Raw genomic sequence first — 72,089 nt, 5'->3', positions numbered from 1 at the left:
CTTGGAGGCAGTTACTGGTTCCAGACAGCAGGGTTCATCCTCTGGAACCCATCCAGACTATATCAACCAATCAGTCCAAAAAAGGGAAAAATGTAACACTGTCTTCCAGAGGACAAACAGCAGTTCTTGGAAACAGAGCAAGGAAGAGGCCATATGGTGCACTACAGAAAGACCCTGCACTATTAACCTTCGCAAGCCTTCAGGACAGAAATCTTCCTGTGGTGATAATCATACCTCCCTGCTTCAGGTAACCACCTCGAGATGTCAAAATTCGTTGTCTAGGGAATTCCAAGGTGTCTACAGTTGACATGGAAAGAGAGGTTCCCAGAGTTCATAAAATGAGCTTCTCTGCTGCTGCCTTGCTCTGGAAGACCTTTCACCTTTCTTTGTTGACTACAGAAGAATCATAGATGATGAATTGATTGACATCTAATAAGCTTGGACTAACTTCTCTACTACTGCTGCTCTGTGCCATGAAGACTGAAAGAAATTCCAATGAGGGAGTGAAATCAATATGCAGTTTCATAAACATTTCCACATACTTAACACCTTCTTCCCTTCCCACCCCTCAATTTCTTAAGGGTATTCTGGAAAGCTTTTTTGTAAAAAAAAAAAAAAAAAAAAAAAGAAAGCATATAAATGTTTCTCTTCCAACAGACTGTCCTGACTTAACACCTTCTTTTGCAGGGCCTGGGATGGGAAATGCAGAGATTTCTCAAAATGTCACTTTTTCAGACTGAAAAGCTTTTGTTCCCAGCTGAGCACAGCTGTTGCCCATAGGACTCAGAACTGCTGTTTGTGAAATTCTATAAACAATTCCAGGTTGCAGCGAACTGCAAGTCTTGTTATTTGATAAATCATTTTAAAATACATAAATACATTTTAAGGCATAAATACAAGAGCTGGAATTAAAGCAGAGTTTTCAAACTTCACTCCACATTTCCTGCCTTCTTGATTTAAAAGACTTTGCTTTGCTTTAGTGTTGGGGTTTTTAGAATACAAAGTGCTGTATCCTGCTTTGTCAATTTATAATTTAGACCTTCCTCCCCCAGATCACTTAACCCCCCCATTATATTGGTTTAAAATAAAAATACTTTAAAAAGATAGTACCACATTATTTTTATTCTGCCTTCTTAATTTCCAAGCACTTAATGAGTCTTTGTCAGTTGGATAGGTGGCAAATTCCCAAATATATTCTATGCTGGCTGTACTCCCAGGTGTCTGGGGTGTCAGGATCCACGAAGACCCAGCAAGGACAAGTTGATGGATAGAAATATAGTCAGATAAATAAAAAAGGTTTTTGGGATGCTGTGGACTGCATCTTGGCTAGAAACACATTTTACAGGTTTCACACAACAAAAGTTAAGACAGATTTGGGTTTTTGGAAGCTGTTACACATTTAAGACAACATCAGACTTTTTATGATTAGTATCTGCTGGTCTTGGAAAAGATGGTGCATAAAGGCCAAAACAAATTTCAAAACCACAGGGCTGCTGAGGGAATTCAACAGCAAATCTGTCTGGAGTTTGGTTATTTTTTTTTTTTTTCAGGGTTCTCTGAAGCTGCATGATGAGATTAATGAGGGCTGATCACATTAAAAAGTGCCTGGCTAGCTACTCTCATCTCTTCTTATGTCATTCAGGCATCTAAGAATGTTCTCTAAGACATCTTCGAAAGATGTGAAAGTCTTGAAACACGACTTCAGAAGAATATAGATGATCATCTGGTATCCTTTCTGTGCACTGTATAGATTCACATTTCAGAAGATGAAACTATTAGATGTTTCACCCTTAAATGATCTTCAATAATCTGGTACAGAGCATACACAGGGAGAGCCTCAGTGAAGGCGTAGAACAACAGTGGAGTAGAACAACAACTGTAAGTGTAAGTGAACTTAGTGCCTTGATACTAGTGACTTCCATTAATCACTTTATTACTTAGCGTATTTGAGAACTTGGCCTCTTAGATAAGTATCAGGGCAAGTTGGTAGCAGCTTGTGCAAGGAGTTGAAAAGCAAACAGATGCTTGGCAGCAAAATTGGCTCAGATGCCCAGAGCATTGGTGTAGTCTCAGAAAAAGCTTTATTATTGCATCTTTTACAACCTTCTTTTTGCAACCAACTATTGCAACCTTCATTGCATCTATACTTAAGGTGGGAAGAATAAAGCACACCCTCTCCAAAATTACAAGAGATGTCTATGTGACATTCCCAGTGTTTAGAAAGGCAGCCTACATTGATCTGAAATTAAGTGAGAATGGGTTATTTTAGGAATGTTAGCATCCTTTTATTAATCTTTCTTTCCAACAACTTTGAAAATTTCAGTAGTTGTATGGTCATGGACCCGAGTGCATCTCCTCCCTCCTGGGGGGGTCTCAAGGCCAATTTTGATAACAGAGATGTCCACCCTTAAACTAGTGCTGTGAGAAGCTGCAGCAAGGGCCTGCCCCTCTTTCAGGTGCTCAAAGACTCAGGCACTTACTCTCTGCCTGAGCTGTGCTGCTGGTTCACTTGTGCCCACTCTTGTACCACTCCAATTCTGGCCCCCATACTTACCCACTCGCTTGACTTTTCTGGCTCAACCTTGTATCTGCCCCATCCTTATGGACTTGTCTGGTGACCTGGACTGTTAGCTGAGGCTAGTTACTGTCTCAGGCCTGCTCTGTGAGGTAAGAGAAGATGAACTGGGAGCCAAAATTCACACCAAGACAGGCAGAGGCAGTGACTGAACCCCCACAGGTGCAGATCCACAGCAGTCAAGCAGGAAGAACAGAGCAGGTCCAGTGTTGGCGAGATCATCTACTTGACTTTTTTTTTTACTTTGAACATGAGGAGTATTACCCCCTGTTTTCCTCTATGGCTAGTGAAATGCATTTAGTGGGTGATGCTGGTAAATGAGGGACTTGTGTCATATAAAATATCATCAATATCCAGCACTGGTCTTTAGAACAGGTCATTATACAGACTTTTGACCTGCTGGACTCCTTTGACTATTATATGAGAACACGTCCCACAGACAGGTGAAAATAACAGTGATCATTTACAAAAGTGTTAGACATGGCATCATTTCCTATTGGGGTCAGACCTAGCCATAATGATTATCAGTTACTAAGAAACCATAGATAATCAGGAAGGCCCACATGCTGTATGAGATATGGCAGCCAACTTACTAACAGAACAGGTTGCTTGGAAAATACCATATTACTGCTTTCTTTGACATGAAGCCCTCAGTGTAACAGACTCACATTGAAGAAGTCTGCCCTAAACACTTAAAGCTTTCTATCAGTTGAGATGTAGGTGCTTCAGGTACTATCTCTCTTCATATGCCTATTAATTTCCAAGGTAGTCGTGTTCCCCTGAAATTATAAAGCCATTTGGCCCGTGATGCACACCAGAAAGTAAGTGCTGAAGTTACTTTCTGCAACTTATTCCTATAAAGAAGAAGAAGAAGAAGATGTCATTGTAATCTGGACTATAATATATTAACTCTGTTAAGTTTATTTTCTCTGAGAAAGGACTTCACCTGGGACACTTGGGAAGTGTCCTGGAAAAGAGTGGAGAACTTTTCTTGCAGTCTCCGAGTTAGAACTGGGCCTGACAGCAGATACTGTTCCACTGGGATGAAGCAATTCTTCCTTCTCCCAACACCAGAATTTGTATTAAATGGCAGAAATTATCCACTGTCATTAGAAAAATATGATGTGACCGCTCTATAGTTTCTCATAATGCTCTTTCTAGGCCTTAAGAGAATAGAAGACATACTATGAAAAATACCTTTGAGATGAAGCTTAGAGGAGTTTTATAAAACGATAAATCATGAGGACAGCATTTCTATACTCCATTGCTTTTTGAACTGAATGTTTATGATCCACCCAAGACAACTGCATCTCCATATTAAATGCAAGCATTTCTCTGTCACTGTCTGGCTTCCATATGCCTTTTAGTCTGGAATGCATTTTTCCTTTTGCTGAATGAGAACAACAACCTAAAATGCCAACCCGCTAAGAAGCCCAAAAGAGATTACTACCTGCAGTATTTTGACACATCCATTTCTATGCTAAATTGGCCCTGGTAGACCAAAATACAATTTTGCTTTTGAGATGTGGTGTATCAGTGCTTTCCCCTTTGCAGAAAGTCCTGAAAAACAGTAAGAGGCAAAAAACTGCAACAGTCTTCGCCCATCAGTGTTATTTCATTATTTACTTGGCCCTGCCTGATTTTTACAGCCGTGGTGTTGAGCTTGATTCTTTTGTCATCCTTCTTTATTTACTTCTCCAACAATAGTTACTCATTGCCAGAAATTACATATGCTGGGCAGATGCAGAATCCAGATATTATTGTGAGTTTTATTTCTCCAGGACTGATATCTGATTTTACCTTTTGCTCCTTTCCTTGTTCGTTTGAAAGCCCTTCTAATGCCCTTTTTGGCTGGCATTGTGGCTCTGCAACAGCAGCTTCATGTGCTGTGCCAGCTTCTGGGGTCAGATGGAAATAATCTAAACGCTGTGACTCAAGACCGCCTCTGAAAAAATAGATGTATGGTTGAACTCTCTGCTTAAACACTTCAGGAGCAGCCATTTTAGGATCTGCTCTTGCTCAGACTATAATTAAGAGAGAATTTTACTGCTAATTTTTGTGAAGTGGGATGATGCCTGTATAGTCTACTTCCAAAATCTGGGGAAAGAGTTTACTTTCTGATTTAAAGAAACTTCAGAGGAGCCTAATTATGAAGGATAGACATAAGGGGAATTTAACCAACAATTTTACTAATCTCCTACTCTGTCCTTTTCTTTATGGGCTCCAGAACAACCTAAGCAAGACGCAACAATATTCTGCCACATAGCATTCATGTCTGTAGCACAAAACTATCATTAGTGTGCCACAGAAGCAATTTAACATCTCGCATTATATTCTGGAGGGCACCTGAGACAATAAATAAATCATCTTATTTGGATTTGTAAGTGCTTGCAAATGGCTTGCTTGTTGTTTACTAAGCAATGCAGCTGATCCTTCATTGATATACTTCGTCCCAAGTAACAGTGGGCTTATCCCTTGATATTATTTATTCCATCTCCTCCTTTTTGAATTCTGATGTTGTTGCATGATGCATCCGTACTGTTGCAGGGTAAGAGCAATTCTGCAATGATCCTTAAGTCGCGTTTATTGTAACAGAGCCATTTCTACTTACGCTGGGCACGTGAGCGAGCATCTTGCTAAATTAAGACTTTAAGCCAATAGATTCACCCATTACTTTCTGTTACCCTAGCACTAAAACACAAACTCTCTTAAACCTGATATTTAAGCATAACCTTATAAGACACAGTCAGGGACAGCTTTTGTTATAAATGTATCATTAGGCAGTCCAGTGACTGGAGAGCTACCCAGTTCTCCTGGGCAGTTAATAGGTTTATTCATCTGGTATGACAACCCACACATTCCTCTGTACTAACTTCACTGCTGCTGAGTGAATATCATAAATCATTCATCTTTACCATCACCTAAATGATAAACAGCTCATCTCCAGGATGATATTCTGAAGCAGGAGTGAGAAGCTAAACTTCCTCCCTTTATCCAGGCAGATCTGGAAAAACTTCCAGCAAGGTACAGCTGGAAAGGAGTTATACAGAGCTATAGAATTTGAAAATTATTATTATTAATGACATGAACTTGTGTTGGCAAAATAATAATGATAATGATGTCATTTTTAATTTTTCTGGTTTATTTTAGCACAGTAACAGGTGTAACCACAGGTAAGCGCTATTGAACTTTTCTAACGATGAATGAATCCAAGATACAGAGACATCAGCTTGTACCCAAAAGTAATGTTTGTTTTCCTGATTCCCAGTAAAACAGCTAAATATTGAACAAGGTCCTCTGTGTTCTCAAGTTCCCACTGTGGCAATAGAAGTAGCATAACAGGTGCCTCGAGGAAGCAAGTGAGGATCAACCTCGTAGATCCATCTCTCTCCCAAAGGACAAGGAATTCTGGAGAGATGGCGTGGTCAGATGCCTTCTGTTTCCAAAAAGAACAATAATTTCTGGACACTTTATCCTTCAGCAGGTGACAATTTTTGCCTTGTTCTAGTAGAAAAGAATGTATCCCCATATTAAGCTATTGAAAAATATTTTGTTTAATGCAATTTAGCTAAGATGTAGTTAGCTGATGTAAAGCTTGGTTTGGGTTCTGGTAAGATTGTCTAGTGAGACTGAGTCATTGCCATCAGCCTCAAGAGCAGAGCTGTCAAATTTTTAATTAGGAAGTCTTTCTTTTAATGAAAGTCTTTTTTTATTAAATGAAAAATTTACTTCCCACACCCTCTTTTTTTAAAATTTTCACAGAAATAAGCTTAATGTGAATGTCAGAATTTATTTTTTTTTTTTTGCTCCTCTCCCTCCTCTTCTTTTTTGCCTCCTCATACAAGAAATTGTTTCCTACCACCTTCCCTCTGTTCCTTTATTTTTATACCTGCTTCTTTGCTGTGCGGGGAATTTTTCAGGACTTCCATAACTTTGGAAAAATATGTGAGTGCAGATCTGATAACTGCTTCAGAATTGGAGCAAGTTTGAATAGTTGTAGAATAGCAAAAAAATTAAATAGTTGAGGAAAAAAATCCCCAAAACAACCCAAAATAAACCTTGAGCTTTGTTCATTTTTCACACTCAATGGAAAAAAGTAGAAACAGGAAAAACTAACTATTTGAATATTCTTTTCTGAAAGGTCAGAAACATGTGAGTGGAAAAGCTAAAGTCTCCACTCTTAAGCCTTCAGAATCAAGGAAACTTCAGAATAGCAATACATTTTGCAAAGTTATTTTTCCATGATTTGGACCAGGTCAGGACTCAATGTTCAATTCTGGACAAAACTCACGTCAACCACTGTAGTAATGTTTAATGGTTAGAGAACTTGTATGAATCATGCTATGATTTATACCTTATTATGTGCAGAGCAGTTAAAAGGATACTGGGGCAATTGTCAGGGAACTGGTACAGTATCTTTTTGTGTAGCCTGCCAGCAGGTTTTAAGAGTTTGGATGACGTGTTGAAATACTCTGACATTAAATCACAGAGCTTCAGCAGTAAGGTGAATAGTCCCTAGCCAAGAAAAAACTTGCCCAAACAGATATTAATGAGAAAATAGCATTGTGTATGTTCGGTCCCAAAAAGTTCTTTTTTTTAATGAATATGGATTCCTGCAAGATGGGCAATTGTCAAAGTTGGGATTCAGATTTCCTCAGACTTGAAATCCAGAACCAGATCTGAATTATGCAGTTCAAGCCTAACAAAATATATACAGGTGAAGTTCATGAACCTTACAGAAATCATCTGAAGTTTTATTAAGTGCTCCAATGGAGAAAAAAAATTCACTCAAAGATGTGCTTGGAATCAGGGAGTTTCACTGTATTAAATTTAAACAGAAATACAACCCTGCGAGAATATGAATTGGTCTGCAGTCAGAGAAATGGATGAAGAATAAAAGGTCCTGTTAACTTTGCCATTAAAGTCCAAAGAAAATGTGTTTGGACTATGTCTGTGACACCAGGGCTTTTCTAGATGAATAAACACCAGGATGAAATCAAGCAAAATTTCAGAAAGCTGCATGTATATGTGATGGCAGGAATGACTCTAATCATGCATTTTCACTGCATTTAATTCCAAAAGGATTTGGGAGTTCTGCCATTTCAGAAGGGTCATCAGGCAGTAGTATCCCATAAGGACAAACTGAAAACTCACGTAACTGAATTGTAACAATACATTAGCAGTTATTTATCATTATCCCTGTTAGGAATTCACAACAAAGAAATGTTTATTACAATGCATAATACAAAAAATCCATGGAAAAATGTGAAAAGAACAGTCTAGAAATCAAAACAAACCCAGACTGGGTTTTGCCGCAAATAACTTTGTCTGCAATCTTCTTTCTGTCTTGTAAATAATAAATGTATTTCTAACACTTGTAGGATTTGGATTCCTGTTGGTATAGAGCTCTAAGAGCAAACCATGCATGACTCCAATAAGATATGATAATACTCTGTCAGCTCATCAGTTGGACCTTTGTACTGGAAATACCTGGCTTAGTCACTAGGTGAGAAACCATGCCAAGGCATGAAAATAATGTGATTCTTTAAAAAGAAAAGTTGTTTAAAATGTCCTGTCCTGGTTTATGGGCCAAATTCACGCACTAAACCATCCAAGAATAATTATACCACTTTGGAGCTATTGGAAGGCAGATAAGCTGAAAGCATGTTTATTTTTAAATGGTATGCTATATAAAAACCATCACACGTCTCAGCAATTTCCACACATTCCTGTTTATTTTGAGTAATGCCTCCTGCAAATTACTTTGTAAATGCTAATCAATGTGATGTTTTGAAATCAGTCAGAGCTGGTGAACCCAACAGCTTCAAACTGTCAGACTGTACGTTTAACAACAGTTCCTGACAACACATGTTGTGCCAGAGCGCTTTTCGGGAACACGATGATTCATCCCGCTTACCTAGCTCAAGCTAATAGCTAACAACCAGCACCAACACTGTATAGAACCACAGCTGTTGTAAGCAGCATGTGACAGGACCCCTGCTTGGACAGAGCGTTGATGTGGAGCTGTGTCACTGCCCCATCTCTACCCAAAAGCACCAGTCAGATAAAAGCAGGCCTGGACAGCATCTTCCCAGCTCCAACTGATTAGACAATTCTGGTTTGCACTGCAAAAACAAGGATGCATTAGTACTGCTGCTGCTCCTGCTACTACTCCTCCTCCTTTCTTCTTCTTCCTTACACTTTTTTCTTCTTCTTCTCCTCCTCCTCTTCTCCTTCCTCCATCTCCTCTAAACATCACAAAGAAACAATGGCTGCAAAATACAGCTAGAAACTATATGCTCCTTCACACTCATGTATATTAGTTCTTGTTTGGTTGTATCTTCTAGCATTGAAATAAAACTAGTATGGAGTGGAGAAGTATGTTTTTCTTAGTGTATTAAAAATACAGCAGGCTAAATCCAGCTTTCCTTGCACAAGTAGGCACAAAATGAATAGTACAGTTCATGTAAGTAACCTTGGCAGGATCTGGCACTCAATCTTCTGTACAGGTAAACCCAAGCTCATACGGTTCAACAGAATCCATTCTGCAAGTACCCTGTGCCTATTCTGCCTTTGACAAGGATGGGATTTGCTCACTGACAGTAGAGCTTGTAACAGAGTTTCTCCTCCATAAAAGGCAGGTCTCCTTCACTTCCATGCAGTCTCACTTAAATGAATGGAAATTGCACATAAGCAAATGATAGAATGTTTTGACTACGGCATCACAGGGAGGAATGTCTTGTGAATGAGGGAGGAAGAGGATTAGCTCTCACAGTCAAAACACAGTATTTAATTTAAAGCAGTCGCAATTTTTAAAGTGTGTTAAAATTTGGGGTTTATTTTTCCCCTGTTCATTTAGAACTGTGACATTTTTCCTTGTTTTTCCAGAGGAGAGAAAAACTAGGCTATGAATACTTATGAGAAAGATTACTCAACGCATTGTTACTAAATTCTATCTTCTCAGCTGAGAGCTACAGCAGGATTTCTTTACCAAGAATAAAACTGTTTCCCTAGCAGGAGTAATCCTGCAAAACCTCTTCGTGTTACACTTTTATCCACTCAAGTATGTAAACTCTTAGGATCGAGGACAGGATACGTGTCTCAGACTGACGGGTCTGCAGCAACAGTTGTGTACACTCTGTACCATCATAGAGGTTTGAAGCCGATTTATCTTGTTGTGTGTGTTGCACCAACCTTGAACACTAGCAGTAGCAATGCAGGAGCATCTGAAATGATGTCATTGTTTAGGAATGAACTACAGGCCTGGGATAATGTTGGCATTAGCGATTTTTTAAAGAAGAGGTCATATGCTGAGGGGTGAAATAACTGCAGTTGTTAGAGGGAGCGACTTATTTAAAATAACTTAGGGTCTCAAGTGTAAATGAGTTGGAATTAATCTTCCAGGTGGTTTGTGCAATGTGAGTAATTTAGGTTACAGAGGTTTAGGATCATTCGAGCTTTTATGACAAAAACTGCTGTACCAGATGCACAGAGTCCAGGATTTGCCAGCCTGGACAAGCGATGACAGAGGGGTGATAACAGAAGTCTGCGAGCAGCAGTGGAGAGAGAAAATGAGCAGGAAGTGGTTATTTACAGTTCCTTGCAATACAAAAAATAGGGGGGAATTAACTGAAGTTATCAGCAACTGAAACACACATAAAAGGAAGTATGTTGTAGCAGAGAGTAAAGCTGAACTCTGGAATCCATTGTTATAGGATGATTGTGGACATCAAAGGAAAATTTGATTTAGAAAGGAATTAGAAAAATTCAAGGAAGAAAATCCATCAAATACAAGGATATAACTTCAGACAGGAAATATTTTGTTACTGAAATGGTATTTGCACACAGTATTTTTTTTATTTTTTTATTTATTTTATTTATTTTATTTTTTTTATTTGTGATGACATTACAGCTATTCCTAAAATCGCTTCACACTAGATAAAGATATCTTTGTATGAAACATTTTTAAAGATCACCATTTTTAATATATCATAGAAGATATTTCTTAAAATTGCCTTTTGGAGACAGGTTGTGGGTGCTTTTTTCCTAATTTTTTACATTTTTACTACAGAATGTAAAGAGAAGAATGATTCTTATTCTTTTGTCCCTCTGTTTTTTACCATTTCATTCCCTGTTTTTATAGTTTTGGGTTGGTTTGGGGTTTGTTTGTTGGGTTTTTTTTTCCTTTGCAATTTGATGCTTTCTTGCAATTTGATGTTTTTCCAAAAATCTGTAACTGGATAAAACCTACCACAAGGCAAGGAAGCAGAGGTGGTTGGTTTGTTTGGTTTGGGGTTTTTTTTTAGAGAACTGAAGAAAATCACAGTGGAAAAGAAACATAATGGTACTGATGTCAGGGGAACGTCCTAATGGACCATTCCTAACTGTACTCAGAAGAGAGACGCCTAAATCATAACTCAATCAGATGTTGACAGAGAAGGAGAGGAGAGACAGACACAGTCAAAAAAGAATCCCCAGGGAAGATGATAAAAGCCTGTGGCTTGACAAGGTCCTGCTCTCAGCTTCCCGGCCTTTAAACTTCTCGCACTGTAGCTAGTCAGTAGTAAACAGATTGCTCAGAAGAGGCAGAGGAGGAACATGACAAGAACAGGGCCGCGGGAGCCAGAAACACCATGATTAATGATGTTCTGCAGACATGCAAAAGCAAACGCACTCCATGTTCACAGCATCAAACTCAGCTGCAGTCTAACAATGATTCCTTAATTGTTCTCTTGGCATAGAGCACATGGCTCTTCTTCTAAAAATCATTTTATATTAAAATTCCTGGTAAACCTTTTATCCAGACCACAGTGAACTAAGCAGTGAAGTGTGTCCTGGGGAGAGAGAGAAAGAAACATCTTCGAGCAGAACGGCTGGACAAGTGGTGGTGGAGAAAGGTCCGTCTGGAACAGAGACTAAATATCATGCTATAGCCAACTGCACCACTTAAAAGTCTGAGGCATAGAGAAGTGAAAGAACAGTGAATGTCACATGTGCCCTGCCTAAGGCAGCCATCATCTTGACAGAGAAAATTTGCCTCTGGCAAGGGCAGAATTTTTCTCCTTAGGGCACGTGTGAGGGGTAAGGCTGGAAGGGGATGGGCAGAGACTGAGACGGTCTCCTGACCGCTGGTCAGTGGACCTACTCCTCTGATACCAAGCCACAACAGCCCTGCTGCATTGCTAGGCAGAAGCAAGATCTGCTTTGCTGCCCCAGGCTGAGAGAAAGAATAAAAAGGGTTTACATTCACCCTCCCCAAAAAACAGAAGCAGCAAAAACTCCCACTTTTTTTGCTGTCCTTCTGGCAGTCATGTGCCACCAAGTCTGTTGATGGTATTCATGGCAGAAAATGAACTTTGTTGTTTTCCTGGCACGATCTTTACTCAGCATGGCTATCTTGCTGAAATTTTAAGGTACCTGGGTGGTTTCTTTTAGAAGATTAAATTGGTAGCCCTACCATGCAGCCCTCTAATTGGGAGCTGTTTTTACTTTTTCTAGCCTTGCTCTTGGAGGTTCCAGCACCACAAGGTGCAATTCCAGCAAAGAAGTTTAACACAGAAAGCTCTAAAATATTCTGAAAACTATCTAGACACAAAATATTAGTCAATAACTTAAGCTTTCTACTGAATAGTCATTCATTACATATCTCCTGCTATTACAGCCCTGGTTAAAGAATAAAGAAAAAAACCCTTGGTTTTCAATCTGCTGTCTTCAGAAAAAGTTTGTTTGGAAGCTCTGGTTTTTCTTTTGAGGTATTTCATCCAAAGGTTCCTATCAGGGACTCTGTTCTATTTCTTCACCATGAAAGCTTTTCTCTAAAATAGCTTTTCCCTAAAATAGCTTTTCCATTTCTTAAAGCACAGTTTGGCATTGCTCTGCCCAGGACACAAAGGTTAAGAGTCTCTGAGGTCTGATCACAGCAGTGATACCCAGTCACTCTGCCAGTGGGCTTGGCTACAGCTGGAATGGGATGGAAGAAATGAAGTACAGGTCTACCAGAAGGTGTGACCAAATGCTCATCTCAGAGGATGTTAATGGGATGGCTGTAACCCTAACGAAGCTGTAACCACAGGTAGCTGCAGGCAGCAGAGTTGGTCTCTCACTACAGTCAGATGGGAGCTGCTCAATTCTCTGCTTCTTTGAGGTGGATGCTTTGTTTTGGCACCTGTGTTCCTCTTGGACTGAGCAAGCATTCAAGATTGACTTTCCAGGCATGCTGCTAGATCTGCCTAAGCTTTGGGAGGGCTGTGATAGGGTCTGGAATTTATTGGAGAAGGTAATTACAGTTTGGGATTGATATAATCTCAGGTTCATTGGTTTCTTATACATATTCGTGAGAGAAGAAAGCTGATGGGTTTTTCTCTAGCAGTGCAGAAAAGCACTTAGAACCCAGAGAAGATTAATTTTCTTATTAATGGAAAAAGGTAAATAGTTGATAAAAAGGCAAAATTTACAGTCTATAAACCAGCACTTGCAGAACAAAGTGAAATAGCAACCAGTCTTGCTATAGACATCAATTTTCCATCCAGCACTCCTTAATGAAAATAAAATCCACTGGCCACATCTAACCTATCGAATGATATCTCGGAGCTGCAACCAGAGGTTCTACCTGGGTAGCACCTGGTGGCACGCCAAGCATTTATAAGAACATGTGTCATCAGACCCTCTCACTTACCACACACACACAGAGTATAAAGCATTCGTTAAACAAATACGAGTAGAAGTGGGAAGATTTATTCTGGAGACTGTTGAAAGCCTAACAGGAAAGCAGATTTTATTCTTATCAGCTGGGAAAACAATTGCAAAATATAATCTTGTTTTGCCTGGCTTGCAGTTTGCTCTCTTTCTTTTCATTATTTAAGATGATACCAGCTCTGACTTCTGTGCAACTTTTTAATTATTTTTTACAGTCCATTTCTTTCAGAAAGTCTTTCACTGGCAGCTACCTTTATGTCACTTTTCATTTCAAAGCTGATGCTTAAAATCTGTTCTGTGGCACCAATACAATTAGTGGCATGTTGACTGCTATTCCTTCTGGACTTTAGTACTCTATCAGATAAATTTTACAGTCCAAACAGAGAATATGGAGTTAACTGGATCTTTTTACAGCAGACTGAAAGAAATACATTGTTAGCAATGTTACCGTGACAATATATATACTTTAATATCGAAACTATGTTTTAAACTGAGAGCAGTATTTAATCAAGACCAAAGGTAAATGTAAAAAATCAGGGAAAGCTAGTTGCATGTGATTTGAACCTCTGGGAAGCAGTTCTTAGATTATGCACAATGCAACTGCCAAAAAGAAAAGGCAATGACTTGAATCAATAGAGATTCATTTGAGAAGTTTGTTCCTATTCCTCTGGCAAGTGCTACCATCAGCAAAAGCAAAACCAGGACCAACCAGGACCCACTGTGACCCAAAATGTGCATCATCACATGCCTATCCCTGTCCAGGTCAGCATAATAATCTCGAGTGTAGGGAAAGCTCCAGCAACGTCAGTTGAATTCCATTGTATCTTAAATCTGATGGTCAAGGACATGCATTTAAGAGGTACGCTTGCCAGTGACTGACTACCCACTGGTATCAGTGAGAGAGGCATATGCTGGACAAACTGATGTGGACAAACAACTCCAAACTCTGTTGTAGGATTGGAAGTGTTCTGAGGAGATCACTGAGGGTATGTAACCTTATTGATACCAGTATAAGTAAAATAACAATGATCCTTGCTTTAAGTAAGAAACACAGGTTGTGAGTTTATGGGGTTAAGAAAAAAAAAAAAAAAAAAGGAGGAAAAAGGACTGGAGACCTCAGTCTGCCCTTGGCATGCTGAGAATGGATTAAAGTTTCACTTACAATGCAGACCTTCCCCATTCTGCCCTAAGCCTGATGGCTTCTTGATGCTAAACACTGTTTTGAGTGATTTACCAACTCAAAGTATACTCAGACTGAAAACATTTGGCCAGGCATCTGAAGATCACAGGGTTCTATAAAACTTCCAGCCTGTTTTCACTGTTGATCTAACTCCTGTTTGCTAAGGTGAAAATAGACCTGCAGCGTCACCTTTCAGTGCCTGAGTGATTCCCACTCCAAGCACCAAATTGGTCTTAGGCTGGTAGATTTTCTGTTCTAAAAGGTCAAAGTTTGAGGGAAGAGAGGGCAGCACTGACTTTCTGGGATTTTTCATGCTGAATAGGAGATGACCCTCAGGAATTTTTAGCCGGCCCTTTTAAGTCTTGAAGCAATGCCAGTGCACAGCTGAAGGGCAGAGAATGGTAAGGGGTAAATGCCATGATGGCAGATAGCAAATACAGACACATCAGAATGAGGGCACTGGGCAGCCATGCACTGAATCCTGAGAGGTACTATGCAGTAAAATGAGGTGGCTAGCATACAGACACAGGAGATGGCAACTCAGGACAATTGTCTATGGTGTGTAGTTACCCTCAGTACACACAACAAGCTTCAGATTTAATAAAAAAAAAAAAAAAGCTTGAAGTCACTGTGGGGATAGGATTTCAGTTCATTGACAAATCGTGTACATGCATAGTTCCTCTACAAACCATAGAGTTAACTGGAAGCAAGCACTGATTGCTTGGGTTGAGCCAAATTTCCTGATGATATTATGTTAAGTCTGTTGGCATAGTCCCGGTACCTTATGAGACCAATGGAACTGATGCAGCTCAAGGCTGCTGGAGCTCCTTCCTTATAAAAGAAGCAACACAGGCAGTTCTGGCAATCGATACGTCCCTGTCTTGCCAAGTTCTTCTGATGCCATTTCATATTCATAATGCCCAGATGACTTTCTTGAGTTCTTTGGAATATCCAAAAAGGAGTGTGTAAGGGATGCTGAAAAGATGGCATGTTATATGCAAGCAAACTGAGATCTGTCTTAACATGGAGAAATTATCTACTTCATGTGACCAATTGTGTTTTGAAAACAGTAACATTCCAAAGCTTTGTTTAATCTTATTAGAATATGTATTTATCTGTAGAAAATCTTACCTATCTGTGCCACGGGAACTATACTCAAACATGCTGATGATCATCCTTTCTTAAAATGCTTTGAGTGATTCCTAGGTCAGACAGCTGGATTATTGCATTCATTTATTCATGAAACAAGAATATCTGATTCAAAATACCAGGCAGCCACCAAGAACTATACAATGAGGAACTGCTTCTACGTTATTTAAATATGCTTTAAAATCTATTTGTTCTTTTTTTAAAATGTTGATCAATACCATCACTCTCTGCAAGCTGAAAATGTGAGGAACTGCTTAAATTTGCATCATTGATACAAATCTCCCAGGGTGGGGTGGTGGAATTAATTCTTTCTGCCATTTTCTGCCTGGACCACAGTGAGAGGGGTATTACTACAGCTGAGTGATGGCAGAAGTTATTGTGAGGTAAGAAAGTTTACTTGAGGCACTTCAGAGCAGCAGAGTTCCTTTCTGAAAGACAAGACAGACTATATGTATCTAACTGTGTGAATCATTAGTGCACACCCATGCCTTAATCATACAAAACAATCCTCCAGCCCATGCAGCTGTTACATACACTTTATTAAATCTCTACTCCTTTTTTTTTTTTTGAGGAGTGTTAAAGACATTTCTACCTACTTTCTGAATTCTAGTACAGAACAATTACATGCCAAGTTCCTTATTTAAAAGGACTATGCGGGTCTTAGATTGCTTCCACATTCTGACTCTTAAGTGATCTTTGATAACCTACCTTGAAAACAAGAACCTATTATATGGCATTCTTGATTTTCAGAACTGTATATTATCATTATTGTTGGATATCTGCTGAAAGGGCAACAATGCAGGGTGCAAGAGTCCAGGAAATATCTGAAGTTTAGATGCAATTCTTTAACACAGATGCTGGATGGGTTAAGCACTAGAGGTTCCTCTCTGTTGGATTCCTTACTTGTGGATAAGGTCTACTGGCTGAAGATGTGATACTCAGTGACAATCTTGGCTGTGATTACAGCAAGAGGATAGAGCTTGAGATCCCTTCAAGATGGGCAAGAAGGGGGAAACTGGGAAGCCACCTGCTACTCAGCCTAATGTCAGTCTCCAGGAAGTTTCGGGAGCAAATCCTCCTGGAAATCACATCCAGGCACATGAAGACCTACCACGCAGCATCCCACTGACAGCACACTGATGGGAAGATGGGCAGGTAGGGGAACGTAGTTAATGCACTGGAGGGAAGGGCAGCCATTTGGATGGGCTTCAACAGGCTGCCAGAGACATCATGAAGCTCAAGAGAGGAAAGCTCAGAGCCCCGAGGGGCTTTGTGATGCAGGTGGTGCAGAGTCCTGGGGCTGCGTTTGGCCTGGCTGAGGAGGAGCTCTGAAGGAAGTAACTCTGAGGTCCTGACGACAGCAAGGGAAAGAGGCATGAGTAGTGAGCCCATGTGATGAAGGAGGATCGGGATCATCCCTTACTGAGGAGTATTATTACACCACGGCCAGGTCAAGGAACTTGACTCTCCTCTGCCTGGGAGTTGTGAGACTACTCCTGAACAACTGTGTCTGGCCATGGGATCCTCAGGACAGAGAAAAAAGCAAAGGACTGAGAAAGTCTCACAAAGGCACACTAGGAAGGTGACATACAAAAATGAGGGACCTGTGTTTATTTGGCTTGATGAAAAGAAGGATCTAATTTCAGTCTTGTGTTAGAGAAGGCAGCTCCACGCACTTTTGGAGGAGCACGGGGAGATGCTGAGAGGCTGTGAATGAATTGCAGGAAGAGGAGATAGGAGGGAAACTGTATCTGTTATTTCTAAACCACTAGTGACACCTAGTTTCCAAGAAAAATACAGCAGCTACATTAACCATCAGATTGTGCTACGGATTCGGTAATTCGAAGGTGCTGGATAGCATAACCCCAAACTAATAGGTCCTCATAATAAAAATATGTTCATCAAATCCCTCCTCCAATAAAGGTCTCAGAGCTTGCTGTCGTGGCCTCTCAGCACTAACACTGTAATGTATAAGACACATTTCCACATCTGTCTCTGCTGACAGGCTAAATCATTCATTTCTCATTAAGGACTGACTGCCTGATTGTCCATATACTGTACATATCCATGTGCACCGAGACAATCCTTGGGGTGCTACCGTCTGGCTTCTCAGGTGGGAAGCCTTAGAGTTGAAGAGGAAGCAGCTTACATGCAACAGAAATGCAATTGAGCCAGGTCCGGCTTGAGCTTCCCTGCTTACTGTACTCCAAAGACAGCCAGAGTCCAGGGAAGGTTGGCTTCCTTCACACTGGTCCCAGCTGGCCTGGTTCTGGCCCGGCCAGAGTCAATTCTCACAAGGAGCCAGCACAGGGAGCCAAGCTGGCCAAGGGGGGTTTCCACACCACATGGCATCATGGCCCCCATAAAAAGCTCCAAGATGGGCAGAGTGTCTGGTCAGTTGTCAGGTCGGTGAGCGCTGTGTTATCCCCTTTTGTGACCATTCTGTCCCAGTGCTGTCGGTGTCGTTCCCTCTCCCTGAGCTGTCCCAGCACACTGCCCTTCCTCCACCCCACAGTTTGCCTCTGCTGGCCTGTTCTCCTGCTCATCCCACCAGGCATGGTGGGGGAGCAAGCGGCACCCGGCGCTTGGCTCCCTGGTGGAGCTGAACCACAGCAGCCAAGCGTGGAGCTCAAAGGGTTGGGATAACTGCAGATTTGACCCGAGCATGTCAGGAAGAAAGTTGTGATGATTATTTATAATGTTATTTAAAGAGGCGCTGGTCACAATGACGTTTTATTCAATCATATGGCTGTGGTACTAAACCCGCAGTTGCTCTATGCAATCCCTGCTGTGACGTTTATCACCTCCGGGGGAGGGTGGGGATGTGGGGGGTGGGACCTGGATCAGTGGTCGTGGGCCTAAGGTGGTGTTTGTGTGTGGCATTTCTGCCATGCCCTTATCTGGGACAACATCGCTCAGCATTGTTAAATAATTTGTACCCAATCGATGGGGAAGGGGGCTGAGGGGGATACCATCTCCCACTCTTCTATCTCCCCTTTTCCCTTCAGGCTTGATACAACAGCTGTTGAGAACTCTGAACACCTCTGGGATGTTGAGGCCAATATATTCCTGCTGCTCAGTCTCCTTAACATTTTTCAAGTCCTGTTTAGGACTACAAAAAATAGTTTTAAGCATATCACCCACACCCAGAGATCTTCTTCCCTGGGGCTGAATTATCATGGATGGCATGGTGTGTGGAAAAGTTCAGGTAGGTATCTAGGAGACTTTCTTACCCCCAGTGGTCTGGGGCTGTTCCAGCTGCTCCTGTCCCACTTCCATAGAAATGACACCCTAACTGGGCAGCAGCTGTGACTAGATGTAACAGGATAGGAGAGTCACCTAACAGTAAAGCATATAGTGATCTAGGGCAGCACCAGACAATGACAGCATGTCTGGTCACCACTTTATAATCAACAGATGTTTGAAGAAACATGGACTTTCCATTGCATTTGCAACTGACTACAGCTCACAACTGCTTATCCATCACCAACTCTGACAATGTTTTGAGTTGGATATGACAAAATGATACCACAAAAAATCCCCACAGCAGATGACCATGTCACTAACAACTACTGGCAAATTACTGTGCTTGAGTCATGTTCCTGAAAGTACTGGAAGAGCAAACTAAGAACCACTACCACTTGTGCAATCCTCCATTCTACATACCCTTCCTTCATTTACTGTTCTTTCCTCAAAATGTGGGCTCCAACATAGTTTCATGTTGAACAAATAAACATCCCTTGGGAACAGCCACCGAGCACACTAGCAATTCTAAGGTGTGCTTTTGGTGTGAGGAGGAGAAAAGACCTCCTATGCATCAAAAAGTACACAGATTCTATTTATGGACACACTCCCCCCATACATTTGGGGAAACTGTGGCTACTGAAGTTATTGATGTTCTTGACAATATAACTGATGGCTAGCAAGTGGAAGATGGGACTGATGGCTGTGTAGTAACAGTTCTAATAGCAAACCTTTCCATCCCACTCTGCCTGCTCATTGATCAGTAGGAGTTGGGGGTAAGCATACTCCAGAAGACAAGTACCTTCTGTACTGAAGGATCGTACTGACACGCAAGTTCATCTGAGGTTCTCTACATGACAGAATAATGTTGTGTAGCTGGACAACCTACTGTGCTATGTGGATCCAACTGACACAAGTCAAACAAGCTAAGCCCTATTGTGTGGATTTGTACTTGAACTTGTACAAGCTCAAAAAAAGTTGTACAAGTATACTGCTTAGGTGATCTTTAAGGCCCCTTCCAACACAAACCAGTCTGTGACTCTATGATCCTTCCGCTCAAGGCAGGGTCACACAGGAGGGCAGACCAGAGTGTAAGGGCTTTATCTGTCCGAGTCCTGAAAATCTTCGAGGATGGAGATACAAAAACCTTTCTGGACAATCTGTTTCATTGTCCGACTGTCCTTGTTGTGGAAAAAACTTCATATCTAGCTGGAACCTTCCATTTCAGTTTATCACCATCATTTGCCAGCCTGTCATCATGCATGTCCACAAATGGTTCTATTTGTTCAGTAACCTCCTCATAGGTATTGGAAAGCTGCCATTAGTTTCCCCAAAGACTTTACTTCTCCATGTTAAGCAGGACACATTTACTCTGTCTCTCCTGGTTTTTGTACTCCAACTATCTGACCATCACGGTGGCCTTCTGCTGGACTTGACTTACTCAAGCTTACTATTTTTCCTACACTAGGGCAGAATATATTTTTTCAGATGTGGTTTAATGAGTGATGAGTAAAGGTGAGTAAGCGCTTCCCTCAACCCTCTGGCTATGATTGCGGTAACACAGCACAGTATGCTGGCAGCCACCATCTCCACAACCATGAGCTGAGTACACTGTAGCAAAAATAGAGCCTGCTTCCTACAGTTGGTTTCTGAGACATCATGTCCTCTACTGGATCACAAAGATTAATCAGCCCATTTCCTTTGATTTAAAGTCAAATTTAAATTGGCTTTTTTTCAGAAATTTAAAGAAGGTTCTTCCACAGTGTATCAATACATTGCAGAGTTTTCCTTTTCCTTGCAAAGATAACATTATTTATTGTTAGGAATGTACTTTATTACTTTTATGCTGTGACTAAGAGCTATATACACTTCAGGGCACATATTAATGATCCATTGCTCAGATGTTTAAAATTACTCAGCCTAATGTTTCATGCCTTTCTGCACACCTGAGTTAACACATACCCTGGAGTCCTTTCTTGCCTAGTTATAACACCCTCTCTACTAAGGAAAACTGGGACTTGATTGCATCCATATATTAATCACAGTGTATGTTTATGGTATGACTTCATTTAATAGTGTAATGATGAAGAAGTCGGATGTACATAGCTGTCTGACTGAATGCCTGACTTCGGAAAAAGGGAAGGATTTCTACAAACATCTTCACATCTCCACAGAGGGCCAAAGAAATCACAGAAAGCTAGAAGTATTTTTTTTTAGATTGTACAACCTATCTTTCTCTATTAAAAATGGGAATGCCTTGCTAGAACATACATATCTCAGTAAGTGGTTCTTGTTAATCTCCTAAGTAGCTAGTAATTTCTGCCTTTGATGAATTACATTAAAAGGTGAAGTGCTTAGTGGCAGGAACTCATGTAAAAGAACCATTATTCACCCCACAGCTTTTGGTTCCAGTAGGGAGTTCCTGTAACTGACTTCAGTGGGCTCTTTCCTTCCATTTAAGCTTTCTTTTCTTCTCTGCCTGCAGGACTTCACATTGATTTAATGGTTTTGGTTTGTTTGGGGTATTTAAAAAATATTTATTTATTTCTGTAGGGGATATGGCCTCTTGTTATACAGGTAACAAATGGGGTTTAATGTTTCTGAATAAATGACACAGATTAATTACTATTTCTCAGTCAGAAATAATTTTGGACTGAAATTTCAGGGACTTCTTTTTGCATTTCTGCATCTTTCATGCTCTTGTTGGGTTACAGAGGTAGGATCTTTTACACAAAATTAGGTCATGAGATGCACAAGCATATTGTGACAGATGGAAAAATATTTTTAATATGAAACTTCAGAAAGTGTTACACTGGATGGCCCAGACACTTGGAACAATAAAAAAGAACTGATATTCCAGTGTTGTGTTTTTGAGATCCGGGTGGTAATTGGTGTGCTGACTAACACAAATTCTCAGAAAGGAAATCAGACCAAAGAAGCGTCATTTCTCCTTTAACACTACTGCACCTCCTGGGTGGGACTATTTGAGAAAGAGCTGCAAAACAAAGATAAAATGACAAAAGGCCAGCCTTACACAGAGCAAGATCTGGCCTGTTCTGGTGCAAGAGCTGCTTTCGGTTCAAATCCTACAATGTTTAGTAAACCAGTATGTAGATTGGTTTACTGCTCTATACAGTGGTGTGAAATAGGATTCATAAATTATTCTAATGAAGTATAGAATATTATGTCAATTATAGAATATTTGCCTCTCTGTGTCCTACACTAACCCACACAAACCACTGCCATTGCAATTCCCTTGGCTCTGTCTGAAAGATGAAAGAGGCTCGGTATAGACAATCTGCTTTATGTCTTAATGTTGCCCTCGTTTTAAATTTTGCCTTTTCTTGCCAGTGTCAGAGAAAATAGCTAAACCTGTACTCTCTTCTGTTAACCTACCTTTAAAATGCTTATTTATGAAAAAAAAAAAAAAACCATGCTCCAGTCTTGTGGCAGCTTCGTTTTGATCATGCCTCCAAGCATACCAGGAGTCCAACCAGATGTGCTGAAGGGCGGTCCAAGAAACGGGATTCTATGTTCTGATGCTGAGCCGGAGTGATTCAGGGAGAGAAGGAGCACACATAAAGGTTTGTGGCTTGGAATAGTTGCTTTTTAGAGAGCCCTACAGTAGAGTCAAGATGCTGCATTTCCCAGCACCCCAGCAGATCTAAGTCTTCTCTTTCGGTTAAGGCTGGATGATAGAAATGATCAAATATTTGGGAAAAATAAAATCAAAATGCAATGGTGTGGTCTGATGTGGGCTTTTTCTTTCACCTTTTCCACAACGCACCATAAGGAATAAAACGGCTATTTTAGAGACATTGACCCTTCCAGTGTTTAAAAACTTCCCAGCATTTCCTCAAGGGAACACAACTTAAAACTTCCAATTGCTACTAGAGTAAAAGTCCCCTCTTAAGGAAGGTTTTATGTGGGTGTCCTTGAGAGAAGAGAAAGAAAAATATCTGTGACCAGCATAAGAACTGTACGGATGCTGCACAGCTTCTTGGTGACTGCAATCCTAAATGTAATTACATCTCTGAACTACTTAGAGCTTCCCAGTTCCATGTTCTACATAGGCATCAACTGAGTAATGTACTCAGAGTCATTGTCTTACATTTGCACTGGGCTCCTTTCTCCAAGAGCAGGAGAACTGCTAACCCAGGGTGGTTCTACTGAAGAATTCTGTTCTTAGGAAATGAGAGGGAAGTGGTTATCGCAGTGTGAAGACAGGAAGGGGTAGAAGAAAACTTGTTACCTGTTGGCAATCCCACCCCTGTGGACATGGGTGATGTTTTAAAGGCAGATGAGTGATCTGTGAATTGTTTCCGAATTAAAGGTGAGGTTTTCAAAGCTCATCTGAGAGTCATTTTGAGTAAGTAAATTTCCATTCACTGACTGGATGAGCGTAGCTTTTAAAATTAGATTAGTGATATAAACATTTACAATTTTAAATTTAAAATGAGCTATAAAGACTTGTGTGGAAAATAAAATCTCAATTTTGCGGTATATTATGCACTATATTATACACAGATGATAAATCACTGTCTCAGTATTTAAATGTATTTATTTACAGAACAAATCTGTATCTCAGAGAATTTATTCTCATTTGTAAAGTGTTCCAATAATCTGGGATGAGAGATGCAGGGAAAGTACTAATGACATTTCTATGATCATCACTAAAATTCTCTGCCAATTTCCTGCTCTTTTTCCTTATCTTTTTTGTTTTAACATCTTAGTATCACTGTTTGTTTCTAGCTGCTTTTTAACTGTCTTGTGAGAGAAATGTTTCTTTTCCCACTTGCCCCCAAATTCCTCCTGCTAATGTCAGAATATATGCCTTCAGGAAATAGCTTTTGCATTACATTACCCTTTATTTTCATTTTTCTAGTCTTTGTACCCATCTTAGCTCTAACTTTATTTCTGCCTAATGCACAGTGTCCTCTGCCATACACAGCAGAGCACATCAAAGTATTACAGGATCTTCCATTCATGGAGAACAAAATGCAGTAAATTGATAGAAAATAAGACTCCGTAGGGATCTGTGCAGATTCTTGCTTAAATTTCTGTCGAGGCATTTTTTGTAAAATCCCTTCTAGTTCTTCAGAAAGCATCCATGCCACAAACGATTTCGTAAATTGAATTCACCTTTAAAACTCCTAACACTCCCAACCTCACCCCCACCAGTGTTTTGATTAAGGGAAAGGTTTCACTAAGAATGCCTACTAGGAGACTGTGTGAAAACAATCCTCTGGGACATCTTCGAATGTCAGGCATGAAGTAGGGAAAAAACTTTGTAAAGTTTTAAAAATACTCTACAGATTATATATTTTTTTCCCTATAAACGGGTTTCTGCTGTTTGGTGAGAACAGACCGAACATATGAAAGATTATAGGAATACTCTTTTAAGGGTGGATACTTAACCATTGCCAGCATGTCCCAAGAGTAAAGCACGTCCATAGTTTTCTAATTAACACACAAATAATTTTATAGATATTTTAAAAATGCTGCGAAAGACATTAACTGCAGTCACAGTTACTGGCTACAGAAGCAAGATTCAGGATAGACCTGTAGGAGCTCAAGTGGACAGTTCTCTGAAGATGTCAGGTATTTGTTAACGTTTAAAATAAGAAGTGATGTCGGGCATTTTATGGAAGAGCAGCAGGAATGCCAGAAATGCTACTCTTCAGCAGTACGGAGTACCTTTCGTGTAAGGAGATCTGACTTGGATCCTTCAGCTTGAAAAACAAGATGATACAACACAAAATCTATGAAAGAATGTGAAGGTGAAGAAAGAACTGTTTTTATTTGCTATTTCCAAAATAGCATTAGTAGGAAGGATTCAATGAACCTTTCAGGGGACATTTTTTAAACAGCTGAGAGGAAAGACTTCCACACATAATCTTGCTATTGGACAGTTGAATTCTGTCACATAATGCCAATGCCAGGAATAAAATTTAAAAAAAAAAAAGAAAAAAGAGGCAGCTTTTAAAAGTGAGGCCAGACACATTTGTGGAATACATGTCCATCTGTAAATATGTTAAATTCCTTCAGCTGTTACGTGAAAGAAATTGGTAGGCCTGGGCTACTTTGGGGCCTCATTACTGGGATTTTTTTGTTATTTCCCAGGGCAAAATGTAACAACACATCCGGTCTCTTGTAGTAACAGCTCCTGACTTTGTTTCTGCACCCTACAGCCATCAAGATTCCGTTAAGAAACCTCTCCAGAGTTACTCGGTAAGGCACGGTTGGCACAGAAACACTTTTAGGAGCGAGGAAACAGCCCTCAAATAGACTGACCGGCGAGTGGAAAGGTCGGAGGACGCCATGGCCTAGCGGCCCCTCGCGCTCCGCCCCCCTGGCCATAACGGCCACACCCTGACTGCCGCGCGAAGGCCGCTGGGAGAGGCGCGAGAGCGGCGGGCGCTCAAGACGCCGCTCCAATAACCACCCCCCTCTGCCCGCTCCGCCTCCTTGTTGGCCTCTGCCGGAAGTGAGGAGGGGAGAGGGGGGTGGGGCCGTATTGCTCTCCGTGCGGGTCGGTCGCCGCCATTTTGTTAGCGCCGGGCTGCCGGGGTGCACGGAAGTGGCGGCCGGCGAGGCGGGAAAGGACGGGGTTCGCTCGGCTCCTCCCCCGCTGGGACGGAGAGGCGGGGACTGAGCGCGGCTGTGTCGGGGCCGGTGGGGGCGGCGGGGCCGAGCGCAGCCCGGCTATGTCGGCGTTCTCGGAGGCGGCGCTGGAGCGGAAGCTGTCGGAGCTGAGCAACTCGCAGCAGAGTGTGCAGACCCTGAGCCTGTGGCTCATCCACCACCGCAAGCACTCGGCGCTCATCGTCAGCGTGTGGGAGCGGGAGCTGCGGAAAGGTGAGGCTGGCGCGGCCGCTGCCACGCCGCCGGGCCTTTTTCCCGCCCTCAGGGGCTGCCGGGTGGGGCCTTCCCTTCCTCGGGGCGGCGGGATTGGGGAGGCAGCGGCTGCGGTAGAAGGAGGCCGTTCTCTGGCGTGTGGCTGCTGAGGGGAGGATGGAGAGTGCTTCTTGGCCTGTTAAACCGGGGGAGAGGGAGGGAGGGAGGGAGGGAGGGAGGGAGGGAGGGAGGGGGGACCGGCTGTCTTGCCCTGGCGTCTGGGGGGAGTGGAGTTGCTGGGGGTAAGCGTTAAACCTCGAGTCTCGGTTTCTTTATGGCTGTGGGTTGGGAGATGCATCTCTTTCTCTCCACTCCCCTGGCTCCTCTCGTCTCTCTCCTCCGTTTCTTTCTCCGCCCGCAGTAAGTTGCCTCTGAAGATGCAAGTTTTTGTATTTTGCTCCCCTTCTTTGTGAAAGGAGAGAGGAAAGTGGGGAAAAAGGAAGGAAGGCGTCAGGCGGGGGTGGGGGGTGGTTAGGGCTTTTTGTTCTAATGCTGGTAGTTACAGCTCTTCCAAGACGACCCATTTTAGGCACTGTCTTTTATCATCTATAACGGTAATGAAATTCTATTTGAATTTCCTGACGTGGTGGCAGGTACCTATTCTTGTAGGGTAGCTTAGAGTGGGAATACTGTGGAGGAAGAACAGTTTAATGTGTCCGAAGTGGGTTTTACTTCCTGTTTTTGCAAGGTGGGTGATACCATTGTGGGCGTAACACACTTGTGTGTTTCTTCAGCTGTACTGAGTATTTGACATAGAGTGTGCAGACTTAGATTACTCTCTGGGCTTTCCTTTTAAACAGGAAAGAACTTGTAGCTATAGGCAGTCGTTCAAGGACTGAAAGGCAGAAATGTCATGTGAGGGTTTATTTGACCTGATTGGAAAATAACTTGATGATAAGTTGACTCATTTAAGAAGAAAAATCACTTGCTAGGACTCGTATCTTGCTCTGGGAAATGTTACTGTCTTTTAGTAGCTTCCTTTGGGGGTCTATTAATGTGTAGAGCCTTAATGGGGAAAAGTAGAAGACTCTTCAAGTGGAGAGGAAGAACCAGCTCTAAGCCATTATAGGAGTTAAGAAAAAGAAACCACTCCCTTAGTTTTGCTAAGAGGAATAGTCAATTTGCAGAAATTATGTGTAATGGAATACAAGTGCATGGCTGGATCACAACTACCTCTTGATTAGGGGACATAACTGCATAGCAAATGGAAAATAAAAATCTTGAGTATGAGTAATGCTAAACTTTACAGTATAGTATGGAATTACGTTCCTGCAAACTCTGTAGGTTTTCAGTGGGCTTTTTGTATGAAATGTTATCTTTTGAACTTTCAAGCATGAGTAGTTTGTTTTTTTCTGTTGTCCAGAGACTTACTAGGTCTTAGGAAATAAACATTTTAACTATGTTTGTTGCAAACTTGTTTCCTTTTTCTGAGGGGAAAAGTGGATGGATCTACCCTCTGCATAGAGACAACTTGAACTTTTGGTGTTCTGAATGATGCCAGAGAGATATCTTAAACTAATTGGCACGGAGCCAGAGTTTTGGTTACTTGTCTTAATTAACATTAGTATAATAGTTCTTAATAATATCTAATGTTAATGGCGAGTCCTTAACTTTAGTATTAGCATAGTTTTCCCCGTTGTGCTGTTTGGCTAATGGGAGAAATAAGAGGCAAGGGTAATGATGATAATTCATGGAAATGCTTTGCTGTTTCCCAGCTTTCAAGGTCTGGCTTCCACTTCTAAGCCTGTTTTGAGGATGTAGCTCAGGAGCTTTGGATGTACATAGCTGCTGTAATTGGTTTTATCTTTAGTTTGTTGAAGTTGTCATCCAGCTTTGGCTGCTTCAGAGTTAAAGATTTTTCTGGTGATCTGTGAAAAGCATGTGATAGCCTACCTCAGGTTAGTAGCTTTCAAGGTCCTGCACCTTCTGGGCTTTTAGGCCTTACATGAAGTATTTTCTCTTTTGTATGTACCAGTAGCACCTCATTTTAAGCTCTTGTAGTTAAGATATGTGGGACATATTTTAATTTTCCTGAGTTTTGTAAATGTTAGCTTACATTTGACCAGTACTAACTTTGTGCTGTTAATTGCAGCACAGAGTTGTAAGACTGCCCCTAGTCCCCAAAGGGTGGATTTAGTGGTTTAGGCAGACAGCATGTTGCAGATGAGAAGGGAAACCAGTATGCTCTGGTGAAATAAATTGCATAAAACATCACAAAGCAGAATGCTGTTAATGAGGCCATAAACTTAAATTTAAGGCTTCTGATTTGCCATCATCCAAGCCGTAGAAACATGGTTCCCTCCTTCCTGTGAGGAAAATGATCTCTACTTGGAGAAGATGGACACAAGAATTATTGGTATTGTCTGCTGCTATTGCTGGACAGCAGTGGTCTGGAACTGGCCACTGAACCTCACATTTCTAAATTTCACTTCTGTTACTCCTGTCTCCAAACGGTCCTTCTAGCCTAGTCCCTTTCAGGCTAATGGAATGTCATTCAGCCAACTGAGTTGGATGCTTTCAGTTTTGGTAAAAGATCCCTTATGTCAGATCAGCTTGCATGAACCTGTCTGAAGGTGAAGATGTTTTTAGTTATTCATGAAAACAAGTGCTGGTATCACAGTGCTTTTGTTTCTGATAGTTTGGTTCTGAGTCTTTTTAAAATAGCCATTAGCTATTGTGTTGGAGTGGAGGTGAAGCAGCAGCTTTTCCAATGTGCATATAACTTATTCGGCAACATAAAATCTTAGTCTATTTCTGTGTCCTGGGGTTAATTGGTAGTGTTCAGGCCCCGTATTAGGATGTCTCTACAGATCATCAGTTCTATACATATCTACAGGTTTTTCTACAGTTTAACTTCCATTGATTCTCTTGGTGAATGCTTGTGTTTAGATACAAACTTGGAGAATGGGCAAACCTTGCACATCTTTGTTGTAACTTGGATTGGTTAGGTAAGGTTGGATTTGTTTTGCTGAACTCCAGTGTTGCTGAAGTTGTGTCAAGACAGCTGATTTAACAGGTTAGTGAAGGAGTACGTGTGTCTGCTTTTTCCTTGCTATTGCCATAACTTTTATATACAGATCTTGAAATACTGACATGTGTTCTGGTCATTCTTAGAAGTAGTAAAAGATTGGAAGGAAAGCTAGTGTAATGTGTTACGGAATTGACTGTACTTGTGAAAGTACTGATAACTCCAAATTGTCCAGCCACTCCTAGTGACTGTCACAAATATTAAAGAAGAGGATGTTGTCTTACACAACCAGTAGTTTGAAATTATGATAAGGAGTTGCATGTTATATGCATCAAGAGACTGAGTGTAGAAACATGCTGTTTGATGACTGACCTCAGATCTGTGCTAATGGATGGACTGTGCCCTAGGGTGGGTGTGTCAGAGCTGGTGCTCTGCCTGAGGTATTTCTGATGCTGCATCTGTGCAAAACCACTCGGGTGTCACTCCAGGTGCTCCACATCTTAGTGTATCTAATAGGCTTTTTCCACAGTTGTCTACTCTGACTGGTGGACCATATAAAAGAATGCCTCTGACTTCAATGACAATTATAATGAAGTAAGAAAGATTCCTCTGGTTTTGACAGATACAAGCAGAGGTCTATAATGACAACAGTATAGTTCCTTCTCCACTCTGCAGTTGGTTAAATAGGTCCTTGAATATTTCTGATGCTTTTTTTTTGTTGTTGATACTATCTTATGCTGAGCTGCTAGTGAAAATCTGGCAAAACCAATAATTAGTTCTAAAATGGATTAGTTTCCTGATGGAAAGCTGGTACTGGCACAGAGAAGACTCTGAGGATATTTTACCCCTTTAGGCTGCAGCCTGTGTTAGCACTCCCTTATGCTGATCATGAGTCTGCATTCTGTTGAATTCTGTAGTTGATTTCTGGATTAAATAATATGGTGGGGAGGCTACTTAGTACTGCATTTGTAGTAAATATCTTAGTATGTGAAATTCTGATGTTATTTTGGATTGTTTGGGTTATGACAGTTTTGTGATTGCTTCAGAGTAACTATGGATTAAGTTTTGTGATAATGTAGCCTAATAAGTTTGTTTTGCTGGGACCTTTTGAGTGACGATGAGGTGGAATTTTTTGAAGACTTGAAAAGCATGTACTGGGGAAAATGATCCTGCTTCAGCTGGATTTCAGATGTATGAAATTTAACACTCCAAGTTAAATAGTTAATTACTTTGTAGTCATAACCTTACTTAAGTACTAAGTGGTACTAATTAATTAACTGTAATATGAATGTCAGTCGTTGCCTAAATGTAACTGTGTGGGCCCATTAAATCTGTTTAATTTTGTGTATCCATAAAATAAAGGATTTAGAGGTGGGGTTTTTTAACTTTTAGACAAAGTAGTGGCATTACACATACAATTTTGTTATGTAAGCTTGCAGCCACAGAGTGGCTGCTGAGGAAAACCTTAAAAACATCCTTGGGGCTCTTCTGGGATGGAGGCTGTTACAACACATTTTTTTGTTATTTGCAAATCAGGTATATTCATTTACATACATCTCTTGCTTCCTGGTTTCAAGTTTCTCTGCGCTTACAGGAGTTTGTTGTTTGTATATGTTGTTTCTAAATGAAAAATGTCAATTCTGTACTTCATCAGCACTTAAGGGCAGACAGTAAGAGCGTGTTCAGTAGTTTCTGTGCTAGGTTAAAATGTGTTCTGTTTAAAAGGGAAAATTAAAATAAAATTGCTAAATGTTTGAGTGTGGTAATATGGGACTTATTTCATGCTCCAGTTAGTTGTCTGGAATATCTTCTTTTCCCGTCAGCTGACTTTCCTGTTAGCTTTTCTGGGTCCAGCTCTTTCACTTGTTTAGGTATTTGCATCCTAATGATACTTTAGTAGCTATTGTGTTGTATCTTTAAACCTAATTTCAGATTCAGGTATCTGTTTCCTGAGAGCCTGACATGGCATTGCATAGATTAGTCTCAGAAACTGATGCTGAACATCCTCTCCACTTCCCTGACCCCCCCACCCCCAGTCACTTGACCTCTTGTTCTGGCTGTCATCTGTCACCCCACTGGTGTCACACCAATCATTCTTTACTGCAAAGCTCATCCAGGTTAACAGACATTGTATATCATCTTTAAGGCAGCTTCAATTGTGGAAGTGCATCTGGTCTGCTACAGAGCGACGTATTTTTGGCATTCGACTGCTGTTTTACCTACTGTTCAGTTTACTATGTTTGAACTTTTTTTTTTGGGGGGGTGTTGAAGTCAGTGGTATAAGAAGTAACTATTTTTGCTTATTTATGGCTGTTTGTCTACAACTTCTGCTGCTGGGCCATGTGCTAGAGTATTGGTCCTCACTCATTACAGCTGTTGGCATTCATGCAATACATTTTTCTTAAGCTAGTGGCTGTTGTGGTAGTTGCTCGGTGCTGCTGAATATTGGAAGACAGAGGATCTTTAGTAGGCAAATTGAGAAGGCCTAGCAACACTGAAACCAGATTTAAAAGTTGTACTAAATCTGAGTTACTCTGTCATCTGCTTTAGAACAGAACCACAGTCAAAAATGGAGGAAATACATTGCCCTGCAGATGTGAAGTGGATTTCAGGAGACAAGTTCCTGATTTAAAGCAATTGTTTTTTGTATTATATAGTGTGGGTTTTCTTCCAGCAGAAGGAATCTTTCTCTTCTGGTGGTTGCAGGATTGCTTTACATAATGGTGGTATAGTGTCATTGGCCAGTGTGATAAACTTGAGAGAATAAATAGCTTTTATTTTAAAGAAATGTTACTGGCTTACTGATTTCACTGGTTACTAGGTGTTCTTGAGTAGGCCAGTAAGATTTGTGAGATAGAGGTGCGTGGGAGTACCTTCCTGCTTGTCCACATGAATTTTCTAATCTCTGTAAGAAGGGTGGGTGATCAACAGGCAATTTCAGGTGAAATTTGAATTGTTGAGTCAAGTTAGAAATGTATTTGCTACGTATATGACTTACAAGATGACCTACAGTGAAGAGCAACAGGTAAGAATAGAATCATAGAATGGTTAGGGTTGGAAGGGACCTTAAAAATCATCGAGTTCCAACCCCTCTGGCATGGGCAGGGACACCTCTCACTAGAATATAAGAATCTTTGACTCTCTACTGTTAGTCTTAAAAGTATGCAGTGTGTAGAAATCTGTATTCGTTTATTGCTGTACCACTTGTGTCCTGGTGTCTAACCTCTGCCTGCCTGTCTTCCGTCATTCTGCTTCTGAAAACTTAAGTTCAGTGCCTTTCTCTTCTCCTAAAACTGTTGTTGCTGTTGATACATCTTTGTGTTGAAACAGCCAAATCAGGTGATGAAGAGAACTTGTTTTTCAAGTGTTCAAGTAATTCCCACTGCATGCTAGTGTATCTTGAAGCCTCTGGCAGGGTAGTTATGCTGGAATGGTTTTCTTAGTTTGTGACCAATTTTCTTGCATCCCCATGGTAATTTGATAACAATGGACTTTTTTCCTGAAGTGCCTGTATCCTGTGTTTCCCTTTGTCTGCTAGCTTCCAAACTCAAACTCAACATACTTGGACCCTCAGTCCTTGAATGCATATTCCCTGGGTCATTTTATTCCCTTCCCTCTTTGAAAAGGAACCACAACAGTTCTCAAACCTTGGTAAAATTCACCAGAAGAATCAACTGACTGTGCAGTGTTGAACACCTAGTTCAATTTTTCATAACAGAAGGTTACTGAATTTTAAGATGAAGTCTTTTTGTACAACATGTCTTTTCTGGTTTATAATACCTTTGAATTGTCCTTTCTGCTGGTAGCTTCTCGAGTGACAGAGATACTTTCAGTACAGAAAGTACTTTTTTTACAGAGATACTTTCAGTCATGTTACCAAAGGTGCTGCACTTAATCAGCTTGCATAAAAACTTAGCTCTCAGTATGAAGGGTCAGTGATCTTGCACTCAAGTTTCAGTGCTGCTTGACTTAAAGATGAGTTTGGTCTTGTAATAAAAAGCTTGGCAGATGTTTATAAAGGTGTCATGTAACTTCCTATGCAAAGATATGAAGCATGCTGTGATGGAGGAAGTGTCCAAGTGCTGACACTCTGCTGTGCATGCTCTGCTGCATGTTTGTAGACTAATATGTCAAAAGCAGTTGAGTCAAATCTTAATTTGAATCCATATTAGAAAACTTCAGTAAAAGATAAACTGTTTAGTGCTGATAACAGTTGTGGTATTTTAACCTACTGATGCTCGTTTTCTCAATGTTATGTTAAATGGGATTTTAATTCAAGGTCAGTTGGTGTTGCAAAACTGGCCTCTAGAAGGTTAAAGCCAGATATAACGTTTTCAGGTGGGTCACTACTCTGTATGCTTCTAGTGGGGTGTAGGTGAAATTCCTTATGCCTCTAGTTTCTTTCCATGTATCTAAGACAGTAAATATATCTTAGCTCGAGGGAAGAGGTACATGAAACTCAGGGTCATGTTTCTATCAGTCTTCATGGGAGCTCAGTTTCCAATGCTAGGAGGTAAACCTGGAGAAGACAGATATAGGTGGTTACCCTGTCTTTGATTGACAGAGTTAACCTCAATGAAAATAAAATGCTTACTGCCTTCCAAGGTAAAACACTAGAGTTTCTTGCACTAAAGTGGTGGCTTTTCAGCGTTCAAATTCTTGAAGTATTACGGACTCCAGCACAGACTATCAGGTCATCTGTATTGGATTGGTAGAGAACCAGGTGTACCCAGGCTGGGATAACAATACGTGTTCCTAAGAAGTAGAGATTTCTGAAAACTGACTTGATAATGAGGATGCCAAGTCCCTCCACTGTAGATACCTGATTACACTAGTTGCAGGTGAAATAACATTTCCACCTGTGGAGTATTCATTGGGATTTTAATGTCAGGCACGTTTTTGGAACAGACTTAATTTCAGTTGTGAGGTGCTAGTCCCAGTTCGTCTCACTGTGTGCTTAATGTGGCCAGTATTGTTGACCGCGTAAAGTATTTCAGAATCCATTGCTTCAGGGACCTGCATTGACTGCTTTAGTAGGTAAATCTAACCGAACCAAGCAGAAGTTATGTGAACCCTGCACAGAGCTTCCAGAAAGATGATGACTCAGTCCAGCATGGATGCTGTCTTAGCAGTTTGGTGTTTGCAGACTGTACTGCTAGTGCACCAGATATAACTATCGACCAGCTACTTTGAACACTGTGCTCTGGCAATATGTGCTGTTCAGATCCTTCTTTAACCTAAGATCACATTTTATTTTTTTTCCTTTCACTTTCTTCTTACAGTAAGAGTGCTTTTGTTGACTGACCCATTTTAGTGTGCTGAGGCATGTGAAAAAGCCCAGGGCTGAAAAGAAGTTAGTGTAGCTGCTATTGAAGAGAAATGCTTTAAACAGTTGAGTTTGGAGTTTTTTAATTAAAAGGAGATCTATCTGGTCTGGAATTAAATTTTGTATTTCAGGCCTCACTAACTAATTTAGTCATAGTTGCAATAGAACACTGGGCCCTTCTTTTTCAACTCAGAGTTGGCAGCCTCACTTGATGCTGCACTTAAGTCTCACATGTAAGGCAGAGTGCGTAGTAGGCCCGTATGTAAACTTATGTAGATTACTGAAGTGAAAGAGAGCCCTTGAGAGCAGGCATATTTTTTTTTTACTTTGGAATTGTCTGTGGAGCAATAGGAATTAAACTTTACTTCCTAGCATTGTTTGGAAAATAAGGATAAACAATTAGTTGAATTTCTTAACCAAAACCACAGATAGCGTAATAGTGTTTCGAGGATTTTTGTTCATTAAGTACAGCTTTGTTCTATTGCATTGTAGTAGGCAGCTGCAAAAGTAATACTGGAGCAAATAAGCTTGAAAGTGACTGACTTGGTTTTAGCATGCTTTTTTTCCAAAAACAATGTATTTCTGTTTACTGTAGTGAATAGCTAAAGCTTTAAACTTTGTGGCAATCAACATCACCTGACTTCATGGTACTGCATACCTCTCCTGCCTTTACCAGCTTGGTCAAGTTCATTACTTGTTGGAAACAAGGAAGTTGAGGTCTGTCACGAATGAGTTACATCACTGAGGATTAAAACATGACTTTTTCTGTGAAATAAGTGGACAAGAACCTATCCTGTGTACAGTTCAGAGGATGTAGTCTGGGGAAACAGTTTGTTTCATTAGCAGTCTGCTTCATTAGATTGTGAGTTCCAGTTTTTGGGGGTGGGGGGAGATAGGGTTGGCTTTGGTAAACATTGGCTGATTTTGGTTCACCCATGAGACAAGATGTGTTTTCTAAGACTTTCTCTTTGAGTAACTCAAAGCTTTCTATGTGTCAGAACCGGTTTATCTGAAACAAAGGTAGGAGGTGTGTTCCTATGTTGTTGGTTAGTTTTCTAATAAATTAAGTAGCCTAAGTTTACAAAATATACATTTTAGAGGTCCGTTTTTACTTTTAGTGCAGGGTTTTTTCCCCTCTTAATTCAGAACTCTCAAGTTGTTGGATATGTCTGCCCAAGAAGATGGGAAAAATTCAATACTCCAAGGAGAAATTTATTCTTAAAAACATTTCCTTAAAATGGAAGCATATCAATGTTGAATTTTCTGTTTGTATGTGAGGGTAGCAGTTCTGCATGTTTGAGAGGCTGGAATGGAAATTAACAAAACAGAATCATACTGCATGAGTTTTAAGAAATCCTCGATTTGCTTTACCACAGTACTTCTTTCCTTGAGTGGTCAGACAAAACTTAAGTCTTTCAAGAGCAAGCTCTTTTTAAAGTGAGAGAATACAGACAGAGATTGTGTGGTGGTAAGGGGTATCAAAAGTTAGAAGTGTTACAGTAAAAGCTGCAGCTTTGAGAAACTTGTAGACTAGTGAAGATAAAGTTTGGTAAACGGGAATACCTGAGTAAGGAACACTTACAAAACATGGAATAGATTTTCAAAAGCAACTTGTAAATTAGATGCCTGTAATCTATTGCATGTTAATGGGACTAGGGTAAAATATGTATGACACTTGAAGAGGTGTACCACAGCAGCCTGAAAGTGATTTGGTTTTTTTCCTAAATGTTTTATTGATATGACAGCTGCAGACACAAGTGTTGTAATGATGAGGAGATGAAGGGGAGTTTCACAGTGATGTGGAGAGATTGACTAAGGATTAACTGTTCAGTTTGCTGAAATACAGGAATGAGGGTAGTCTTCTAAGACCAAGTGAAATTCAAATCTGAAGGAGGAGTTTCTTCACATGGATATGTGAAGCTCCTGATCAGAGGAGTTTGTGCGTGTAAGATGTATGCAGGCTCAGAAGGAAGCTAAGTTCATTGATAAACCCATGAAGGCTACCAGGCAAATTGCATTAGGCTCAGGCAAACACATGAATATAGTTGGGGGCTGAAGAACATTTTGCAATATCATTGTTTTTTTCCTGTTTGTTTTTGGGGATGGGGCTACATATCCTTTAATGAAGGAGTAAGAATCTGAGCAAAAAGGTACAGCAGACGAGAGAAAAGCCAATGGGGAACCAAAGTCTTTTTTAATGCATAATTTGAGTGTAATGTTATAAGCAGGAGTGAGAATACGAAAAACATGTTTGGGTTTTTTGTTTCGAATAAATGTGGATAAATATGTATTAGATGGGGGAAGTAAAGTTTCTAATTATTCTTGTTTATCACTCTTTCTTGTAGCAAAACCAAATAGGAAGCTGACATTCCTGTACTTGGCCAATGATGTCATACAGAACAGCAAGAGGAAAGGACCAGAATTTACTAAAGACTTTGCTCCAGTAATAGTGGAAGCTTTTAAGCATGTTTCAAGGTACAGTAAACTCTTACATGCAATTTCTTTCATCATACTGTATTTGAAGGGGGATTTAGAGAAGTGCTTGGTTCATCTTTTCTGACCTAACTAGTCCTTCTGTGCTGTTTATCTTGGATAGTCTTAATACTGTTGGATGAAGTTACATACTGAATTCCTCTGTCATCAGTCCCTCTTGCCTTAAAAAACTGCTAGCTGTGCTTTAAATTAAAACTTGCTTTCAGTCTGCGTTTATATGTTACAACAATTTGATGTGTTTCATTACTAGTGTTGCATGATTTGGTTTTTTCCCAGCAGCCATTCATCTTGTTGCATGAGGCCGCTGGAGTCTTGATACAGAATTATGTTCACATGGCTTAGAGCCATGAAGGAACACAAACCTGTTTGCAGCATTTGCCTAATAGGATTACGGACCTACAGATTTATGGCTTGAGCAAGCAAAGGGAATTGGGCATTGGCTTTTTGGATGTGCTTGTGAATACATGATGAACTGGTCTTTGCTGAGATTGACTTATGAAATTTTGATATTGATAAAGGTCCTGTGAAAGATAATCATACAGCAATGTTGTACTTTTGGCTGGGGCTGATTTTCGTTTTGCTGTGTTTTTTTTTAACAGTGAGTCTGACGAGAGTTGTAAGAAACACCTTGGCCGAGTGCTCTCTATCTGGGAGGAAAGGTCTGTTTATGAAAATGATGTATTAGAACAACTTAGGCAAGCTTTGTGTAAGTATTTTGTACGTGTACGAAGATTCAGTCTCATGCTTGAAATACTGTTTCTCTGACTCCTCTGTTTGTTTTCATTTAGATGGAGACAGAAAGGTGAGGAAACGCACATATGAACAGATCAAAGTTGATGAGAATAACTGTTCGCCTCGGAGTTCTCCCACTGACCCACCGCAGGTAAAAGCACATGGATAAATGTCTGTATTTGTGTATGATTTGATAGAGAATTTTTCTGTTATTCTTGTTTTTGGATGGTCTCTGTTTTTAATGAGACACCTTCTGAGCAAGTGGAGCTAAGAAATTGAGCATGCTGTAACTTTAGTGAGTTTGATGCTAAACCAGAATGTATGAATTATCTAGCTTTGTCCACATTGGGATTTGAGTGTTGGTTTCTGCAGTGTCTTAGGTTCTCATTTGGTTTCAAGGGTGGTAACTAGTAGTACAGGTATGAGAATAAGATTACTATCATTATATCAATAAAATATTTCTCAATGTTGCAGTAATGATGGCTGGGAACAGCTGTTGCCTACCTTTCATTGTTATGGCTTTTATTTATAATACTTGTGGGTGTTTTGTTATGGTACTTATCCATCTCTAAAAGCTTTTTGTTATGGTATGGAATTGCTGTCCTCAAATAATGACAATTTAGTATGTTTCTGTGTAAAACTTCTGGGCTTCTATCAAAATCAGCCCTACTTTAAAAAGAATGCACTGGCTTCAGTCTGAGAGTGGATAGAGTGTTGCTATAATGCTGATACCATAAATGCTTTTAAAATTACCATCTTTTTCAGACCACAGATCTCATTAGAGCATTACAAGAACTAGAAAACGCTGCCTCTGGGGATGCAGCAGTTCATCAGAGAATAGCTTCCTTGCCTATAGAGGTCCAAGATGTGTCCTTGTTAGACAGAATAACAGGTGAGGGTTGAGGATCCAGTCACAGAAATGCTGTTCTGAGAACTTAACAGTATACAACAGAATCACGCTTTACTTGTTTTTCTCTGCTTGCTTTTTAGATAAGGAATCTGGAGAGCAGCTTTCCAAAATGGTAGATGATGCGTGTATGTTGCTGGCGGATTACAATGGCAGGTTGGCCGCTGAAATAGATGATAGAAAACAGCTAACTCGAATGTTGTCGGACTTTCTCCGATGTCAAAAAGAATTCCTTGCAGAGAAAGAACATAAGCTGGAAGTGCGTAATGTTTTGTTTTAGTCTATTCTTCACTAAAGCTCATTCTTGCAAATGCTTTCAGTTTGCCTAAACAAATTTTCTCCCCAAAGGTAAATATTTAGTTGACATCTTTAGGTCTTTGCTTCCAGCGCATTTTTAACAAGGTGTTTTTATTGTTCTAGTGTTCTAAATCTATTAAACCAGCTCAACATTAGGTATTGTTACAACTGTAACCACTTCAGTGTTAGTGTTTTCTGTGTTTTAGCCTGTTCATTCTTCATTATATGTATAGACAGTTTCAGTAGTGCACAAAAATAATTCTTCATGGAGCATATTTTTTCATGTTTTCACTGTTGTAAATCTTAGCTATGTCCTACACTGTTTAATACTAGCCCATTTTCTGAACAGAATGATCTTTCTGGTAGTTTCAGGTTTGTGAAGGGTAAGAATTTACTAGTTACAGTACAACTTATTAATATGACTTAAGCATCCATTAAACCTAGTAAAATGTAGTTTTAGGTCCTAGGCTGCTAACAAGCCATGTTAGAGGCTCATTAGCAGCATTGTAGCACTAGCAGTATTAATGAAAGAAAGATGCAGAGTGAACAGATCATTATGAGCAAATGGCCCACTAATTCATTCACTGTTAAGTCTTCTGTTTTCCTTTCCTACCACATAACACTGTCAAGCTTCTTGTTAAACATCCCACGTATCTCAAATTTAAGTTCCTAATTTCATGTCTGTATCTTCCCAAATCCCTTATCACCGCTGTGAGACATAGGTTCCAGTACTGACTTGGGTATGACAGTGATAGAACTGAAGCTGCATCCTTTGTGCAAGGGGAGATGGCTGAATAATTGTGGTGCTCTGTATCTGCAGCATATGCTTGTTGTCCTTACCTGATACACAGATTAATTCCTCTTGAGGTGTCATATCCTACCTGACATGAGCGCTTTCTTCACTCTGAGGTTTCTTTATCCTTTTATAACTTTATAACTTGAGTTCACATCTTATGTTGTCTTTGTTCAGGAAAACTGCTGTTTGCGGTGTATCTGAAGTGATCATCCAGATCAGTTGTGTACTCCTAGACAGCTATTTCCTGACTTCCTTCTTTTGCTCTGTGCCTCTTTGGAAAAGCAGTCGATGAAGGTTTTTGCCATCAGCTTCACTGTGTTTATCCACAAAAAGAGTATCAACCAGCCTTTAGATGCCATGCATGCTAGTGCTGATTGCAGTAGCAACTGATGCAACAGCACAATGGGACATGGAAAATTAAAATTAGGAAGACTTAAGCTCTTAAATCACCTGCCCTCCCTTTTCTCTTTGTATAATGTGCTTGAAGGGCAAGTTTCTACAGTACCAGCATAGAACTGATTATCTTGAGATACTGCTTGGTTTTGTAGATCATTACCAGCCACAATACTCTGTTTTTGTATAGTAGATGACCAGTGGGATTTATACTTCTGTAAAATTGAGAGCGTGGTCAGAATTCAGTGGAGTGCAGCTGTGAATAGATTCCACTCTTGGTTGTTCTCAACAAATACAAACCAGTTTGTTTTTCCCCATATTACTAGATCAAATAGTTCATAGCTGTAAGAGAAAACAATTCATTACTCCCACACTGTCATGGTCCTTAAAACTTTTTCTTGGCTGAATTATTTAAGCTGTTAAAGAATCTCATTCTAATATAGTACACATCCATTTTCAGACTGGTTTCTGAGGTCTTCAGAAAGCAGGAGTCAGTATTCGCTATCTGCAGCAGTCTGTTTTGAACAGATGAAGTCCTAGGATGTTGAAGTATACTGTAAGAATTTTAGACTGGTCACTGTGGCATAAATGCAGGTTACTAGAAGAGCTGTGAGCCAAGATGGTGTTAAAGCAATGTACTGCTAAAGAGGTATGAGCTGAGAGAGGTTGTAAACAAGAACCTTAAAATCAAGCTTCCAAACTTGTGTTAAGGTAAGTGAAGTGACTTTATGCTCACTGCCAGTAGCACCTTTGATTTGGGAATTGCAGGCAGATACAAATTCTTAAATTTTGAAATTTAATATCGGGATGTCTTCATGATGCTGTCTGTAGGGACAGCAGACTTAGATTCTCTGCTTAGTAGTATTATTTCTTAGTTTATTTTTAAGAAAGGGACATTATCTGATGTGAAGGCCAGATGCATTTGTTTTCTGAAGCAGGGACTCTGTTCTTACAGTCTTGGGAAATACTGTACCTCAGATTGAGCCTTGCTTCTTAGCTTCTCATTTGAAATACCACTAGGAAAGAGCCTGTCACCTAATTCTTTGAGAATTTATTTCCTGAACTGTCTGTCCATAGGTCTTCCTGCTTGGGTTTTTTCTGGTGAAATTAATTTGCTCTAGACAAGCATGTTTCCTTTTTTAGACTCCTGACTGTTGGCTTTTTTAGAGTATAACATGATCTCTGGGTTGTAAGATACCAAGTCTTAATCTCTTTCTGAATTAGTATCACCCATCTGTGAGTATATCACGGAGGATTCTACCTTACTGCTTTGCCAAACACCCAAGTGCTGTAAGAAATAGGTGATTATATGCTTAGTGGAATTTCGGAGTGTTACCTGCTGTTGACCTGGTTTAACAGTATTAGAATTTGAATTCACGGTGTGGATTCTGGATTCTTGCTAACTTTAAACTTTGATGGGAGCTTTAGACCTAAGTGTGCAGATGTTTTATCTTCTGAAGAAAATGTACAGGTAAGTAACTTTGAATAACCAATCTTTATGTGAGTACTACTTGAAATGACTGTTGGAGAAATTATCATTTTTAAACAGAAGTGCATGATTCCCATCAAAACAAGGTAATGTATATATTAAATCTTGACAGTAGATTTTGACAACAGATAAATAATATGAACTGAATCAGAAGCTAACTGTACTGCTTTAGTAGGTGGTTTTCCTAAGTCTGCTCTGGGTAAGTAGTGTTATCTTTAACTCTTAAATTGTTTTCTTTAACATCTGTCTAGCTTCTGTTGCAGGTGGTGGACATGGACCATCTTCTAATGATGTCACCATCCATTAGTACACACATCCTGCTAAAAATAAATTTAAGAATCAAAATCTTGTATTGTCTGTTGTTTTTGGAAACTGAAGAGGAGGAATTCTGTAACTACTCATACCAGACCTCAGTTCTTTTCATCTGTACTCTCACAAACGTTTCTGAGTTTATGCCTGAGGTGGATAACCATTTATCCAGTGTCATTCCCTTTTTCTTGAAGATTAAAACTTGCACATGATTGTTCCTAAAACTCACAAGTCCTTTCACTTAAATCATTCAGAATTCCAAATGCAGAAGTTTGGGTGTCACTTGCATTGAAGCTACCATTACCAAATAGAAAACAAGACTTTCTCAGATTTTCACTTTAACTTACACTCTAGATTTTGGGTTTACATGAACAACAGAAATGAGAAGTGATGGATGTAGAACTTGTCCTTCACAAGCACAATAAAGAACTTTCACTTTAATGTACATCTGTCTTACATTGTAGGTAGGTAAGAGAGATACAGTAGTTCTTATGCCCCTTTAGGCTCTCCCACAAATTTAGAATTGTCCTGAAGAGTGTTTTCCCTTTATTTCTATTGCTTTAAAACTTAGAAAAGCAATGTTCAGTGTACTGTAGCTGTATATGGGATGTTATATAGGATTTGTAAGTAGATGTGAATCTGTTAGAGAAAATGGAACTTTTTACAGAAAGATTATTTTTTGTGAGAACTTTTTTTTTGTTAGAACTTTGAGGACTAATGTAATTTCCTCTTTTCTACTACTTTGGCTGGCTCTTCCCTCTCTGCTTCCGCATTTTCCTCATTGTGTCCGCCTTCTACCTCTCTGCCCATTCCCTAGGTTGCTGTATTGATCTCACTAAAAGCTGATGAAAAGAGCTTTTTGTTACACAGGAAGATAACGTAGTACACACAAAGTAATATCCAGGAACATGTTTCTCCTTGTGGTAAAGACCGCCCTGTAGACATTCTAGAATTAGCATGGCCTTAAAAATACAGGAATGACAAGAAGAGGAGTACTTAGTATTTTTCTATATTGCTTTGCTTTTGCCTTTTCTACAATTTCATTGATTAAAGAGTAAAGGGACTCTCAATAAATTTCAGATAAATGTTTTGATTGTTTAAAATCTTACACAGCTTGTTAACAATGGTGGGCTGGGGATCATATGACTTTTATCTAGGAAAAACAAGAAAGCCTCCTCTTGCCTTCGTTTAGATGTTGCAGAGAAAATCTTGCATTGCCACATGTAGTATAAACTGGGTGACCCGGTTTCTGACGTAGTGTTTCTGTCAACGTGCCGCTTTAAGGGAACATTCTTGTCACTAAATCCATACTTTATGAAGGAAATGCTACTCTGGGAGGGCTGCTGTGTTTTAGCAGCTTGCATTTAATTAAGACACTTACTGATGTTGCCATCTTGCATTCCTTATTTTCTACAGCTGTGCAAACAATATTCCTATCCTTACATTCACACATCTGGTTATAATTGTGGTTTCTTCGCGTGTTGAGAGAATATAGTATGCTCAAGGCATAGTTATTTCATGATTGAGCTTTATAGCTCAATATAGCTCTTGTTCCTTGAAGGGCTTCATTTTGTCACGGGATTTTTATGGGCAGACAGCAGGTAGTTGGTCATCTTAGTCTCTAGCTTTGGATTCAAAGGCTTTTTCTTTCCTGTTAATTATTTCAGATACATAAATATTAAGCAAAGAGTTTAGGGGTGACAGTGGTGTAACAGGCTGCTCATGTGTGGGCTTTGTTTCTTAGTGCAAGACTGGATTAATACTGCTGTCTACTTTTTGCTTCCACCACAGCTTTTGTGTTATCACAGGGTGTAGCACTTGCTGCTGGTTTTGGTTTTTTGGGGTTGGTTTGTTTTTTTCCTGTAGATCACTTGTACTCTAGTAACTTTCTTTGAGTCATAGGTGCACTTGGGGTAATGCTGTCATGCTTCATGCTTTTACAGTCCCCTTAAAATAATTGGGATTAATTTCTTTGACATTGCAGCTGAAATATTTTGCTGAGCTTTGCTTAAGTTGAGGAAGATTGGTTTGTAGCTTGAATCCTATACTGTTTTTTGCTATAGGGTGCAGTCTACAACTCCCTAAACGTGGCAGTGCCACGTTAATTCAAGTTAATCTTGAATTACTACTGAATTGTGCTCAGGAAGTGGGCAAGAAGGTTCATCCATACTCCTTGGGACAGTTTAGAGTGTTTAAGATCAGATGCATGCTAGGCAGCAGAGACTTCCCATGATACCGGAGAGACTGTGTTGCATGGTCTCTTGACATGATGAACCATTGCATTAATTTCTATTCAGGATTACAACTTCCAAAGCTGAAGCCGGATTGAACATGCTTCCACTGCAGGGTAGCGTGTGGCTTATACTGAAAGAGGTGTTTGAATTGACCAGGATATTCTTGGGCTGAGACCACCATGTCTGTGGATCTCTGAAATAGAAAAGGGAGGAGGCCCTTCACTGGAATGACTTTTCTTTTGTGGGCAATTTTGAGTCATTTTCACTCTTCAGAGAAGAAGAAAAAAAAAAAAAAATAGAGTACCTGGGAGTACCTGATGGTACCTCTTAGTCATCAGGAGGGAAATGTAGGCTAAGAATCTAATGGATGGTGTCATTCCAGTTCTCTCCATCCTACCCTGTATGAAACAGAATAGGAATCAGAAATGGGCCCCTAGGCTTCAGACATTTGTGTAGATTGTTTCAGAGTCCTTGCTCATAGGTTGGCTTTGAGTGACCAGGTGAGATGCTTTGTATAGTCTTAAGTGTTCTATTGATCATAGAGTTGAGTTGCACAGTGAAAGTCCCTTAGTGAATCTAGTCACTTGAGTTTTTAGTTTAAAAAAAAACTCATGTTAACAACCTCCTCCCTTCCCCCCCCAAGCAAGCAAGAACAACAAAACAAACCAATCCCCAAACTAACTTCAGTAAACTCAGTAGTTTGGATTATCTGCCTGAAGGTGATTGGGGAGAATCGAGCTATCACTGCAATACTCATCTCTCCTTAAGATTTATTAGATTAGATGTTAAAGAATGTGAGGGGATGTTTAAAATGATGCACAGGTTGCATTGCTTACCTGCAATAGAAGTAGCCTTGCTGACTCTGCTTACAGGTTACTGCTACCTGTCTTTTAAATATAGTTTGTTTATTTTTCCTGTGAGCTTTTTCCTCAGTACCAAAAAAGCAGCAGGAGATACCAGTTACAAAGGTTGGGTTTTGTAGAAGTAGTTTGGTGGACTGGAGTGGAGAATGGCAGCCTTTGTCAAGCAAAGCAAGGTGAAGCAGTCAGTGCAATTGGTTGCCCTGTGCTGTACCTGTTTTAAGAATAATGCTTATTTGCCCCATAACGGCTTTAAGCTGAGAGAGAGGGTATAGTTAGGTAAGATGTTAGGAAGAAATCCTTTACTATGAGGGAGGTGAGGCACTGAAAGGTTGCCCAGACAAGCCATGGCTGCCCCCTCTTTGGCAGTGTTCAAGGCCAGGTTGGATGGGGCTTTGGGCAACCTGCTCTGGTGGAGGGTGCCCCTGCCCATGGCAGGGGGTTGGAACTAGGTCGCTTCCAACCCAAACCAGTCTGTGGTTTATTACAAGAAGCTTCTAACCTCTCTATACTTCATGAATAAATAACCCCCTCTTTTTTAAATATTGTGACTTAATGACTTCAAGTACCATTATAAATAATTTTTCAGTCTTTAACTAAAAGAGTCTTGGACCACAGAACTCGTATGCTGTCATTCAGAACAACAGAAACACTTGAAGGCTCGCAGTTTTTAAACTGAATTGAAAGATATTTGAGTGCAGGTCCTGCTTTTTTTTTTTTAAACAAATCTGACTGGTTGTAGGTTGTACTTTCCTTACTTTACAAGGACAAGCATAGCCTTTTGCTTGATGTTTTAAAGCAACTTTTTATCACTTTCACTCTTAGTGTGAAGAGTGAGGGGTTTTAACCTTCATTTTTCAGTTTGTTATATTTTATTTGGGCAGGGGGGTGGGAATAAATATAGGACACCAGGTACTTTAATACCCTTGAGATACTTTTTAAATCCCTCGTTATAAAAGTACTGAGAGAAGATGCTGGTCAGACAGAATGTTCCTGGCTGTTGCAGGCCAACAGCTTGGTACTGTTAACCAAAATGAATGGATCTATTTGTGTCATCTGCAGAAGAACAAGTTTTTCAGGTATGTAATGATTTGTTTTTTGTGCAAACAAATATCTGAGAGGATGGGAAATTGAAAACAAAATATTTGATGCTTTAGCTAGAACTTCTCAAGTTTTTACAGGACAACTGTAGATTTGTGAGTTTGGTCTTTCTGCAGCAGATGTTCCCTTTGATCTGATGTTTACTGTAAGAAAAAAACCTCACAACTGGGTGTAAGATACTGAAACTGTATCACCTATTTATGTCAGTAGTAACTAGATTTTCAAGTTAAGACCACACCTTTGCTACAAGCCTTTATTTCCCACTGTAATGTTTAGACTGTAAAAATTCTAATGTTTGTGTCACTAGACCTATTAATATTTAAGAAGATATCTTTGAAGTCTTGAATGTAAATATAAAGTCAGCAGAAGTGTAAACCCTAAGCCCTGCTTGTATCCCTCCCACAACTAGAAACACCTGTAGATTTTTTTACTTACTGAAAGAACTCAGAGTTGAATAGGAACTTGAGACTACACTGGAATGACAGCCAGCTGTGGAGGGGGGAAAGCTTGCTGGTTACACTCACAGAGTTACAAAGGAAATGTTTGTAATGTAGTTTCAAGAAAAACCTGGGCCTTGTGGATGGAAAGGTAAAGGGAAGGGAAGCACCCAGAAAGCTCTGCTCCACAATTTGAGATGACTTGTATAAACAAACTAAACAGTCTCGTAGTTTAGCTAGTGTCCTTTGGTAGTTGTGTTTAACAGGAAAACAAGCCCATGTGGATACAGAGAGAACTGTGCTTGACATGAATACTGTGCTCCTTGGTGTGCAATTGAAATTATGCCCTCATTAAAGACTGTTATTAAGCTGATACTCAAAAGTTACACCTGGAAAAATGTTCTGCTGCCATTAAGCCCTAGAAAGTTAAATATAAATTTTCTGGTCTGACAAGTTTATATATGAAGTTAAAAGGAAGTACCACGCTCAAGTTGTGTGTTACTGTAACCTATGGCTGGAGTTAGATTTTTTTTTTTAATTTTCTGTTTTGCTGCATTTCTGATAGTGATATGGCTGGTTGGTTGTAAGGGGTGTTAAGAAGTTCTCTCACAGGAACCCTTGACAGAAGAAAGAGGAGAAATACTTAGAACATCAGATGGCTTTTTCGCTCAGCCTTGCTAAAACAACACAAAGCAGATTTCATTCTAAGTTAAAAACTTGTGATGTTCCCACTTAAATCCAGTGTTAGACAGGAAACGTCATACATGTAAAATCTGATGCAGAATGTAGTAGCGCTCCTGCATTTGTGCACAGGTCTGGTGCTGTTTTGAAGAACTTGAATGTGCAGCAAGGAAACAGTCTGCCAGTGGACAGCAAGTGAATGGTTATGAGACAGTGTTTAAAGAAAACTTGCAGCTAGTGTAGTTACTGGAGATCTTGGGCAGAGTGCTCATGTTTACCTGTGTTCTCACGTACATGTAGGAAAATAATCTCCTATAGTAGTCTGAGACAGCAAGTATTTTCAGAGCCTATTAAAGAAATTATCTTAATGTCAGCATAGGGGAAAATTCTTACTGGAAGAAATATTAACTGGCACAAATTAATTCGTAAGGTTTGGCTTTGTCTTTATGACAAAAGGTGTTTGCAGTTTGAAAAGAAAATGCAGTAGGAATGAAATATTCTTGTTTCAGAATGCTTCAACGCTTGGTGGTATTGCTGCCATGTGGTCTTTGCTCTTGAAACCCAGAGCTTGACTTGAAATGCAGCTGTTATGTAGTCTACCAGATATGGGTAAAATATCACTGAACCTACAAAAAACATTGATGAATCATGTGAAATTTGCATGACTGTAGAATCACAGAATGTGTAAGGTTGGAAGGGACCTTTAGAGGTCATCTAGTCCAACCCCCCTCCAGTAAACACGGTTGTCTTCACTAGATCAGGTTTCTCAGAGCCCCATCAAGTCTGACCTTGAAAGTCTCCAGGGATGGAGTCTCTACCACCTCTCTGGGCAGCCTGTTCCAGTGTGACCAAGACAAGGATAACTTTTTGGTTTAATTCTGTTGTCAAATCAAAATGACTTGATTTCATATTCGAGCTACTTTAATCAGACACCAAAACTTGTTTCTCTAGTTTAAATTCATTATGATCTTGCGCAGTGGTACTACCGAACTTGACACAAGCTTTATTGTGACTGTTCCAGATATATTTTATGGTCTGTATGCTCTTTTCAAGTAAGCTACTGGTGATCTGAAGGACACCTTCAGCTTTCCTGTGAATTAAAAATTTTCCCTCTGAAGTTCTTACTAGAGGTACAAGCAAGCAGACAAAGATTAGCCAACAGGCAGAGTTTTAACGTAGTAGTGAGGTCTTCCAGTAGCTCTACAATTCCTGTTTTTTAAGTAACTGCTGCTTAAGTAGCAGATCCTGAAAGAAACTTCCATGTCTTTTCAGCTAAGACTAAACGTAGGGGGCAGAAATACTGTTCTGTAGGATTCCGAGTGAAACTGAATTTTATAGATCAAAAACATCACACAACAATGTCTAAGTATAGTAAACCTGGGGCATTTGACTTAAAAAATTAAAATACATATATCCAGTTATCTTACAAAATCAGCTCTTCCTGGTTGAAGAGCTCACAGAGGAGTAGATCACTTCATGGAGCAGTAGAGCCCCAGCTGAGAAAAGGTCAAAACTGTTAAAGAAAATAATGCTACTCTTAGCCAGGCTGTTGCTGAAGAATCCAGTTCTTAAAAACAGTCTGTACCTTTCTGTTAAAGCATGCAGAGGAAAGGTGGAGTTCTGAATTCTTCTTCTCGGGTAGTAGTGACTGTAGTTTAATTAATACTGTCCTGCTTCTGATAATTGATCTCCCAAGAACGATCGCCTTTTTTCCTGGAGAAGCCAAGCTGGAAGCTTACCTCTTTACTGAAACATGAATCAAAGTGCTGAGGGGGGAACGGGAGGAGGAGAACTGCAAGGCTTTTGAGTGATGCTTGGATTGGAATTGGAAGCTGAGATCTATAGTATAGTATCCAAACACAAACGTTTGGTTTGGGGTGTTTTTTCCCTAGCACTTTATTTTAAAATGCTGTTTTAGAAGCTGGATTATTTTCTTCATACCTAGATTTCTGTGATTGAGAGGGGTATGGTACAGGTGTCTGGGGGGGGGCAGGGGGGTATGAGTTGGGGGGGGGAAATAACTTGCAAGCTGTGAATTCAAATGTTCAGCACAGTGCAAAAACCCCAGCGCTCATTACTGACTGTCTTGAATCTGTATGCGTTGTTTCGGGGGGGCAGAGCTGGGGGCCAGTAATGGAAAAGTAAGAGACATTGGAAGAGCTGTTTCAGCAGCGTGAGGAAACCATCCCACACGCTGTGCTTGCAGAGAAGTAGTTTGATAGCTGTGGAAAGGGAAAAATGGAAGAAGTTCTTTGTCCTGGGAGAGCTCACCATTGCCAACATGGGTGTAACGCGGTCCTTATACTTGCCTTAAAATTTAATTCTAGGCCAAAGGAAGGGCCAGAGTACATGGATTTCTCTGTTCAGGCTGAAACCGTCGTGAAGCTTTTCAGTCCTGCAAAAAGTAAAAGAACACTGGATTAGTCTACACTGGAGTTGTTGGTAAAGTTTTTCAACTGCCAAAATCTGGAATGCTGTGTACTAAAATTATGGAAATAAGGAGAAACAATGCAGGGAACAAATCAGTATGATGTGAAATCCTGTAAATGAACTCTATGTTATCTTGGAATTTCATTCTGCTAAGATAGCATGAAGATGTCTCCCAGATAAAAAGTGCATTAAGTGGTGATTTAGAGAGGAAAAACCACTTTCAACACTTCTTGTCTGCTGCTGGCTGCGCATGGTGAGGAAGGGGAGAGAGCTGCTATAACAGGAGGCTTATAGGTATTGCGCTAGTCTGATTTCTCAGAAGACTTGACTGTTGCAGTCGTGCTGCCAGTCTATTAGTCCTTACACATGACAGGGAAACAATCTTAAAAATAATTTCCTTAAAAGTTTGATTAAATCAGTTTTGGTTAGAAGCGGATAGAAGAGGCGCGAAGGGATGCTTCAGTAGCTCTTTCCCTCAGTCTGCTGTCTGGTCAGCCTGTGGAGCATGGAACCTGCTGTGCTCTCTGCTGCTCTCTGCCAAAACAATAGTTGGGCGATGTAGGAAATGTTGAGGGATATTGGGATGGGGAGGGGAGAGTTGGAGGGGGCACATGGGATGGGGGTTGCTGTGGCATGGAGTGTTGGGCTAGTTCTGGGTTGGAGTTAGGACATTCAGGTGTTTCTTTACAGGAATCAAATAGCATCACCATTCACTGAATATTGTTTTACCTCTGTGCTGTCTCACATTGAATAAATGGTTACCACTGAGGATGTAAAATGTTTGCCTGTGACAATAGGATTGAAATGGTATTTCTCTGAAAGAGAAGTCTGAAGAGCCAGTGATTTGAGCTGCTTGGTCTCCAGCACCGCGTGCCGCTTTATTTTCTTGCCTGATTCACCTTTTTTTTCTTTCACAAATGCACCTTCTAAAATATTTTTTCATCTGTGAAATTGACCTGTCGGGGTTCTGATTTCTCAGTGATTTTGTAATTTAGCAATATATTAGGAATTCAGATTGATTTAAAAACCCCTCACTGTTGCACAGTTATCAAATACAGTACACTACTCCAAGAAAACAGAAAAATCTGCTGTCAACTTTTTCAAATTGAAGAAGAGCTTCAGTATTTAAAGGGGATAGTACACATTTAGATGGCAATGTTTAACACTGTGAGGAAGTAATTGTACTTACTTGATTTTCTGCACTTCTACATTATCAAATTAAAAACAAAAAAAAACCCCAACCCACCGAACTTTTTAAAACCAGTAAGAATGGTATTTTTGAGGGACATGAGAGGAATGTCTTGTTAGATTTTAGGCAGAAAATTTAGTGAACATGAGGCACATTTTATTTATTAGTGAACAAAATGATGACTCTGAGGAGGTAAATTACAGTTAACAGCATTATCCAGACCCAGCCTTATCTACCTCAATCAGACTGGGTTTGCAGTGTAGAGAGATCAGTTCTCTCTCCAAAGCTGCATTGGTTTGACGCAGCGTGCCTGCCATGTGAGTGGGGATGAGGGAGGAAGCTGAGAAGTAGGAAGAAGGCCACATGCTGTTAGAAATAATCATGGAAATTACAGTAGATGTGCACCAGGGGGCTGGAATATTGATCAATATTCTGTAATTTAGCACAAGTCCTGCAGTACTTTCAGCTATTCTGTGAGTCTTTGAATTAAGTATAGGCTAGTGTTAACTAATTGGTAAAAATCACAAAATTAAGCCTTTGGTCTTGCCTGCAAGTTACATGTTTCCTCTCTGCATTTTGGGGTTTTGTTCTTTTTTGCTTGTGGGGTTGTTTTTTTTTCTCTCTCTCTCTTCCCCATGTATCCAAATCAGAGTTTTGTCTGCTGCTTTGTCTTTGAGGGCCTGTAACCCAGATGTGGAGATTCAGTTTTGCAGTCAGCACGTGCAATGGTTTTAAAGCTCTGCTGCATCCAGAGCTTGGGACGTTTAGTGGTGTTTTGTTATTACATTGCAAGAGGGGGAGAGTAAAGTTTTGAAAGACACAGATTTGAAAGTTGGAGATAAAGTGTTTGAGCTTTGAGTTCCACCATTCAAAAGATTTTTATTTTGAAGTAATTTCTAAAAATAGCACATTAATGACACATCAAGAATAGCAATAACGCAAAGTGAAGGAGGCTGGAGAAGCAAGATTTACATCTGACTGGTCCTAGAGGACAAGTAGATACTACTTTGCTTTAGTTCCTCAAATGTTAGGTTCTTATTATCCCTTTCCATTCCTAATTTTGTGTTTCTTTTCATCCTTTGTCAGTTCATCCTTAAGTCAGTTCATTTTACTGTGCCCCAAATATTTCCTTCATCAGACAGCAAAAGAGTTAGAGGAGCAACATTACTTGTTTGATCCAGAGTTGTGCCTATAAACAAGCTCTTGGATTTTACATGGAGCAATGAGCTCCTTGTAGCTTCTTTAAAAAGAAGCCTCAGAGCTGTCCTGACCACGACGAATGTGAGCCCTTTGATCGTAAACTCAGTAGAAGGCAGAAGACTGAGCAGATGATCTTAACTCCCCCAAGTGTTACAGTTGGCAATGTTTCAAACAGAGATTTAATATAATTTATTTCTAGGTTGCTAGTAACTACTGGAGTAGGAGGAGGAATGACTCTTCAAGGGCATGAGATAGGAAGTATCAGTCATTTCCTGCGTCATACCCTAATTCGTTATTTATGATCATAGCTATCACTTTATTTACTCTTTTCTCAGCTTTTGCTCTGCTTTCTCCTCAACCCACGGTCGCTAATAAAACACTGAGAACATTGCACTGGTATAAAATCTCTTCCTTTCCCTCCTTCCACCTCGTCTTTGCTACCCTATACGTCGAGACTCAGCAGCAAAGCTGAAGCTGGTGCTATGCGTTGCCTGAGTCCAGAGTATGAAGGAGAAACCTGGTTAAATTCTCCTCCCATCTCCTCCAAGCCCTCCCATTTTAAGCTCCACGTTTTCTGATGGAGCTTCATTTATTCTCAACCCACACTACAGTAGGAGCTGTTACACTTCGTGCTACTCCTTGAGTCCTAGAGGGGTGCTGCTCTGTTACTACTAGCTGTCGCTGTTACTGAGATTGGACTCTAAAGGAACTTGCAACTGCTTTCAGACCAGGTAGTTAAAGATTGCTGCTCTGATGTATGTGCAAAGCATAAAATTATTATTAGCATATTTTTTTCAAATCTTATGGTTGAAGCTCGAGAAGCTTCTTGTCACTGGTGTGCTGACTGAGCATTTCATTTACTCCATTTGTGTCCTTCACACTCCATGTAGGCATGTACAACTTGGCAGATATCCTAGACCCAAATCCTTGAAGACATGCTGGGTAACAGCCACTGTAGTCTGTGGAAAATTAATGTTCTTTTCATGCATGTGATCAGAAATACATGCTCAATAGTAGGTTTTAATTTTATGTTTCTGTTAAATGATAAGCAGTAATTCTTGGGCTTCTAAGGGTGGTTCTGTATGTTGGCTGTAGAGCAATCCTGGTCACTTGAACTTCAGTTTTGGAGTTACCTGTAAGTATTCATTGTCTTCTGGTGTCTGAATAGCTAGCATCTAGTTAAGTAATAGCTAAAACAGCAAGAGAGTTTATAGAAGCTATTCCTAAAAATACAGGAAGTAATAAAGGCTGGGATGTATATAGTTTTTAGCTATTTTCAGTTAAAAAATACTCTGGGTTTGCATCTTTCCATGTAACTGAGAAAGGTTCACTATTTAATTATGTATTAATTGAAGAACTTGTAATTGTGAGAGCAAATTTATTTTCTGCATGTAAACCCCTTGCCATCTTTCAGTAGGAGAAAGTTACAGGAAATTACCTGAATTTCTCTGGAGCTCCGATAAAAACATAACTGCAGAGTTGATCTGTGAGGGACAGCAGGCAGGCTCTCCATGCAGCCCTGGGAGGTAGCGGTGTCCATACAACTCTGAAAACTCTGTGAGGTCAAAGCTTACATTCAAGTGATTTCTGCAGGAGACACACTCTACACAGCCCACAAAAATGTGTAATGGCAGGATGGCTTTCTCATGCCGCTGGGTACAGCCTTGTTTGTCAAAGCACCTTGCCCAGTTTTCCATGGCACGTGTGTTTAACAAGACTTTCTGTTCAGTATTTGGTTACCTAGCATGCTTTTGTGCTACAGCACACAGTGTTTGCTGTGCTTGCCAACTTTCTCCTCCGAAGTTCATTGGAGCTAGAAACGTAATGAAGTGTGCCCTGCACAGTTCAGATTTCAACCTACTTGTGAATGACTGTGGGGAGGGTTTTTTTAGCTGGCTTCACTTGGTGCTGATGTCTTGTCTCTTGATAGCGTAGCTGCAAGCATGTCACTTTCCCTGAACAGTGGCAAAGGTATGGGTTTGTAGTTTTTAACTGTGGAAAGGGGGACAGTTGTGTGCTCTGTGCTCCATCAGCAGTTAGTCTCTCCTGATGCACCCTTCTCAGGAAAGCCTCCTCTCACAATGGTGTTGCAGTATTGAGGATGAGCCAGAGCTGGCTGGAAGTCTGAGGGGCTCATTTGGGCTGCTAAGCCCCTTCAGCTCGCAGTGCCTGGCTACCGTGATTTTTGTTTTTTCACTGGCAGATGGGTTTGCAAAATGCCAGTAGAGAAATTAGCTTTTGGGTTACAAGCCTTAAAGAAATAAATAATAATTGAATGCATGGGGACTTTTACAGTCACTCTTTAAGGTAGTATCTTAAGCTTGGATGCAAGCCTTTATACTTTACTATGCCATGGTCAGATCATAAATCATTTGCTATTAGTGTACCTTGGATTTAGTGCTGTTCGTTATCGTGTCTCCCCTCCGCCATGAGGGGAAATGTTGCCCTTCTGCATGATTGTTGCCCCAGAGTGAAAGCGAAGTGGCATATGCCGGCCTAATCCACACCTGCTGCCTTGGAGCAGGCCCAAAGCACATAAAACACGTACCCACATTCTTCATAACCATGTACTCTATCCCACAATTCACCATGTCCAGCAGACCAGAAATCTTAAGAGATGTCCTGGCAGGCTGGTTTTGCTGTGCCAATTAGTCAATCCAGCTCCTGCTTTGAACTTCAGGTGCAGATTCAGGGTTTGTTTCCCTTGATGGAAGTTGCAGTCATCAGGTGCCAGGTGTGATTTATTTTTACTTCTTTCAAAATACATGTTTATGAGAGATCAGGAATGACGAACTCAAGGACAGATGAGTCTTGCTGGTTCCCTGAACAAGTAGGGAAGAGGTGGACAAGTATTTTTGAAGTTATTAACTTGCTCTACAAGCCATGTATATTCAGTTGGTATTCAGTTCAGTTTGCCTCAACGGTGAGTGCTCGTCTGCAGCAAATGTGCATTCTCCATCACTGCTTCAGGCCTTGTTTTCTCAGAGAATTTGAAACAGCTCACCGGCAGAATGAGACAGATGTAACGAGCTTGCAATTTGGGCATCAAATCTGATAAAACCCACGCTCTTTCCTGCTTTCCTAAGGTACTGTAAGGAATATAGTTTTAAAAGACTTTAGGTTCATGTTTTGGCCTGCACAAATGGAAGTAGAGCCCTAGTTTGTTCTCTGCAACCTGTGAGATTAATTTAAAACAGTGGGAAGTTTGTAAGAACAAGAGAAATTTGGAGTGTCTGTCATACAAAAAACCCCAGGGTAATGTACCTGGCAAAAATGTACCCAAGTGACGGGCATGGAGAAGCACATGGCAAATGAGGGAATTTAGAGTGATTTACTATTTAGTATAATTCCTTTTTTTAAAAAACACTGTGGAACCCAAATAACTAGTGTAAGAGATACAGATATTTTAGATATTTACAGGTGTTTTTATTACAGTGTACTGAATAGTTAGAAAGCTCAGTCATCAGAATCTTTATCAGGATTATGTGAAATGCTGCTGTACTTAGCAAACAGTGTCTCTTCTTCCATGTTCCACTCTATTCCAGAATTAGACGTTTATTAATAATTGGATGAAAATAAAATGAAAGAACTTCTCACATATGCAATGTGTACTGAATTACTCGTGATTTCATTTGTAAATATCTTAGTAGTGAATTACTTTAATGACATTTAACATACTGTGTTCTCCTCATGACCTCAACTTCCAAGGTCACTTCATCCAGAGCTGGGTAGAAATACAGACCTAAACACCAGAAGATCCCACAGGTACTCTTAGAGCTTCTATATAAACCAGGATAATAATTTTAAAGACCTTTTTAATGAAATGCAGGTGGCTTGAATGGATGAAAGTTGCTTTAAAAAGCTAAGACATGTTGGATAGAAAGGATTGCTAACCTCTGATACTTGTTTTCTTTTTATCAGTAGATCACAGAAGGATGTGCATTAGTGGCATTATTGCAAGGTGTAGGCTTTTGGGAGGAAAATAGTTCATAATGGGAAAGAAAACTTCAGGAAAAATGCTGTCTTTCCTTGTTCTTTTTAATGTTGTTTACTTGTTCTGTGTTCTGCTTTCTCTCTAGACTTTTTCTTTAGTCACTCATCATTCCTGCCCTGGCAACCTCTTTTTAGACCCCTTTTATTATCAAATAAAACTAGTTCTTTGAACAATTCATAATCGGGTAAATAGTGTCGAAAATGGATGGGTGTGGCAAGTGTGCTCCCCGAAATCGGTTGTTGGATAAGGCACTGTAACATAGTGAGTTTTTCTTCTAATTGCTGTGTGCTCCCTATTGGTATCACTTCCCTTATTCAAGACATTCTCATCATAGTATTTTTTTAATATTAGAACTGGGTAAGCACTACTGTGGGTTGGAGGGTTTTTTTTTGTTTTGTTTTTTTTTAAATTATAAAACTTGAATCTCTGTGCTTTGTTAGAAGATGAAGGGGTTTTCCTTTCTCGTTGGCTGTGGAAGGGTCCCAATTGTTTGCTTCCTGCAGGGTAGAGTTTTCATTGGAGATATTCCCACAGGACATGTGAGGGGCAGCTTCAAGAAGTCAGTCAGAGTATCTCCTGCTGCTCTGCAGTTCTCCCTTCCCAGCGTTACCTTTCTCACATCCCCATCCTCATCACTGAACACTGTGTTTGAAATCTCTTACTTCACACACAAGAAAGGAGAGAAAAACAAAATTACCATGCAGCATATCGACAGTTTATCTCACACAGATAATTATCCTCATTAGTTGTGTAAACTATAATTTTCAGTGTTCCCTCGATGCTGAGCACTTTGAACTGCTGTTAAAGCAGATTGGGTTTGTGGACACTTATCTTTGAGCTGTAAAGAAATTCTCTTCTTCAGAATCTCCATCTCTAAAATGGATGTTTCAACCTATTTAATGAAGTAGTGAGAATAAGTTGGCAAGTATAGTAAGAAGCTGCCCATCTTTAAAAAATTAGTATATGCACATTGGATGACCCCCTGGCATTTCTTGGGTTATTTTGAGAACTATTCTTTAAAAATCTCTTTAGGAAGTAGCCACGTGCTGTCCAAGTACGACTGTTCTGACATTGTCAGGTAGTTGTCCTTCACAGCTGGTTCTTTGGGCTGGACAAACTGGGAAGGTAAAAGGCAGAAATAAGTAATAATGTTATAAAAAATGTAGTCTGAAGATCTTACTCAAAAAGTCTAAGGCCAGTTTTGCACAGACAGACCTGCACCGATTGATTGCTGAAATGAACAAGGTCAACAGCCCAGGCTCACAAATATCAGAAAGTTGAGGTACTCCACCTCTATTACTTGTATTTATTTCATTTGAAATATAGCTAATACCTTACCTCAGGTCAATAGAACACTCTTGATTCAAACACTTCTCATTCGTTTTCTTCCTTGCTCACAGGCTAACACTGAGCAGCCCTACGCTGTGGTTGAAAAGCTGTATATATTCGCCTGCTTCAAGCTCTCTGCTGCTTGGATTAGGCTGCTGCTTGTGTTTAGCCTTGCTACAATAAAACTAGACCTCACACTTTTACCTTATGTAGGCCTGACTTGGATGAAAGAAAAGGATCTGGAACAGCTGTCTCTGGGTTAGCTAGAGATAAATCCCCTACCTAGTGACCCGCGGTGTTACTTTCATGCTCAGGTTCACTTTTCATCTCCAGATTAGTTACACATAGCCTTGGCTTTACAGAATTTTCATACTTTCAGCTATCCATTTGTCTCTGTTAAATAACGAGCATCAAAGTCCCCGTTTTTGTGGTTCAACACCCACAGCATTCACTTTAGAAGGATGAGTTGCGTGTGTGGAATCTGAAGTCGGAACTGAGACTGTTGGTTGTACTGACCTGCAGGCAAGGACTGCATGAAATGAGGAGCGTGCATCTGACAGACACAGTTCTTACAGTTCAGCCGTTAGGCACAGTAAATATTTGAGGCTGAAGACTTTAAACAGCTGCTCTTGAATGCATTGCTAAAGGTGTGGTTTTTCTAATAGACTATCAAAGTTTTGCATTCATAGATTCCTTATACATTGAACCCTGATATCCTTTAATTTGGATTTCCTTGAGATCATTTGTGAAATGGTTAAACTTTAAGAACCCATCTCTAACTTTACAGCCATTTGGTGTTGGTTTTTTTATTATTTTCAAAACTGTTCTGCTTTATCCCTTGTAAGTGTGTCTGTATAGAGTATCAAATTGAGTATTTGAGCACAATTGCTCAGAATTTTTCTAAAGTACCTGATGGCTTGCCATTATTAGTTCCCCAGAACTTCATTCTGTCAGCCAAGAGTTGAGACTTAGGAATTCAGTGTAATATAAACAACTCTTGGAAGTGTGTAGCTTTGAGTTTATTATAATGGCTAAATTTTCAACCAAGTAAAAATGCTGTATCGGATAACAAAAGGCAAGGAGAGCAAATTTCACCTCAAGCAGGCATCTTTCTTTCAAAGCACTGCTCATATCTCCCATCCTGGAATGCTTTAAATTAAATCATTGTCCTGTAGAGATTATCTAATTAAATCAATGTCTTTAAATAGTAATTTATTTTATAAATTAATTTTCATCACTGTGGACCTTTTGTGATTGAATGGAGGTAAATATAAACAAAGTAAGCATAGTAATACTCCTGGTAATTAAGTCTATAATCCCCTCTATTCTCTTCTTTTTTTTTTTATTTTCACTTTCCCAAACATTAACCAGCTTTTTGCCAACACAGTCTTCAAGAATAAAGCTAAGGACAAGTTTGTAATAAATCAGTCTTAAAAATGACCTTTTATTTGAGATTATATAATACGTGTTCTTTCTCAAAGCATTATGGAATGGGAAAATCTTTCTTTCTGTCAGGGGCATGCAGTTTGATATACAGTGAAAATCAACCTGAATTCAATGAAATGACAAACTATTGGAAAATTATTACTCTTAATCAGAGATTTCTTAAGAAATTACTAATTGCCATGAAGAGCTTCTCTGTTGGAGAGTTGTCCATCTTGGGCTAACTCCTTGGACGACGACTCCTGCAGGTGCAAGTGTATACAGTTCTTCTCTGGGCTAATCATGGGCCAAATGCCTGATCTGAGAGCAGAGAACTTATTCCATGGGTGGGTTGCCCATGGCTCCCATGAGTAATGGGGGGGTGGATGTCAGTGGGTTTGAATAGAGAACTTGGACAAGTGCCCATGGAACTTGGCACCAGAGGCTGCAGAGTTTAAGAAGGGATCCAGGATTAGAGATTACAGATTACAGTAAAGAAAGGAGCAAGAGATCAGCTGGCTGAGAAGAAAGGGAGTGACCAGCCAGAAAAGCCTAATGTCATGAAGGACTGAAATGGGAGGAACTGTAATTCCTTGGCGTTAGGGAAAAGGCAGTTGTGAGTGTATTGGATGTGAGTACAGGCAGGATCTGAGTCTGATGAGAGGCATTGAACAGTCGAACTGGACAAGGAGATAGCTTCTAGGAACAGTATTCAAGGAATGGAGATTGACACCAGGACTCAAGACTGGGGTGAACAAGATCTGAGATACATGAATTGCAGATCTGCAGTGTGTGCCTGTCTGTACCACAGCACAACATTTGACAGTAGACAGTCACTCAATTGAGCGTTCCCCAGGTGGTCACTAATTTAATTTGTGGGTTTCAAGCTTCTGAGTTCATTGTTTCCTGTTGCTTCATTTGCAGACAAGCTGGGAACTCTCTAATACTTTAACTTAATTTAGAAAATTCGCTTTGAAGCATTAAGTTCTTGGTAATTTTAAGTACTAAGAAAAATGAGGTACTTGGAGGATGCTTCATTTTGATCTGTGTGGTTGTAGAGGTTTTCTGAATGACAAATTGCATTTTGTGATGGTGAAGTATGCTATTAGAAAACCTATCAGAACATGTAAATGTGTGTACAGTGGTGAATGTGTGGGGCAGCCAGCACATAGAACAACAAGGAATAAACAGAGCAGTCAGTATGTAGGTGCTCATTGCTTCAGTGCTGTTTATTTTGCTCGGAGTGTGATAAGACCTAATGGAAAACTGATAGATAACTACGTACTGGAAAGCTAAAGCTTTCTTCTGAAAAATCTGTTTCCTAGGGAACAGGCAAAACATGTCCTGGAAAGTTAGCCAAGTCAGTCCTTACCGAAGCTGGTCATAACTGTCCTTGATCTTTCAAACTTGTTTGTGTGTATGATGCATATAGTTGTGTTCATACTCTGCTTTGTCATCATTAACATTGGAAAATAGGTTGAGCTTTTAATCATACTGGTGAAGAATGTGAGCCATGCCAAATTTGTAAAGGCAGCACAAAATTTAACCCTGCTCGTCTGGTTTCCAGCGTGGTAGCGAGACTTGTCTGACTCTTTCAAGTTTAGAGGTCAGTCTCCCTTCCAGGAAAATACCCAGGCTAGGTGAGGCATATGATTTTAATGAAGTGGAATCTATAAACCAATACTATAAACCAATTTCTGAATGTTGTAATCTGAGTATCAGTGTCGCATGCCATTGGCCTTCGTCTGAGCCTTTGGAGAGTTAGTGGTTCCTGTGCTGTTGGACACGGTGCCTGGGCAGCCTTTGTGCTGTCACACAGCTCTGATGTCTGCATCCCAAACAGACCTGCGAAGGCAGCGGGCTCGGTTTTAAATGCTGTGTACATACAGGCCGTGGATGCTGATGTACACCTGTGCCCCCAACACCTTAAAAGCCTTTTAAGCCCTCTGGGTTGGGTTTTTTCCTGCCCTGAGGGTATTGATTTCCACTTTACCTCTCTTTCTGTAGCTAGCAAGGGTGCAGATTAAATGTGTGTTTTCTGCAAATCTTTTACTCTTGCTTTGGAATGAGACTTTGCTTCTTTTCCTTTCGCTTTGCTACACGTTTTCTACCACGCGGTATTTTGATGCGTGCCGTCGCCTCAGTGATCAGGTGAGGGTTCAAAGTCGAATTAATGTTGTAAAGGAAAAGCACCAGGTTGTTTCAGTTGTGGCACCTCTCCATGGCAATTGCATAAACTCTGTATTAAGTCCTATTTCAGCCTCTTTCAGCCTGTTGGGCCTGCCCACATTTTTATTGCTCATGATGATTGTAGCATCTAATCAAAATTTATTCGGCTTTTTTGCCTGGTACTTATTCGATAGAGAATTACAGTAAATCTAGGTGAGAAATCCATAGGTTGTTAGCATAGCTTTCACAAAATACCCATATTCTACCCCTTCGAATAATGTAGTAATCAGTGGGATTCTAATGAGCAAACTAAGTTCTTCTAATTACCTCATATACCTACTTTTATGACTGGAAGTACCCAAAATTACTGCTTGAAAGTAGTGTTATCTTAGACCACTGAAATAATTGAAGAGACACTAATTCCATATATGAGGCTGCACATATATCCCAAGAGTAAGGTTCTCCATAGGTAGCAAGTGACGCACATTATGCTCAGTGTAGCAAAAGAAAACATCATACTTCTGCCTGTCCTTAACTGTTTGAAGTGAATAGCCTGAATATTGCCTCATTTACATGGGGGTAATTTGAAGTATGTCTGAAGATCAACATTATGAAAACAAAATTGGAATTTTCCCTGAGGATTTCTGCAGTTAGAAGTGTGAACCACAGGGGCAAATGGTTACTTTGGTGTATAGTATCCAGCATTTCCAGTGGAGCAAAAGTATCAGAAATGACACATAGCTATTTCTATTTCCACTCTGCTGCCATAAGTAAGTCACATTCTCAATGTCTTCACAGAGGAAAAAAGTTGTAGATACATGCATGTGTTTATGATTAAATGATAATGAGTATTATTGATAATAAGTACTTGATATTCCAGCAGTCCAGAACTACTCAGGTAATGCTGGGACTATACCAAGAGCCTTACAAATGTATCAGTATTTTAAATAGAATCCAAGCTATGAAAAGCAGCTTCTCTGAAAGTACCTCACAACTGCAAAGTCACTATACTTGGAAATCAGCCCTTTTGAAGTTGCTCTCCAGTCATGAAAACTGGACATTTCCAGTAATTTCTAGAATGATAATGGGAGTATCATGAAAAACGAGGTGCACTTGGTAAGGTGAATAACACTTCTACATGTGAGGCAGGGAGGACCATCATGGACATCTAACCTGTAGTTGCAGATTTCACATATGCCATAGATTGCCAAAACTGTATTAAAATTGCATTCTGTAGCTTATACTGCACCAATAACATAGTGAACTGTAAAAACCCATGTAACTTTTTTATTCACTGTAGTTTTATAGTAAAAACCTTGAGCAAACCTTCTCGGAGGTGTCTTTTTTCCAGAAAGGCACAAGGAACAAGTTTTGCCTCCCTGGGACTATGCTAAAGGTCTTGGCCAGAGGAAGGCTGTGTTACGTGGGAGACCAAATTTATGGGAACATTTTCCGTGGTGAGAAAAAGGAACCTACTGTCAGCAATATTGATCAAGCTGATATTCACTTGGCAACAAGTCCCAGGCAAAATTTATATGGAAAATGCTGGATGTCAGAAATGTTATGTTGCTATAGAAATGATTTATTATCAGCTAAAGGGAATTTTAATGGAGTCAAGCAACTGGCAATCTAATTTAAGGGACGTTTTGGAGTAAGGTCTTCAGAGAATACAGCTGCCAAGCGTGACCGGTGTGCATTTGCCCAGCATCACGCTGCCAGCTCATTCCTCATTGACAAAGAACGAACTTCGTCAGGACACCATTTACAAGAGTTAACTGCTGGAATGGTTTTATAGTTAGTTTCTTTTACTAGTTTTTGGGATTTTGAGTGTTCTGTTTCTGCTTACACTTCCCCTCATCCTCTTCTGTGCAGCCACATGCCTTTCACAGCCGTGGCCAGGTCTCCTAGCTTCCACCTCCCTTGTTGCCCAGTGCTCAGTCTCCAGCCATCCTGCTAAATCGTTTTACTAAACAAGGAAGCCTGTCTTTGTCCCCTAAAATAGTAGTCAGGGGGTCTCATCTCTGGACTAAAGCAAACAGTGAAAAGGGCAAGAAGCATTCTGCTGCTGGGTTATTTATGTGCTGCCAAAGAGCTGTGGCTCTTGCAAAGAATCAGCTTGCTGAGGCCTCTGGATGCTCCTGTAACATTACACATGATACAGTAAATTACTCAATGGCCTTTGGACAGCACTGTAAGGATACAGTATCAGGATATGGCCCTTCATTTCCACAGCCATTTCCAGCCATGTCCTGAAGTCAGTTATGCCAGAGAGGATGTTTAGGGCAAGTGTGAGCAAGTGACAGTTTTCCTAGGGCCAAGGGACTGGCAGTTTTAAGATGTCTTTGGTCATCTGTATCATAAAAGGAACTCTGCTTTGCCCTGTGTGCCCTCATCAGGTGTTTATAGTTGTGCTAACTAGGCATCTCTGGGATTTTCACTGTGGTTAGTGTCTGGTAAGACTCTGAACTGTACATGTTATTTAATTTTTAAATATAAACAATAGCGAGGATGTGGTACTAACATTCAGGGATGCTTTTCTCCCTCTCTTTCTATGTAAAGATTTAGCTATTACTTTTTTCTAGCTATGCAATACCTTCTCATTAAGAATTTCATATTCTTCACAGTTCTCTTGCTGCCCTTGGTAAGGAGGCCACGCTGCTGCTAATAGTCACAGACCTTGTTTTTACATGTGTTGGACCTTGTCCAATAATCTTGATCATGTCCCAGGTACTTAACATTTGTACTACTGTACTGCATTCTACTACCAAAAGGTCTTTTGATTGGCCTTCTTTTTTGCTCCATGCTGTTTCCAGTGGGAAAAAAAATGTTTAAAATTATGTTTAGACCTTGTAAATAACGTGGCTATTATTTTTTACAGACTTGGGCACAGTGTTTTTAAACTCTCAAGTGTTTGTATTTGATTTGTGTATGTATTTGTTTACATCCTTTTACAGGATGATGTAGAATTTTTTTCCCAACTTCTATTGAGAAATTGTTATAACCATGAGATCTTGGTTATCCATGGGCTGGTTGTCCAAGTTGTACGTTAAATATTTCTTGTTATTTCCAGCCATTCCCAGGCTGCAGCAAAACCTGCAGCAACACTAGGAAGCATCTGCATTTGATGTGCTGTGAATTACAATGCATTTTCCTGAAACGGTGTTTTGCCTGCTAATGCTTAGCCTCTCTTCCTCTCCAAAGAAATGTGTTTCCAAGGTTTTGAAATGTGAATATCCCTGTAAATTGTATCCTAATCTTACTATGATTTGGATTGTTTTTGTTTTATGTATTCTGCATTGTGTGCTGTATACTTAATGGGTGAGGACTAACTGTATCCAGTGCACTGGTTTACAGTGGTAACTACCATACCTTGTATAATGTTGTGTCATGTGAAAGGTGCCTCAACAAACCGATTATGAGCAGTTCATGAAAGCCTGAGTCCCCAGTTCCAAACTGCCTGGAAACTTAGGGTTAGGTCCATAAACACACTGATGAAATGTGGTTTTTATTATACAATTGATACAAAATAGGAATGGCTGATCAGCAGGCCTGGTTCGGTGGTATTTGGTTGGGTTTTATCTGTTCATCACATGAGCTGAAAGTAACTTCTTTCACATTTTGCCTCCTGGTACTGAGAGTGGTAGTAGGGTACATGTATCCATGATCCTTAACACAGTTTCTAAGAATTATTCCTTTCCACTGGTCACATGGAGGAACACATGTAGCTGTGTTAACAAGGACTGGCTGCCTTGTTGAGCGTTATTTCAAAGTAAAAAGAAAAGTAACCCCAGGGCTGTGCTTCCAAAGCCGGGTGCTGACAAAATGCTCGAGCTGATGCCTCTGCCTCCAGGATACCCAGTTCTCTGGGCTCTCACCTATGAAGGGCTGTTTAGTCACCTAGCTCACAGAAGGAATGCTTTCCTTAGAAAATGGCAAGTGTGGTAAATAGGAAGGGCTGGTATTAGCCAGAGAGTCTGACGCTGAATTCTTCTGCGTTACAGGAGTACAAACGGAAGCTAGCCAGAGTGTCCCAGGTACGGAAAGAGCTCCGGTCGCGCATCCAGAACCTGCCTGACCTCTCTCGCCTTCCCAACGTCACAGGCAGCCACGTACATCTACCGTTCGCAGGAGACATCTACAGCGATGACTGACTGCAAGAACATCCTTCCACAAACCTCTACTTTTCTGTGAAATGAGGGGTAGGTCAGACTGATTGGTACTCTTGTAGTATTATTTTTGTATATTGTTGGCGAGTGTCAGTAAAAATACTCTAATAATTTATAAAAAATGGTTTAAAAAGTTGATTTGTTTACTATTCTATTGGCGAGTGGACATAAGGGTACATTTATAAAAGTGGCATCTGTGTCTATTACATTGAAGAATGGGTAACTCTCTTATCTTTTGTAAAGATTTTAGTTGGGTGCTCTGTAAAAAAAAAAAAAAAAAACATGCTAAGATTTTTCCTATGTACCCTGCATTTAATGTAGATCAACATATAATCAATGCATACTTCTAACTGAAGACATTTCAGTTGCTAGTGAGGGAAGTGACATGTGGAAATCACAGGCCTGTGTTTGCAAGAAGGTCGATGCACGTTAATGCAAAGCCAGAAGCGATCTTACTGTCCTTCACTTTTAAGTTGCCCACTCCAAAACAAGCCAGGCAGGGTTTCCCGGAGGAAATATCAGTAACCAACTTTGTGTTGAAAAGCATAAATCTGGGCAAGTCGGTGCTGGGCAAGTCTTTAAATGACTCAAAATGCTGCAATATTTCAGTACCGTTTAAAAGCCAGCGTAGGAAGCTATACAATTGACCAGTTCAATTATGTTTCAAAATCCTGACTTTCTTTTTGCAGCCGCTCAGTTTCTAAATTGAGGGACCATTCATTTGTACTCTAATCCCTTCCTGGAACATCCGTCTCCATCTAAAAAAAGGTTAATCCCAGAAATGTGAAGCCATTTTCCAGCTTTAATTAAATTGAAAGGTCATTCTCCAAACTGTCCCAATTGTTCAGTGCCCATTATTAAAATCTGACAATCCCACGTACCATCCACGCACGCGGCAACACGATGACACAGCCGTGCTGCGTGCACCTCGTCACCCACTGCGACACCTCAGGGGCCTGCATGGGCTTCCAGCCCCCCCCCCCTACACACACACCCCTCACCCACTCCAGTCACACGTTTCTAGTTCTTCACTGCCTTTTCTTGCAGAACAGGGGGCGACAGTTCGGGCCTCTGTGCTGGTTAAATTATTGCTGAGCATCTGGTTTTTGGAGAAGGTCCTTCGCGTGGCACAAACGTGGGGTCTGGCTGCGGGTAGCTGAGTTTGTCGAAACACTGTGCGCCAGCTTTTATGTTCACTTAAAAACTTAAAGATCCAGAGGGGCGTCTAGCAGGTTGCCAGAAAAATGGGGGCTCTTCAGTCAGTTGGAGTGAGGCATGTAATCGCTGGGGAGTGATTTAAGAAACGCCTGCCTGTATCTTTGGTGTTTTGGTGGCCTTAAAAGCCTTGGCTGCAAGTGTTCGACTTGGATCTACCGTCGGGAGTATTTATTGATACCGCTTGGTTCATGGGTTTGCATTTGTCAGGTGTTGCTTGGCATCGGTTAAGCTCACAGTTCACACGTTTAACACTCCTCCTCACATGAAAGCAATGTTTTTTATCTATTTATTTTTTTAAACATCTGTTCTTCCTTTTCAAAACCCACAACAATTCAAAATAGTCCTAGAGTGAAGCTGTCGAAGATAGTGATTGATCTGTCACTTGTTACTGACTTCTGCGAGGCTAATTGCCAGAACAGTTGTTGGATGCGAATGGAGAATAATCTTTCTCTTTAAAATAGATACACTTGGACATAAGCACCTCATCTTTTCTCATGGAAGTTGCTGTGAATTAGACCTCAGTTAAGCAGGGGGGAAAAGACCCAAAACAAACCCAAAAGGATAAAAAAATGCCAGCTGTTGACATAGCACCCCATAGCTCACAATGTGGAACAGTAATTTCATCAGAAATTCTGACTGGCAGGACTGTTGTCAAGCGTTCATCCCAGCTCACCCGCTGTCCACAGATTTCTTAGCTTTGAGTGGTGATTTTCCACTCCATAGGAAGAAAGAGGTAACGAATCCAGAGGAGCACTGCTTAAGTCTAATATGCAAAATCAACTAACGCTTATCAGCATTATAGATTCTTGATAAGAAAAAGAATGTTCAGGAACAGGTTTTGTGTTTTAAGTATTTCTTTTCTAGCTTGTCAAACTCAGTTCAGAGATTCGGATGTACGTGCATGTATGTGCATTACAGTTGCAGTTAAAGCTCAGGCTTGATAAAGAATAGCACCACATTTATGAAAAAGATTTAAAGAACTTAGTCTTTTAAGAATTATAAAACAAATTATAAAACAAGAAGGATAAATTGTGAGTTCACAGTTGAAGCCCATCCATGGAAAATTCTGTTTGAACCCAGAGCTGATTGATTGTAAGTGCAGCAGTATGGCTTGTTTACAGTGCACTGAGAGATCCAAGTCTTGGATACTCAAAACCATTAGAAATTAAGCTTAATCAGTCTTTTGCTACCTTAATTAAACAATATTTACGATAATAAAGTTGAAAGCTGAGTTTCCTTGATCTCTCAAGAGTACTAAAAAGGGCCCAACACTTACTTCACTAGATTTGTTTTTCCTGCTCATAACTCTTAGTGACAATGTTGCTTATCTACAGATAATGTCGAGCTGATAAAAGAATGAGGAAAAAAATTCTCACCTTCTTCTTGATGTATATAAGTTTTAATTTTGAGAGAGTGCTATTTTCTGGATATATTTTTCTTTATTTTACTGTGAAATTGTTTACTTAAAGGAATATTTCTTAGCTGGGATTTTTGGTAATGATCCCTCAACATTTGTTTGGAAAAGAGGACTTGCGGAAGGTCAAGTTTGCTCTTCTAGCAAGTGCCACGTGTTGGTGGCTGAGTGGTACGTTGCTTTTTATTTATACAGGAAAGGCATCAGGTATCAACTAGTTAGGAAATGTATCTTGTAACTGCAATAGTAGAGCAGGAGATAATATGGTACGATACAAATGCAGCCCTGTAGTATCAAAAAATACCTCCACATTCTCAGGTCCCAAAGCTTAAGGTACGTACTTCTGACATCTCAGGAAGAAAAGAGGGAAGGGTGCCTCGGAGCTGAAAGGGGGAACACCCCAGAGTGCAAAGGAAAAGCAAAACAAAGGTCGTCTTTTGTCAAAACAGAAATGCTGGAGGTGAAGTTGGGCAGGTGGGATTACGCAGCACAACTTTCCCTTGGGGCTTTACTGCCCTGGGGAAAGAAGGTGTGTGAGTGAACCCTGCCCAGCTCTTCTCACCTGCTCTGGCTCCGCTCACACCAGAACGCCGCCCTACAAAAGGCACAGTTATAAAATATCTGAACATTTTTCATCTAATGAGAACAGCAGCATAATAATTAGATTACTTGCTTCACTGTATTGCACTTTTATTGAGCTTTCTCTGAAAAAAAAGCAAAGACAGTCCTGCAGCTCTTTGCCATGTGAGAACGCTCATCTTGGAGGTCCCTGGGACTGCTTGTATATTCTAGTGTTTGCAGCCTCCAGCCCTGTTTTTGCAGAATGTTTTGAAAGATATCAGGAATATTACCCACTTCTGTGTTGTGTGGCTTTTTTTGTTTGTTTGCTTTTTAATAAATGTGAAGTCCTTAGTTACAAAAAAAATTACCATTCTTAGAAATTGTGTTTCATTGCTCCTTTTGAACACTAAACTACAGCCTGCGGTAACATTAGGTTGTCTGTTTCGCTCCGTTGATGTTTGTGTTAGGCTATTAAAACACCTCAGTTAATCCCTAGCAACACAAGCCCAAACTACCTGCGTAGCTCGTGTTTTAGCCGAGTAGTCTTCTGAATGTCAAGCAGAGAGCATTCACGGCAGTGTAACTGTGTTCCTCTTTACCTGGCCTTTATACAAAGGTGGTGTGTTAGGACTTCCACAGGCTAACACTGCTCTCCCAAGCCAGCCCTAACCCAGTCCAGCCCCTCGACGATGACCCAAAATACATAGGTAGGACGCAGTAGCCCCCTGCACAGATGGCCACGGGAGACACAGAAGTCGTGCACGGGCTTGAGCAGCCCCCTGCAGAAGGGCTGGATTGCAGCCTTTTGTGCCCCCTGCAGATGGGCTGGATTGCAGCCTTTTGTGCCCCCTGCAGAGGGGCTGGATTGCAGCCTTTTGAGACGTAAGGAAATAGATTGACAGGTGTGGGGTTTTGTCAGTTAAAAATATTAGCGAACTAGAAAACCAGCATGTCTAAACTTTGGCAGTTAGGTTTATAAATATTTAGGGGCAGTTCTGCTCATTGCTCACGCATATAATCACAGCGACTGTTCCTGCAAGTCAAGGAAGCAGATTCAAATGTGGTGTCTCAAGTGGAATTTTTTATATTTGTTTTCTTTCAATGAATGACCAATTTTTGTCTCGGCTCCTATTTCAGTGTGTCATTTATCTTGATTAAGTAGTAAATCTCTTCCATCTTGTTACTTAGAAATCTAATTCTGATTTCATCTTTATAATACTTAAAGTATCCTACTAAGCATGATGTTTTTGTGGGAATTTGCAAAAGTTCAATAGCACTCGTTACTTGTTTGCAACCGAAATAGACTCATTTGTTAAAAGCTAACAAGAAAAGTTTGACATGTAAAGATGTTTCATTATTGTGCTTTTCTGACAGAACGTGTAATCCTTGTGTAATTTATGTCTTCAAAAATAACACCTCTATGTATGCTCTTTCATATTTAATAGAATAAAACATTGTTGTAAAAACATATCATTGTGTGTCGCTTGTCTGCTCAGTCTCAGGGTGTGATGTTGCCTGAAGGTAACCTGCTCCCTGCACTGAGGAGCCAACCAGAACCTTGGCGCTGCTGGGGAAATGAGCAATAGTAATTCTGAAGTTTACTACTCTCTGCATTTGTATCGTGTGGGACCATTTTCAGTGAGGAAGCAGTGCATTAGAAAGGCTGAGGTCATCTGCTCTGGCAGTAGGGTTGGACTTGATGATCTCTTGAAGTCCCTTCCAACCCCTGCGATCTGTGATCTTGTGATCTCTCTGGAACTGCAGCTGTTTTCAAAAGGAAACATTGTTCATGTGCCATCTAGTTTGGCCGGAGTTTGTTTCTTCAGAGGTGGGGCTGGCTATGAGGGAACCAGCTGCAATATGCCCAGCTTGGGGTTCCCCATACTGAAAAAGGGGAAAACATCTCGGAGTGATCCTGTAGCTGAGCTGGTTATCTCAGACACACTTTGCCATGTTTTCAGTATGTGGTGTGATGCTGTTACTGTCAACAACACACGTAGCAGTGGGTAAGTGACTGTCGATGACAGCGTAGCAGTGGGTAAGTAGAAGCTGTGAAATTCTGGCCTCCTGAAGTCAGCATGGCATTTCACCTCTGTGGAGAGTTGTTCTGCCAGCGCAAACCAGCAATGCTGTGTGGCAGTGGCTTGGCAGGGAGAGTCTCCTCAGCTGTCTCTGTCATGGCCAACAATTAATTAACCTTCTGTATTTCATTGAGTACAGGAACATTGTATATTCTGAAGGGAAGTGCACATGTGTGTACATATGTGTGTGTGTATATGTATGTATGTACCTATACATATCATATATATGGAGGGGTGGGAGGTGTGTGTGGCCTAAATACCCTGATGATGTGAAAGTTCTGTACCAGAAAAAGCCTATATTAGAGGCTTTGGAATAACATAAAAGCACTTCAGATAGAGAATACCGACTCTGTTAGTGCCCAGTGCTTTGAAGCGTGCTTGTAAAACACGGAATGGCACGCATGGAATTATTATTTCCCCACACACCCCCCACTTCTTTTCCACGGTAAAGTCCAATAGCTTGCAATCACCATCCCTTATAGCCGCATCTGGGCACATCTGGCAACTCTGGTGAGTACCAAGAAGGAGAGGTTTGGAGCGTGACAGAGCCTGTCTGCATTAACAAATGGCACATTACAGTAGCATAATGCACACGAAGTGCAGTGTGTCCGGAGCTCCGTGCCTGGCCTCTACAGTATGCTTATGAGAGAGCTGGGTACCTGAGGCTAGCTCTCCTGTGACCCTGGGGGTAGATGGCCCATTAGCGTTCCCAGCGCTGCCCGGGAGCATGTCTTTGTAGTTGCAGCCGAAAGGAATGTGGGTCACATGCTCTGAGCCCACACAGTGTTGTGTAAAACACACAGGGACCAGGGATGATTAGAGAGATGGGCTTCAAGCTCTCCATCCGCCACATAAATGTCAGTGCACCTTACACATGGAGCAGGTGATGCCCGTGCTGGTTTCACGTAAGCTTCACGGGAAGCACAGCAGTAGAATATGCGATGGGTACACTTTTTATATAAAAATGTATTACAGAACTTGGTTTTCAAATGCTTCTGTATAATACACGGGTTTTTATCAACGAGGCTGAAGTATTTTTCCAGCAGACTGGGTGACAACACCCATCAACGACAGGTGAAAGAACAATGCCACGTTCTACACTGGAGAAGGCGTAAGTCCCAGGTCTGTATTTTGATCAAAGAATGACAGCTGATTTGATCCCACATGGACACTGGAAACAAACAGCAGTGAACCTTTCGGAGATGTGCACAAAAAGGTTACATGCCAATCTTTCTGCCCGTAAGTAGAATTCACAACAAACTGTTCTCCTCCCAGCTCCCTGGATTGCTTGCAAGTTAAGCAGTGGCCACCGAGCCTGCACACACTCCAAGGAAACTGTCAGAACACAAAGGAAAGGAAAATACCTTTAAACCCAAGAATTTAAATGCTTTTAACTGGCAGATTCTTTTCAGAGGGGAAGTCTGAAGCATGATTTGCAGAACTGTCTCCACTATAAACTCCATCCTGAGCTGGGACTTTCCACCGTCCTTTCTCCTCTGACAGCAGAGACTGCTTTAACCTTGACAGTCGCCTGCTGATGTCAAAGCACTTTGGTGCAGTGAGTTAACTACTGTCCAGGGCAAACCCAGCTCTCCAGATCGCAGCCCTGGAAGGAAGCAACTCTGAAGCCTGCCTGGTAAAACTGAAAGACATCTAAGGACAAGGTTCCCTCCTCAACTCAACTCTGCGTGAGACAAGCGACCCGGTTTGGTAGCACCAGGGCAGCTGGGAAGGAAGCACCCCGTACCCTTTGTGACTCTGCAGGCCCAGAGCAGTAACCGAGGGTGCTGAGAGCAGCCTGGCACAGAGCTGTTGGCAGGGAGAGTGCAGCACATCAAGAGCACAGGTTGTTTGGAACCTTTGTATCACCTGCGTTAAAGGCTGTGCTTAAACCATCACAGGTACCAGCGGCCAGCCCAGCAGCTGGGGACACTACCTCAGGCAGGGGGAAGTGCTGCATCCGCAGAAACTACTGCCAAAAGCGTCTGTTTCACTCAAAGGTGTGAAGCAGTGACCAGACCTTTCAAATGCTGTTGTGATCTTAAAGTAGCTGAGTGAGGTGGGGCAAATGGCAACCTCCTCACTCCCAAATCGCTTTCAAGGCCTGCCAAGCTATCTGCCCATCCTGCCGGACCCAGAGCTGCCACCTTCTTC

At 40.6% G+C, this 72,089-nt stretch overlaps 1 protein-coding gene across 2 annotated transcripts; it reads left to right on the top strand.

Annotated features, from left to right (window-relative positions):
* Positions 1-25,549: 25,549 nt before the first annotated feature.
* On the top strand, positions 25,550-64,646 carry RPRD1A (regulation of nuclear pre-mRNA domain containing 1A; the record flags this gene model as incomplete). Of its 2 annotated transcripts, none has more annotated exons than XM_084279938.1 (7): positions 25,550-25,700; positions 36,379-36,508; positions 37,126-37,232; positions 37,315-37,409; positions 38,024-38,150; positions 38,249-38,424; positions 64,497-64,646. In XM_084279938.1, 7 exons carry the CDS (start codon positions 25,550-25,552, stop codon positions 64,644-64,646), a joined length of 936 nt encoding a protein of 311 aa, XP_084136064.1. The 2 variants fall into 2 exon arrangements, with proteins under 2 accessions (XP_084136064.1, XP_084136065.1); XM_084279939.1 differs by lacking the exon at positions 64,497-64,646 and adding an exon at positions 40,876-41,471.
* Positions 64,647-72,089: the final 7,443 nt, after the last annotated feature.

This window comes from Gallinula chloropus (assembly GCF_964237585.1).
Source record: "Gallinula chloropus genome assembly, chromosome: 2".
Taxonomy (NCBI): domain Eukaryota; kingdom Metazoa; phylum Chordata; class Aves; order Gruiformes; family Rallidae; genus Gallinula; species Gallinula chloropus.
The sequence above is the reverse complement of the archived record's forward strand: the minus strand, read 5'-3'. Positions and strand labels throughout refer to the sequence as shown.